Consider the following 72,089-nt stretch of genomic DNA (forward strand, 5'->3'; position numbering starts at 1 on the left):
AGTGGGAAAGGGAGTTTCAAGGTACTGTGTGCATTTACTGAACCAGAAAAAATGACTCTGACGAGCAAAGTTTTCTGAAACATGAGGAGAAAGTGCGAACGTGGGATACGCGTTCGGGGTTAGGGTCAAATTTCCGACACAGTCGAATCTACGGTTTTAACAGTTTTCTCAATTGTTGCCGTAGCTAATCAAAAGATTCTGAATGTCGCTGAGACGTATTTGCAAATTTCAACTCTAACGTGCTGAAATGAAATTCTACTATAGATCCCTACCAAAAAATCGATTGGAGGGTATTTTTTTTAAGCTGATAGCCTCCGCTAGGGGAATATTTGTGGTTAGTTGTTGGTCGCTAGAGCTGTCCATCATCGCGTCCAAGGTCATTGAAACAATTTCGGCCAATGACGTGCCCCACATTTTGCCATATTCCTATCAACTAATGACCAAACTTTCTTCATATACGGCTCTGTAACGATTCATATAAGCATCCAGGTTTAACTGTAGGCATAACCTTCGTTTAATGCCATCAAATACGATGCCATTTTTTAGAGCTATCATAGGAATTTAACAAGTTACTTCAGCCACTTTTTTTCTTTTGGCTCTACACGGTGAATGACTTTAAAGTCATTTAAACCTTTTGTACCTGTTTGGTATCATTGACATCCGTGAAGGTGCTGTAATTTTTTTCACGCGAAAAAAATGTTCTCGATATTTTCATTTGTTCAAACCAATAAAATCTCCGCTTTCTCAACTTCGTGTCTGAATTTGTTGTCAGCCACGAACACGCGCGTCAAATTATTCGCGGAGGACGTGTATAAAGCTACGACTTTGAAAACGTTAACGCTTATTACAAGGCATACAAACGAGAATGAAGGATGAAACCACAAAGTAAATTGCAAGTTGCAGCAACAGTGAGTGCAAAGCCTGTGGAAACTGCCGGCGGGGGGTTCGCTCTTTCCAAAATGTTCCGCGTAACAGCCAGTAAACGGCGTCCAATCTCGGCGGTTATTTGGGCTTATTACCCTTCTTTGTTTACCAAAATCGCTAATCTTATTTTGTACAAGATTTCCTCGGTGTCGAGTGATATTTCTGGTGGGTGGTTGCACAAGACTACGCTAGCGAAAAAAACCTGGATCTCGATTTCGCGGAGCAATTCGTTTCGTAATTTGTCCTAGTTTCGTATTAGATTGCATTCGCATCAAATATACTAAAAAATTATATCCGTGGCGAAAATGGGATATTTTACTAAAGGCCTTTTTTTTAAGTGAAACTTGAAATTATATGCTTTGAAGCGAGACGAAAGATTAGTGAAAGATGGTGAAATGGAACAACAAGCGTTACCAAACGCGTGTTTGACTATAAAATTATAATTGAATGGTAAGCATAAACAAAGCCCGAGGTTTAAATTTCGAATACTTGCGTGATTAAACTTGCGTTGAACATTTCGAAATGCGTATGATCAAAGTGAAAAAAAAAATTATGTACCACCGTTGCACGTCAACGCTAGCAATTGGAAATCAGTAGCAAGATTCCAGTTTATAAATATGAAAATGACGTTTACAAAAACAACAAGCCGGCGTGGGATTTTCGAGGCCCAGCTCACGTGTGTTCGTGGCTTTGAAAATTGATCAGGAAACGCATCAGAGGCAAGAACGCTGCAAAATGTTTCAAGTAAGCAGCCTTCTATAATTTTGCACGTGACCGCTCGAGTACCCTGTAAAGCCATATATATAATCGCGCCGTTGCACTATAAGATGTTTTTGGAAATATTTTGCAATATCAAAACATCTTTATTGAATTTAACAAGGTACTTCTAAAGGTTCTATAATTATTTAACTAATTAATAATTATCTTATTGTAACCAAGCTTCGAACTGCTGAAGTGAGATAATTAATTAATACATCAAGTGCTAAAACATTTCTTCAATAAGTCCTGTTTTGAAAATTCAAATGAGTGAAGGCCCGTTCACATACTTGCGGCATCTTAGAACCGTGTGCCTTGGAACCTTTTTAATATCTCTTACGACGAAAGGACACACTGGCGCCATTTATTGGGTAGCAGTGTAAACTTGGCGGTCCGGCATTATTTTTTATTTCTCTCGCGCACGACCCTTTCTTTCTTGGCTCGGAAAACCTTTGTCAACGTTATAAACGAGCCTTTCTCATAGATATTAAGCATATTTGACCTCGGAAATCCCGCAAAACCTTGGCTCCTGTGAAATGCAGTTCCAGGATCACCGCAGAGATGGCGCCAGGTGCCAGTGTGTTCTCCCGTCCTAAGAATTTTTAAGACGGTTCAACAGGTCTCGTCTCTCTCGGTCGAACTCGGTTGCAAGTGTGTGAACGGGCCCTAAACGTCTTAAAAACGACGATATGTGAGCCCATATCGCTGACGTCGCCTTAATATGCACAAAGAAGCAGCAAAGCATCACCTGCAAGGTCTGTACTTTGTTGTTTCCTCTCTTACTTTGCGCAAAAACACCGAAATCGCGCATTGAGAAAATAAATAAAGTTGAGAAGCGCTCGAGCTGCTGATAATAATCCCTGGAGAAGGGGGACAGAGGACAAAGACAAATCTCTAACTTGTCGCGGCTAAACGAACACGCCTAACCCTTCGTCTGATTTCTTTTTCTGCTCTTTGGCCGCTTTCTTTCTCGTTCTTTCTCTCGGTACCCGAGATGTTAGCGCCCAGGATTTGACGCGTTCTCCTCCCGTCTTTACCCGCCTGGTCGATGTTGTGCCGGCGTATCCGTCGGGGCCGTTCATAACGCCGGCGAACCAATTGCTCGAGCGTCGCCTTGTCTTGGTTCCTAACCATTTCCGGAATTCCAGAAAAAAAGAAACAAAACAATACTGCTGGCCGTATATAGCTCCATTGACGCCGACGTTTACGGTGGAAACATTTATTTACGGCGCAACTGACCCTTTTAAACCTCGAGTGAGTGGGAACTACAATGCGAACACGGCCCCAAAGCACACAAAACATAGCGTAACAGCGACGAATGCCTCCAACATGGACTCCCGCGCGCACCGGTGATATTTACGAATCGGTAGTAGCGTTGCATCACGCTCTCGTGGAACCCTATAAACTGCGGAGGTGAGTTGGACGCACTCCGCAGAACACCTTTAGGCTAAAGAGCCTAGATTTAAGGGAGGGAGCAGCTAAAATCATGTAGAGCTCCTGACGTTTAATGGGACACGACCCCTGGGCCGATTGGGTGAGTGTAGGCATGCGTGCGTTGACGCATGGCGAGAAGAATGGCGGGTAGAGATGCGGAGATTTTTTCAGACTTTTGACGCTTCAGCACTTTTCGCACCAAACGCGGCCTATAAAGGACGATTCAGTTCAAACCACAAAGCGGGTTCAAAAGCCGGAACACGCTTTTTTTAGAGCGCAGCTCTTACGCGCCCGTTTCCGGCCTGAGCGGCGTCGACGTCCGCGTCGCCGTCGGCGTAACGCTTCTTTGTGACGCGTCGGCGTTGCCGTCGGCGTAGCCGTAACGCGTCGGCATAACGCTTTTTCGTGACGCGACGGTGTCGCCGACGCCGACGTTGACGCGACGCGGACGGGGATAAGATGGAGGAGGAGGAGGACGACGAGAAAGAGAGTGGAGGAAGGAGGAAGAACAGAAGAGGTGGAGGAAGCGAGGAGCGGGGGAGAGGTAGATGAGGAAGGAGGAGGAGAGGTATACCGTCCCCTCCTCCCCCTCAAGAGATGCGCTCTAATTCGTCATTACACCCTTAAAGGCGTACCTCTATGGTTACCTATAGACGACTGAAACGTCTATTTTAGAAGTTAAAGGTGTCGTTCTTAAAGGTTTCATCATTTTCCATTGCATTAGAAGTTGAAATGGCGATTCGTTTTTTTTAGAGCGCAGCTCTTAGGCGCCCTTTTCCGGCTTGAACGGCGTCGGCGTCGCCGTCGCCGTCGGCGTAATTAAGGTCACCCCAAAGTCACGTGACCCCCCCAAGGTCACGTGACCCCTCCCAAGGTTACCTCAAGGTCACGTGACCCCCCAAGGTGACCCCCACGTGACCCCCGAAATCACATGGCCCTCCTCCCCGAGGTCACGTGAACCCCCTTCCCTCCCCGAGGTCACGTGACCCCCCTCCCTCCCCGAGGTCACGTGACCCCCTCCCCCAGAGGTCAGGTGACCCCCACGGAGCATATTAAGGAATGAGGGAGGAGAAGGAGGAGAAGGGGTCTACCCTTCCCTCCTCCTCCTCAAGAGCTGCGCTCCAACTCGGCGTTACAGGGAGTTTAAACGGCTTTCACTTTTTTGTCAAGACCATATTTAGTAGTTACGCTACGACCCTTGCGTTGTAACCTCTGAAATGTAACGTTGAACAAGTACGGGAAACCTGTACACGATTGACACCGATTGTTTATTTTTCTTTCCTCTTAAAAAGGGAACTTGGAAAGGGAGAGGGGGAGGGAGCTAGGGGACGACAAAAGCGAGAGAGGAGGCATGAGAAGAGGGAGAGTAACCCGACCTTTTTAGTTCAACGAATTCTGAAACTATGGATCTATAGAGACGTAACCTACCGTGACCTGACTCCTTGGCGTCTTCACTGCCTCCACCGCCAACGCTGCGGTTTTGAAGGGATCGTGGTTGTGACCGCGCGCGGCTTTTGCGCCTTGTTTCAGATCAAAACTCGTCGCTGCTGTTTCATCTAGATTACTCTAAGACTCAAAATCTTCACAAGGTATGCTCGATGTTTGGCTGGTGAGAAAGACGTTATACTCGACGCAGAATTGAATCTGCATCACAGCTTCAGGCTTCGGATTTATTCAGGTCACTATGGCGGCTTTGACGAACAGCGACGTATTTGGGATTATAAGAGGACGGTGCAAAGAAGAAGGCTGCGAGTGTGCTGGCTACCTTGTAGAAGCTGCCTCCCTCACTATCAGTGCCCCGCAGTTGAAATGTGGGTGTTGTCAGCACACACCTTCAGTCCATGGGCACCTGGGGAGTTTTGGTAAGTAGATGGTCTCCTTCCACATGCGATTGGCAAGGTTGTAGTTGAAGAGTGTGTCGACCGCGATTAAGCCACCGCAGGAACATAAGCGTATATGTCACGGACTTAGCCTTTTTTTAACTAGAGGGTGAAAGCTTCTGTCGGTGGTTGGTTCTGCTTGCTACTTTCCCTTCGATAGTGTAAGCTCCAATTTACCAGGGGTCCATATCATATGAGCAAATAATGTTTTAGTGAATGACGCTCTAGAGGATAGGAATAATTCGAAAGATTAGACGTTTTCGCGAATGAAGGTTTTCGAATAGGCTATTTGTAGGCGTTGGCACGCGGTAGGGAGTTTTCGTTGCGCGTGTATCATTGGGACGCACGTCAACTCATGCGAAAAACCTGTTTACGACGCTTCGCGGCAACAGACAAAACGGCTCTTCAAAAAATATTGAGTTGATGCAACTGTTTACTTTTGTTCGTAGACGGCGGCATGTTGTAGAGGCGTTTCGTCCCGCGTGTATAACTGGGCGCGTATTATCTCTTGACTGCTCGTCCACGCCGCTTCGTGCCGGCAGGCAAGGCGGTGCATAAGGTAATCCAAGCTGTCAATGTAAATAGACCCAATCGCTAATATGAACGCCATCATTCGCTAAAGGGTCATTCGATGAAGTGTTCGATCAAGTTAATGCCTCCCGGGTTTTACAAAGCTAAACTTAAGGGCTCGCTTTAGATGTTGCATCTTTAAAAGGAGTGAAGTTACGCTGTGTACTTGATGTTCACCTGTCGTAGTTCATGGGGCCTCAGTTTAATTTCTACACTTTCCAGGGAAGACGAATTAAACCAAAAATATGTTGCAAAAAGGGGCGGATACATTCAGTCGTATCTTAAACAACACTTAGACCAATGTACATAGAACACCTTAAGTTGGCAAAAAAGTGAGGTTGAAACATTTATTACATACAGTGAGACAATGCCCCCTTGTATTACTTTTAAGGAGAGACAGAATACAAATGTATTGTCAGACCAATATTGAAAAACGTTCGGCACACCAACGATATGGAAAATTCGCCAAGCTTGGTGTGTTAATTCCTTTTTTGTTTGTTCATACCACAGGAAGAGGCGCCAGACAAACCCACTTTGTCTGTCCCTCACGTATACACAACAGCTGAGCAGATTGTGATTTACGGCGGAAAACCAGAAGAACTTGTTCCACTGAGTGATCCGTGAGCACTGGAGAAAGCCCTCGTGATGTGCCTTGCCATCTATTACATTAAGAACATCCGCCGGCCCCTCGCACTTGCGCAGCCGTTGATACTGCTCCAAAAACTGCTTTTGCCCAAGGACACTGCACCCCGAGGGGTAATGAACGGAAAACTGAAATCATTGCTGGTCAAGCTGGGACAGTGAGGACCTGTGTGACCTATGTCGAACGTTACCTTGCATAAAAAAGTTAATTCATCTTGGAACATAGTCGTGGATAGGGCGTTTCATTCTTTTGTAATTACTTTAAGGCTTTGACAATAAAGAGAGTAGTTCTCAACATTTGTTGGATTATTTAAGCTGCTCAAACCCATATTTTTGTGCGGGACGGCCATATTCCCAAATCAGCGAGCCTATGTAAGCGTAAAAATGACAAGGGTCACAAATATTATTGATTATAGTCAACTTTAAATTAAGGCTGATTTTCGGGTAATGGACGTGCTTCGTGTTTAATCTTGTTGCACAAAAGTTATATTCAAAAAGGGTCTCAAATTGGCGAAGATGTCTCCCTGGAAAGTATACGTAAGTATATACTATGTACAGAGCGTTTTTTTTTTTTTTTTGTTATTTACGGTATTTTTAAGAAAAGGGGGTATTGCTACGTAGATGCAGTCTTTGACGCATTTTTGTGCGGCTCGGCGGACATTAAATGAGGGGATAAACCACATTTTGTTGACTAATTATTCAAAATATGTTGATTAACTTCTGAATTAATGGCTCACTTGTCGCAATTGCAGTCTTAACGAGACCAATTATTAAAGCCTGCCCCCAATTTAGACAGTTCGTAAAAAAGAACAACCGTTGAGATATTTCTTGCTTAAAGGTTGCCTTGCTTGCTTGATTGAAAACCGCACGCAGAGAGGCGCGCCTGATTATGGTGCATAGAAGCGTGACGCAGTTTTATCGGGCTTCCTCGTAACTATCTCGACGGCATGCCTTTCGTGGACGCGCCGGCGTCAAACTCAAAATGATAGTGACGGAGGGACAGAAGTAACTACGTCACTTTCCTACGGATAGTAATCAGCTTGTAGTCTTGAATTGAGGGAAGGCGAAATTTGAACCATGAATATCTCAAAGATAGTTGTCTTGTCACGAATGGCCTCAGTTGGGTTCAGCAGTAAACATTACTTTTGCTATGACCAAATAAGCCATTCATAAAAGGTTAACAATCAACTTTTGCTTAATTAGTGAACATATTGTGACGTTTATCCTCTCGTATAATGTGCGCCGACCACACGAAACAACGGTGAAGACGGCATCCACGTAGCTATTACCGCCTTCTCTAAAAACAACTGTAAAGAATAAAAACATATAAAAAAACAGACGCAACGGTCGCCTGCATTTTTAAACCTTAAGGAATAAAAAAAAAAGACATCTGTACGTCAGATGCTACTCTAACCTTTATGTAAGACCTTCCACGTGACCACTGCGTAGAGGGTACAGCGTTGGCGGTTACATTGTAACTCCTATAATCAAAGGTACAAATTTGCAAAAACGTACCTTGTACTAAGGGGTTTCGGCTCAGAGTGTATAGCTCTATACGCCTCGCAAGTGGGCTCATTTTGTCTTCTGCGCATGTGAAAGGAACTGGCGGTGACGTCAGAACGCCGAGCCCTGATTGGCTGATCGCGACCCCCTATCTGAGCGTCGTCTGCTCCTTTGCAACGTAGTCTGCTCGCAACGTCGTCTGCGTCTGTCTCACCTTTACTGCCACTTTCGGAAGTGCTGGTCTTTACGAGCGAGCTCGACTTCGCCTTTCAAAGAGGTCAGACGAAATAACTCGAGCGGTACGTTGTTTTTCTTTTACAACTATCAGACGCGCATCAAGGAGAGAAGTCAAAGGCCTCACTGGCGAGATGTCACGAAGCGCCGAGGTTTGTTTGCTAAGAATCGAGAGTGAGGGTGGTTAGTGACCGCAAGTTCCTTCCCAAATACTTTTTCCCTCCTTTCGTGGGCGGCGAGACTCCTCACTCTTTAACGGCGTCGGCGGGTTGGCGCAAGTAACGTCGTTTGCTTTACGTCTGCTAGACAAAGCGATGGCTGCTTTACCTTTCCTGCGTCTGTCGGAGATTCACCGCTTTTTCACCGGCGAGAGTCCCCGCTGCCTCCGAAAACAAGGAGATGACAAGAGGAAGAGATTGACCTCTTAATCTAAAATTTAGGTCAGCGATCAAAGTATAATACGGGAAGGGTTCACAAGGGTCGCGCGGGCATATTTAATTCAGCACGCCAGCCGCCTGTGGGCAGACGGTCTTGGCCAAGGACCGTCGGAGCACCGCTGCGCCGAGTCGGAGTGCCTGCTAGGCCTATCTGCCGAGCTCGCTTGGTCGGGGTCAGTGGAATCGTGGCCTTTGGAGCATTTCCCAGGTGTTTGTGGATCCAGCGTTCTTGTTCGTCGCGGTTTATTTCAAGTACTTTTTACTTTTTTTCTTGCTGCTTGTAGTCGGGACGCGTGAGAAGAGCACGTACAAAAATAAACGTCCGTTGGTCCTCGCGACCAAGTAACTGAGCGACGCTGTCGGCCATGCTGATTTGATCGTAAAAAGTGCGTAAGACAGCTTCGGAGCTGTCGTAGGATTCCGTCGTAACCTGCGCAAAAATTACGATAATTTCGTTTCGTGAATACGAATTTGTTCTTATGTTTTGTCATGCATATTTTTTACGTAAGATCGTTTTGTGAATCTGGCCTCTGCACTTTCAAAAGTCGCAGGAAATGTGAGACAGACGCAGACGACGTTGCGAGCAGACGACGTTGCAAAGGAGCAGACGACGCTCAGACAGGGGGTTGCGATCAGCCAATCAGGGCTCGGCGTTCTGACGTCACCGCTACCCCCGGCGCAAGAAGCAGACGAACTTGCCCTCCGCATAGTTTCGGAATTCGTTGAACTAAAAAGGTTGGGTTACTCTCCCTCTTATTATGCCTCCTCTCTCGCTCGTGTCGTCTCCTAGCTAACCCCCTCTTCCTTTCTAAGTTTCCTTTTTGAGAGGAAAGAAAACTAAACAATCGTGTTAGTCGTGTACAGGTTACCCGTTCTTGTCCAACGTTACATTTTAGAGGTTACAACACAAGCGTCGCAGCGTAACTGCTAAATATAGTCTAGACAAAAAAAGAATCGCAGTTTTAACCTCTAATGCAACGGAAATTGTATGACACATCTAAGAACGACGCCTCTAACTTCTAAAATAGAAGTTTCATTCGTATATAGGTGGCCATAGAGGGTACGCCGTTAACAGTACTTCGTTCATTGGTTATGTACAATGTTCTTTGCACCACCGAATAGCAGTCACGGACATCTTGTTGAGTTTTCACTGCATGGCATGAGCCTTCATGGTTTTCTCTACTTAAAATGTGCAGTATAAAAAAATCGTAAATGACTCTCTTCCAACTTGAATTCTCGAGAAAGAGGAGGGATTGTTTTACGAGCTACATGGTGTTCTTACTCACACATACTATTTGGATAAATTCAATCGTATAAAAATCCCGTAAAAAGTAAAATATCAGGCCCTAAAAAAATATTGGAACAGGCGCGTATATTCAAGGTTGATAGTTTGTTAACATGCGCTGGGTTTGAAATTTGGTTAAGACCGCTGTACCAATGACTCTGACATATTGCTCCTCGAGACCTTAAGAAGACAAGAAAACTTTCTAATTGAGTTAGTTCTTCACCTACTGTTCGACTACTGTTCTAGCTTTTTCTTTCCCAACGTTAGTGGTACAAAGGTGATTGCTCTTGTAATGTGGAGTCAGCTGATTGAGATAATTCGATAATTCTCTCTGCTGACAAGCGATTTCCCGAACAGTGCGATGGCGTGTTGGTATTTCATTAAGGTTACATTAGCTTTCTTTTGTTCCTTGAAACAAAACATAACACACAAGAAAGGCAAATAGTACGTGTTCTCGACATGAAAGGAGAACTATGGTCAGGAGATGAGTCTCTCGTAATCATTTATCGAAGGCGTTGTCTTTTCACATTGAAGATTTTTTTCTCATTTTTAACTTACCTTTTACGACACCCCGAGTATTTTTAGGGCTCTGCTTGAAAATACATTATATTTACCGTATAAATTTTGGAAGCAAAAACAAAAAGGCGTGCAACCAAATGAAACCGACATGTAAACGAGGGCAGTTTACTTAGAAAATATAAGAAGCGGTCAACTATAATGTGAGACCTCTATAAATAAGGACTGGTATGAATGGCTGGGAGAATATATTTTTCAGATATGATAACAAACCCCAATGTTTAATTAAATTCCCTAAAGAAATCACACGCCATCAACTGAGATCAGCGGGCTCATTACACTCGCTCCGGCGGACTGAGTTTTTACTTTCATATCAGTGTTTCGAGGAAAATAAAATCATTCTTTCGTCGTATCGTAATTTGAGGGGGGGGGGGGGGGGGGGGGTAAGGGTTCGGGGGGCTCAGAACCATCTACTAAAACTCTCTGTATTACCAGTCCAGTTCAGAGCGCAGCTTTTAACACGTGCGAAACCTTCAGTGGAAAATCTGACGATCGACCGTTCAGCTGAAGTTTGTAACGCCTTGTATATTCCTGCTCGTATGTATAAATGAAAATGTGCACTTTTGATGAAAACTTGATTGATGGTAATAAAAAAATTTGAGTAGTTTCCTTGTTTCCACATGTTCATTTATTTGTAATTTACCGTTATAAAGAAAACAAAAACCGTGTTCCAGCGAACCGCTTTACACTTTTTTGAAGTGCGCGTTCCGTAGGCTACGTGAACAGTAGACATTCGTTCGAGCTTCCTTTATTTTTTTTTTCTTCTTAAAAGCCGACACGCACTTCTCGCTTTCCGCTTTTCCTCACCTCTTCCTCTCCTCTATCCTTTTCACTTTCTGCTTAAGAGAAGAGGGTGCTAAAAAGGTTATCTTCCCTGCAGAAAACCGAGGTTGTTCCTCGGCCTCTGAATAGACGTAAAAAAGGGGTAAAAATCTTCCCATTTGTGATATTCATCGCCGATATGCCTGAAATTCTCCAGCCACCTGTGTTAGGCAAGCGCATCCTTCTTAGCACTTTTACCCTAAAGTCTCAATTGAATTAAAAGCGACACCTGTAATAAACATTGCACTACACCTTTTTATTTATTTATTCTACCGGTCGGACCGTTGCCGGAAGGATGCCAAAAACCCAGTACACAAATAAATATATAATATTTAAGTTGTCGAATTGTCCTCGTTTTGTTCCTGGATTACGTGAATATTGTGATTTGCACGACTACAACAACAAACTTAGCGAAAGAGAGAGCAGAAAAATTAGTTCGTGCCTGTTCACAAAATTGCGTCGCACCAAAAGAGCTTCTTGCTCATTCGCGTGGTATTTGAGTATTCGTGTGCTACACTAGTCACGAGCATGTATGCTTGTGTAAATTAATTTCGTAACATCCAAGTCTCCTATAGTTTGGTGGATAAAAAGAAACGTCATGTTTGTATCGCGCAATTGCAGATGCGTGGGGAGATGGTTTCATCACTACCATAAAAAAAAAATTAACAGAATACATCTAGCTTTTATATAGAACGCTGCAAAACTAAATCGTTTCGAAAAAGAGCGATACGGAGAGGACATTTATCGTAGAAGTGTTGGACAAGATTCGTGCCAAAAGTATTTAAGATAAGTAACCAAATATCTCCTTCATAAAGTATTTGGAGTACTACTGGATTTACTTTTTCTGGAAATATCCTTACTTAGAAGTGTAATTCAATTACTTTCGAAGACACTTCCGCATTTCGTAATTTGTGTAAACTTGTGTGTTATCAGAGTGATTTATTTACAAGCAACAGAAACAAAGATAACGAAATCGCTACGCTATTTTGTGTGGTCCCAGTACGACGAGTAACATCATTGGTGCCTCTTACAAAAATATATCTTAATGCAAATTAGCAAAAGAAAAGAAAGGCCACTTTATGTATTGTAATACTCCTGACAATCACATCTTATAGTAATTTTATAAAGAGCACATCGAACGCATTGTTTTACTATCGGTAGTCGCGATATCCGGAGTTCTGTTTAAACAAAACTGGGATACGCAAACGAATAGGCGAGCCTTTCTCAAGTAGGTTACCAAAACGCCGCATTTATAGGTGACTTAATTTCAAAAAGACGCGCACAAGAGGACACGGAGATGCACTGATATTTTTTTAGCGATTGTCGATTTGTTTATTGTTTCCCCATACAAAGTATTATTGGCGTGTTCAGAAGGGCGTACAACTTTAGGAGGGTTCCTTCTTTGCAGTTTGAGAGCATATCTCCTCCATGCACATTGCCACCCTTTGTTCTGTCCTCATAAAGGCATCGAGCTATCACCCTTCCTCTATAGACAGTGTTCCCGAAAGTGCCAGACTGGCGAACAAAATCGTCATTCATGCCGGAGCTTGGCCGAATTTGAAAACACAGAAAATAGAACGCCTTTTGTCTTCTTTTGGTGTCCTCTTTTTATTTCCATTTGGTTATTCTTTTGTCGGTATTTGGTGTGCATCTTTTGGTTCTGGCTTCTGGCCTGTTCGGTGTTCGATTGTCTCCGCTTCAAATGTGCAGTCGGTTAACTTTACTCAATGGTGTGCCAGTTCTCGTCCCGCAAAATATTCGAGAAACCTAAAAGTTTTTAAATATGAAAAACTCTACTTGAGACAATGAGTGCAAGAAGCAAAGAAACGTAATAAGATAGAGGAGAAAATACTTTCAACAAAAGGCATTTACAAGATACCAAAATAATACTAAAAGTATAGTCGCGTATTATTATCTCGGACATCTTGAGTAGAGCGTTTGTGATAGTCAAGTTTGGTAGAAGGGCTTAAAGGGGCCCTGCAAGGACGTTTTTACTGGTTTTTAATTTGCACCGAACCTGAGCGCACTGTACGTAGTAACTTAGTAAAACTTTTATTTTATCTAAATCCCTTTTATTTCAAAACTTAAAGGCAAATTAAAATTACAAAAAACAAGCAAAAAATAACCTCCCTCATGACGTCCTTGGTTGCTTGAGACTGGCCGTGAACTAGAGGAGGGGTAGTGAGCTTATCGAGCGCTCACGGCTGCAGCACTCCGTGTCGACGGCGCGAGAGGGCGCCACTAAAGCATGTTCTGTATAGGCTGTATGCAGCGGGCAGTCAAAGCGGCTTTCATTGCATTTGCTGCGCAATTAAATACTAATTCGGCATGACACTTCATTGGCCACAAACGACAGCAAACACGGGGTAAAGATCAGTTCAGAATGGGAGCCACTTTACGCTGCCATACCGCGAAACAGCCAAACCACAAGACAAAGCTTCTCGCCAAAAGCCTTCGGAACGCTAGGACCCGGTCGGATCCTCTTCTCCATATGACCGCTGCGCCGCCGCGTACATCCGGGACCTTTCCGTGTCGGCGCCTGATCCCACTATTCCTTTCTAGTATGCGCCGCCTTTTCCACCGCTTGGTGGCGGGTATGTCGACGGGTCATTTCTTTTTTCCGTACTTTATGAACTGCATTCGTATTTCTTTTCTGATCCAAAAATACTGAACAGAAACTACATTTTTAAATAATTTAAACGGTTGGCGCCACTTATATTTTGTATTTCGACTAAAAAGAAGCTTTTAACGGCTCTGACCAGTAGTAAGCCCAGGACCAAAAACGTCACATTTTGCGCGCTTTCCGTACCGCGGGTCACCCTCGTCGGTGGAGGAGGTTTCCGCGTCGTCCGGTTAAAATATGACGCACTGATATTTAGTTACTCTCTCCGTGCCCGCTGGCTTGCCCGAATCGCAAGAGACGTGGAAACCACAAAAAAGGTAGACGCTTTAATATGATTCAACGAAGAAAGGGTAAAAGCACAGGCGAGCTGGTGAAGAACTTCCATCGTAAACCGGAGACACGGAAAAATAAAAAAAACGGACAAAACAACAACAAGTCTCAATGAGACTTGTTGTTGTTTTGTCCGTTTTTTTTATTTTTCCGTGTCTCCGGTTTACGATGGAAGTTAATATGATTGCAGGGCCCCTTAAGCTGAGGACTGGAAGGAGCAACAACGATCGGGATCGCAGCGGGAAACAAGGTGTGTTTGGAGTGGAAATGATCGATGTATTTTTAGAAAGAGAAAGTCAGACGCAACCGGGGTTTCGAAATGCAACAAACAGTATCTGGTTAAAGGCATTCAAGCTCAATTTCAGTCTGAGACGTCTACCGCACGTTGCCCCCTTCTGGAACAACGCGCCTTGTTTACACATTCGGCAAAAAAACGTTCACTTTGCGGTTGGGTTTTGTTATCTGCTTTCCTCGCTGGCAATTTAAGGTATGGTCCGACAGGCTCGCAGATGTAAAACAATAGTGGCACAACCAGCCTTTTCTCGGAATTTTGAATGAGACCTCTAGTTCGGTTCCAGACACAAATACGTGTAAAGAAATGCCCTTTACAGTGATCGATAGAGGGTTTCAAATATCGGGAACAGCACACACAGAAGACGACCACGAGGGAAAGGAGTTCAGGGCAGGGCTGTGTGTGAGCGCTCCTTTCTTTCGTGGTCGTTTTTTATGTGCGATGTTCCCACTGTTTGAAAGCATGTTCCACAAGCTTGCTCCGGCTTCAGTCTTAACGACAGATTGTTTGCTGGAATTTCTTAAGGACGTGTGTGTTTGAGCGAGTGCGGGCTACATCGGGGCTTTTCTCAGGAACGGTCTTTTAGGGCGCGCTAGGAATTCCCCGCCGACATTCCCCCTAACCTCCATTCAAGGCTGCTCTCTGCATCGCGTCTCTTTGTGCCGGAGTTTCGAGATAAGGGGAGTTGCATTTTTCATAAACTTGGAGAAAGTTTCGAGGCACCGCAGCCACGCGCCAAAAGGGGCGTTACATTTAAGGTGTATTATTTATTGTTTTGTGTGTATTGCATTTGGGTCGGGCAGCGAGGAGAGGTATATATTCCCCCATGTTTCGTTCCAAATCCCATAGGAGCCACAAATAGTATCCGCCAGCTTAGATATGTTGTGTTCTTTAGAAAACCTCCTATTATTAAGGTCTTTCAGGCTGTATACTTCCCACTTTTTTGTGTGGCGTGTGAATAATGTAACATTGCGGTAGTTTAACAAAAGAGTTGATATTTATACAGACAGATGTTCCTCTAAATAAGCTGAAAGGAAACACATTTAGACTAATGAAAGGTAATGACTTTTTCACCGACATGGTGCGAACGTGCCGAAACTGCCGAGAAGAATAGATACTATATTATCAACTAATTTTAACAGTAAAACTTATCAGAAGTTCCTAATCCAGATATCAGATAAGCTGCGGGGAAAGACCGAAAGACGTAAACTCAAAGGAGCGAGGCCACTATGTACACAATTAGGTAAAGAAAATCCCGACAAGTTTGCTGACCATTGTAGCAAACACAGCGACCATCCAAAAACGGAGGGGCGTTGATGAGGAAATATATATATAAAAAACGAACGAAAGTTCACTTGTCTACCTAAACACGGTCGATAAATGACAAAGGCAACATACGTGCTGGCTACTCTTCAGGGGACAGAGGGACGCTTGATCCGATTGGTAACCTCCCTTACTTATATAGATGGTCACTGTGACCCCGTGTTTTCAGCGGAAGGGTGTTTTCTTCTTGTAGATTTTGTTGTCTGTGTGAGGGAATGGGAAATAAACATAAAAATTGCACGATGCCATTTGGTCGGGCCTTGCCCAGCTGCTAGTTGTTGGTATAAGGCAGTATGTGTATTACTAACAAATTCTCGTGTATACAGAGCGCTGCTCTATGAGCTTTATCACACAGCAACAAAATAGTCTTCATGTTTAGAACTTCAACTTAATCGTATTGGTATGTCATTTTCTTCTTTTCTTTACTGTAACTAAATTATTTCTCTCCGTCTCTTCACTTCCTCTGCCTAATCCACTGCCTCACTTTGTTTTTTCTCTGTTCGCAAGGTAGGGAATCATTACTCACGCAGGTCGACCTCCCTGTAATTCCTAAATAATAAATTTCTTATTGGCTCACTTCTGCTAGCAGTCAGCATTTGTTGGAGATCTTGGTTGCTATTCTGGATACATGCTCGTTTAGATATCTTGGTGGCTTCCTCCTATTATTTTATGGATGATGGGGGCAAAAGAAACAGAAACACGATGTCAGGAATAAGTACAGTGCAGGTTGTTGTTTCTTCGTCCTCCCTCTGTTTCTGGCGCCGTAGCATCGCGTCTAAGAGGCAGGTTTGCCGTGGATAGTCTGTCGTTTTTGCGCTCGCACATTCGGTGGTGGTTTGAATTGCTGTTCTCTGGTTCTTTCTTTCCATTTACTGAAATTGGTTTTATTTGGCGCGTCTGCGTTTGCTGGTGGCCGTGTTTTTGTGAGGGGATGCCGTACCTGCTCGTTCAGCATCAACGAGACTATCATTCATTAGACTAAGATAATTTACCTATCTTTTTGTTCGCAATGACAGTGCGAAGAGGTGGTTGATAAACACACTAATTTCAACAGTTTGCAGAAATTAACTGAGTGACAATAACAGCCAGAAAAATATTGTAAAAAGAAAAGGAAAGACAGAAACGGAGCGAAAAATGTTAGATCTATAGAAAGTACAGCTTATCCGCAGGATAAACCCAGGAACTTCTGAAAAGGGGAGTTAAAACAAAACTTACGCGGAGATGTAATGGGACCAACCAAGCAGCGTCAAACGCGCACGTCACAGTGCCTTTTCTGTTGGTAATCGGCTCAGCGATGATAGAAAACACGCAGAAACATGAGGAACAGCACGATTCTGCCCTTTGGACAATGTCTAATTTGTCCTATCAGCTCGTAGCTTCGGCTGCGTCAGGACTTAAGGCGAAACGAAGTATAAAAATCAAAAAGTCAAAGCTGCATTTTTTTTTTTGCCCGTCATCGTGCAATCCAACAATTGGTTCGGAAGGTAAACTTGCTCTTATGAACGTTTTGACGGCGCGAAGTTGGGCTACCTTGAAGTGTAGCAACTTGCTTCTCCGCTGTAAAGAATGAATCCAGCGAGCGTATACAGTATGGTCTGCCTCAAGCACTTGCGTTTAAGTGTTACGACTCGTTGCGTTCTACAACGACGTGTTGCGCACCTTCGGCTCCCACAGTAACTATATCGTGGTGAGTCAGTCGCTTGCGGTCTTAAAGAAGCCTCCCCGTTCACACACTTGCGACTGACTACGACCGGATGCGCTGCTGCGGAGCCGGTCATGAGCCGTCACAAGAGGCTCAAAAACCGGTCTTTTCTCGGTCGGTCGGGGTTAAACACAAGTATGTGAATGGCCCTGCACACTCAACCGCAAATGTCTGAACCAGCCTTTAATCTGATTACAGAGAGCGAATGGCAAATAAAATATTTCGTTCGCCGTTTTTACAACTAGGGCTGTTATTGTGCCCCTTTCTAGAAAAATCCGGCGGCATTCGAATGGAAAACAGCACGTGATCGGTAGAAGAGAGTGACTGTGTCGCCGCGCTATAAATATCTCCCCTTCGCCGTCGCCCCTCGAACAACTATGCAATTAACACGGGTTATTTCTCCCTATATTTCCCCCCCTTCCCCGCCCCCTCCCTGCAACCGCTTCTAGGTTCTGGAATATTCTCCGGTACATCTACACGGCGTTCGCTCAGCTTACCGCCTATCCATTCACCCTCTCCGACTCCCCAACATTCCTGGAAATGACCCGACCACGCAAGATCTGCTATGCCTCCGAGAAGCGGTAATGGCAAGCGCGCCGCGCTGAGCAGTGTAGACTAGAGCCGCTGTATATGGCGGCCTATAGCTGTCAGAGCAGCGACACGACGCAAAAATATCTAGATGCACTATGTGAGAAGCTCTTATAGTGATCTCCATTTTAGGCCTGGGAGGTTGCCGTGGTAGCCGTGCTGATAGCGACGTCGGGCGGTAACTTTTTTAGTCTAGTTTCTTTCATGTCACCATACGTTCATTGAAAAGCGGTAAAAGACGCTTTGTGTTTGCCCGATCTTCCAAAGGTCATCCTGGTGGTTATTTACCCCGGCCCTGTGATGTTGCAGGGGTTCTGGAAGAGCGCCAGTGTTTTTGTTTTTTTTTTAACTTTTTGACAATACAGAGATTGCCATGGAGCTGGGGCAAAAAGGCGACAATAAAGTCGCCTGACTGTAGGTGCCTATAGTACCAGGCTGCACTCACTACATTCCAATGTTGTAGGCGTTACCCCGAAAAATATAACGAAATACGGTACTCTTCACTTGCAAATAAAAGGAACACGTTAGCGACGTAGGTTACCTAAGAAAAAAAGAACGCGTTACCGTTACCGATAAAAAAGTAATGCACGTTACGTTTGCGTTACTTTTTTAATTATGAATTGACACGTTTTACAGTTTTGACGGTGCTGGTATGCATAAGCACCATATTGTCACGAATGAAGGTGACGAAAAGCCGAACAGTAAACTGAAAATAAAGATTTAATGGGCGAACTTGTGCCAACCAAAAATAAATAACGAAAGAGCGTCGAGGCAGCAGAAAAGCGGGCGGCGGTTCGGCGGCACTACAGAGCGCTAGCGAGACTGGGACTGACTCGACAAGGTCGCGGGAGCCGCTTATCTACCCTGCGTCACTATCTCGAAAGTTCGGCAAAGAAGGTTCGAGCGTCGCGCGCTCGGGGCGAGGATGAACTGGCACTTTCGAGAATAACAAGGCAGAGGGAAAGTTACGTCTGCTGCGAGAATGACCGGGAATCTTCTAGAAGACCGTGACCAAGCGTTGCCTTCTCGGCTCTGCGGGCGGCATTATCCCCCTTTTAAAAGTGCATCGCCCCGATGCAAAGCGTAAGGAAAACGCAAATGGCTAAAACAATTACGGCGAAACAAAACAAACATCTAGTGTCACAATCCTAACGCGCGTAGAACGGCTTGAGTCGAACTACGTGGACGACTTCGGGTCGAGGCAGGCGGCGTCCTGATGGTCGAGTTCCGTCGGGGAGCACCTCGTAGTTCAAGTCCCCAAGGCGGCGGATGACCTTGTAGGGTCCGAAGTAGCGCTTTAACAGTTTCTCGCTGAGGCCGCGGCGGCGAATGGGCGTCCACACCCATACCCTGTCTCCGGGCTGGAACTCCACGTCGCGGCGGCGGAGGTTGTAGCGGCCTGCGTCGACACGTTGCTGGTTCTTTATTCGAAGACGGGCTAGCTGTCGTACTTCTTCTGCTCGTTGGGTGACCAGCTGGGCGTCGTCGGTGCCGTCGTCCGTTGGATCGTGGGGCAGCATGGCGTCGAGCATCGTCGTCACCTTTCTGCCGTGCACCAGCTGAAAGGGTGTAACGCCGGTAGTTTCTTGAATCGCCGTGTTGTACGCAAACGTGACGTAGGGCAGCACTTCATCCCACGTCTTGTGTTCCACGTCCACGTACATAGAAATCATGTCGGAGATGGTCTTGTTTAGTCGCTCCGTCAGCCCGTTGGTCTGCGGGTGGTATGCCGTGGTCCGGCGGTGGTCGGTGTGGCTCAGGCGGAGTATCTCTTGTGTCAGTTGCGCCATGAACGAGGATCCTCGGTCCGTAATCAGGACTTGGGGAGCGCCGTGTCGGAGGACGATAGACTCCACGAAGAATTTGGCTACTTCCACGGCGGTCCCCGACGGGAGTGCTTTTGTCTCGGCGTACCTGGTGAGATAATCAGTTGCCACGATTATCCACCGGTTTCCCTGCGCCGACGGTGGGAAAGGTCCGAGAAGATCCATTCCAACCTGCTGGAATGGTGCAGTCGGGGGCGCGATCGGTTGCAAGAGACCTGCCGGCTTCGTCGGTGGTTTCTTGCGTCGTTGGCATTCGTGGCACGAACGGACGTAGAGGTGGACAGTCTTCGGAAGCTTGGGCCAGTAGTATTTTTCTCGGATTCGAGCAAGAGTCCTACTGTAGCCAAGGTGACCAGATGTTGGGTCGTCGTGGCAGGCTTGGAAGATCTCTTCTCGAAGACTAGCAGGAATCACTAACAACCACGTCGAGTTGTTGTCCCCGAAGTTTTCTTTATAGAGGATACCTCTCCGGACGGCGAATCTTGGCAGGTCACGTGAGAAGGCTCGGGGAATCGTACCCCCTCATCCCTCCAAGTGGTCGATCAATGCACGCAACTCAGGATCGTCCCGCTGGAGCGCTGCCATGCCGTGAATGCTCACCGCGCCAAGAAAGTGGTCGTCGTCGTCGTCGTCGTCTTTGGCACATCCGGTAGCTGACTCGACAGGGGCTCTGGACAGGGAGTCGGCGTCGCTGTGTTTTCGGCCTGACTTGTAGACCACGGTTACGTCGTACTCCTGCAGTCGTAGGCTCCATCGAGCGAGGCGTCCCGATGGGTCCTTCAGGCTCGCTAACCAACACAGCGAATGGTGGTCGGTGACCACCCGAAAAGGAGTTCCGTACAGGTATGGGCGGAATTTCGTGATGGCCCAGACGACGGCCAGACATTCCTTCTCGGTCGTTGAGTAATTGCGTTCCGCGTTCGACAGCGTCCGGCTAGCGTATGCGATCACGCGCTCCGCACCGTCTTGTCGTTGGACCAGTACCGCTCCGAGTCCTGTATTACTGGCGTCCGTGTGGACCTCCGTTTCGGCTGATTGGTCGAAGTGGCCGAGAATTGGCGGTGACTGGAGCCGTCGCTTTAGTTCGTCGAATGCCTGTTGTTGTTCTCCACCCCATTCGAAGTTCACGGCGTCTTTCGTAAGGCGCGTTAGCGGCGCAGAAAGCTTGGCGAAATCCTGAACGAATCGCCGGTAGTATGCGCAAAGTCCAAGGAATCTTCGGACGGCCTTTTTGTCGGTGGGCGGTGGAAAGGCCGCTACGGCGCGAGTTTTCTCAGGGTCAGGACTTACACCTTCGTTGCTCACAACGTGGCCCAAGAACTTCAGTTCGCCGTAGGCAAACCGGCACTTCGTCGGCTTGAGTGTGAGTCCAGCGGTCCTGATTGCCTCTAAAACGGCCCGAAGGCGTCGCAAATGCTCGTCGAAGTTGGCCGAGAATACCACGACGTCATCGAGGTAAACAAGACAGCTCTGCCACTTGAGGCCTGCCAAGACGGTGTCCATGACACGTTGGAACGTTGCCGGCGCCGTGCACAGTCCGAAGGGCATCACCTTGAACTCAAACAGTCCGTCGGGCGTGACGAAAGCAGTCTTTTCTCGGTCTCGTTCGTCGACTTCGATCTGCCAGTAGCCACTCTTAAGGTCCATCGACGAAAAGTATCGGGAGTGGCGCAGCCGGTCCAGCGTGTCGTCGATGCGGGGGAGCGGATACACGTCTTTCTTCGTGACCGCGTTGAGCCGCCGGTAGTCAACGCAGAATCGAAGCGTTCCGTCTTTCTTCTTTACCAGCACAACTGGAGAGGCCCACGGGCTGCTCGAAGGCTGAATGATGTCGTCGTTGAGCATCTCCTGTACTTGTTCATGAATGGCCTCTCGTTCCTTTGGGGAGACCCGGTACGGCGGCCGATGCACAGGGAGCGCGTCCTCGTTGGTAATGATGCGGTGTTTCGCAACTGTTGTCTGGCGCACCCTCGACGTCGTCGCAAAGCAGTCGCCGAACTCGGCGAGGAGGTCTCCGAGCTGTCGTCGTTCCGTGGCGCTGAGCTTGGGGTTAACGTCGAGCTGTGGCGGCACTGTACTGGACGGCTGACATGGCGAGGGCTCGTCGGAGATCGCGGCGATTTCGGCGTCGGCCTGGAGTTCCTCGACGTGTCCTATAGTGGCACCTTTCGTGAGATGCTGCGTCTCAGGTCGAAAGTTCGTCACGAGGACCACACAACGTCCATCCTGCAGCTCTGCTACGCCCCTTGCGACGCCTATTCCTCTTCCGAGAAGCAGTTGGACGTTGCCTTCCAGAAGGACTTTCCCGCTGGCAACTGCGTCGGTAACGACGGGCACAAGAACACTCGACCGTGGCGGCAGGTTCACGTGGTCCGCAATGACTCGGACGGCGGCTGGCGACGTTTTGGATCCCTCTGGAAGTAGCACGGGCTTTCGCAGCGTCAACCTGTTTGCTCCAAGGTCGATCACTGCACCGTACTCACAGAGGAAGTCCATGCCAAGGATGACGTCTCTCGAACAGTCTTTGAGGACGACGAACTTCACGGGGCAGGTCTCTCCGTGGATGTCCACGCGCGCAGTACACCTTCCCACTGGTGTGATGAGATGTCCACCGGCGGTTCGTATTTTCGGACCTTCCCACGGCATTATCACCTTCCGAAGGCGGCGAGAGAGCTTCCCACTTAAAACCGAATAGTCTGCTCCGGTGTCGATGAGCGCCTTCGCGTCGTGGCCGTCGATGGTAACGTCGAGGTTATTCGACACCGTCGAAGAACCGTCTTTTCTATCCGTCTCGTGGCTAGTGTGGGAGCCCTCCGACGTTTGTGGAGGATATTGGCGTCGTTCGTCATCGGCAATACCACCTCCCGGTATTGCCGCACTCAGTTTTCCCGGCGGGACACGGGAGACAGGCTCTCTCGGCGGGACCTACGATGAGGCGATGCAGGGCGTTGCGGTGATGGCGATCGGTAACCGCGGCGGGGTGACGGTCCTGGGGATGGCGAACGGCGGAGGTATTCGTCGATGTCCCTAGGTCGCTCTCCGTAACGTGGTCGCGGGTCGTCGGGGTGGAAGCCTCGTAACCCCAGCTGCCGGTACGGGCAACGGCGGTAGACATGATCGGCTTCCCCGCAATGGTAACAAAGCGGGCGTCGGTCGGCCGTTCGCCACACGTCAGTTTTCCTGGGCGCCGGTTGTTCTCGCCGGACGCACTGAGGTCGGTCGTCGAGACGTCGGAGGTACTGCGGTGCTGGTGTGTCTCGTCGTTGCGGCGCAGGAGGTTGACGGGCAGGAACTGGCGGTCGTCGAGCCATGGCGGCGTAGCTCACCGTTGGTTGTTCCGGTGGTGCCAGGTCGACGGGAGCCTCCTGCTGGAAGTCTCGCTGCACCTCCTCCCGCACTACTTCCGCCATAGAAAGCGAGGCAGGGCAATCGGCAGTGGGCAGAACCTTCCTGATTTCTTCTCGAACGACGTCGCGGATTATCTGCCGCAGGTGTTCGATGCCGATACTATTGACATCGGAGCGAGGTGGTGAGACAGCCGGAACCGTTGACACACCGGTGCGTCGTTGATAGTGCACAGCTCTGGCCAACGGCGATCGCTCGATGTTGGTTGCCTCGGCCACGAAGCCATCTACCGTCGTCGGGGGGCTGCGGACAAGGCCACCAAAATGTCACGGGTGGTGACCAAAAGAAAACAGAAAATGAACAAGAAGAAATAAAGATTTAATGGGCGAACTTGTGCCAACCAAAAATAAATAACGAAAGAGCGTCGAGGCAGCAGAAAAGCGGGCGGCGGTTCGGCGGCACTACAGAGCGCTAGCGAGACTGGGACTGACTCGACAAGGTCGCGGGAGCCGCTTATCTACCCTGCGTCACTATCTCGAAAGTTCGGCAAAGAAGGTTCGAGCGTCGCGCGCTCGGGGCGAGGATGAACTGGCACTTTCGAGAATAACAAGGCAGAGGGAAAGTTACGTCTGCTGCGAGAATGACCGGGAATCTTCTAGAAGACCGTGACCAAGCGTTGCCTTCTCGGCTCTGCGGGCGGCAATATTTCAAGAAAATTTATGTTCATGCACAAACTGAACATAATTACCTTATCTTCTTTACGGTTTCCCCTAGATACCCACGAAGAAAAACGCACAGAAAAACGCAAAAAACAAAAAGTTTACATGACTTGGTGCTAAAAAGACGAACAAAATCAGTGTCAAGATGTAACGAGTAACGTAATTGCGTTATCCGTTACATAAAATAAGTAACGTAAGTACGTTACTCGTTACTGTTTTGAAAGAGTAACGAGTGCATTACTACGTTACCGAAAAAAGTAGCGGGTTACCGGTAACGCCGTTACTTATGACGCGTTACCGCCAACACTGCTACACTCAGAACACAGACAGCAGGCAAACATACAGCAAAACAAAAACAAAAAAAGCAAAAATAGAACATTATTCATATATTACCTATGAGGTCATAAAATTACTAAGAGAAAATTATATAACACCAATGTAATTACAAACACTTCGATATGTATTAGAACAGACAAAACAACAAACAACAACGGTGTAGAGGGAAAGTAATTGGGCATTAATTGGGCACCGAACCAGCTCGACTTGTTGCTATGGTACCGTGTGTGACCAATCGCGGTGAGAGGTGGCACAAGTAAAAGCGTGGCGCTACTCTGGCAGCTACGCTGCCATATGCAGTGACTCCAGTGTAAATAGAGGGCCGCAGCGGCACAAGAACAGCAAAGGGTGCAGGATCAGTACCCCGACTATCACTGACGAGAAGCAGCGCGTAAGCGGCATTCCAGTGTTGTGCCAAATATTGAACAAATGTATATAAGATGATATACTAAATACCCATGTTAAAATGTATTTACAGTTGTATTGAAGTAACTTTTAGCATGAACTATCTTGAGTAGAGCACAAACACTTTGTTAAAGGAATTGAATCACAATCGCAGATTCTTTGCAAGTATAGTTGGAAGTTGATAAGTATAAAAAGACGGAAATTGGTGCTCTATTTGTGATGACTTCGCTAAAAGTCGCATTTTGCTGTGATATTCATGACTATCAAGAAGCGCTTCAGCTACTGAAATCGAAGTTTAATTTTGAAATATTTCGGGATATGCGACAAAATCGGTGCCGAAATATTTTAGAAATAAAGAGGACTCACGTACAGTAGACATGGTACCTGTAGTGATTTAGCTTAGAAGCAGGCACGGCTCACGACGGACTTGACATGTAGTCTGACACTGCATATCCCAGCCGAACTAGAAGTTGATTAGGCAGCCAGACTTGTTGATGAGTACGCCAGTGAACTATAAACCTGCGCGCTCTGAGGAAACATCGCCTCGAGCCGAGCAGGCTCTCTCGCTCATCAACAATCAAAAGCGAGTACTTTGTCCCCCCCCCCCCCCCCCCAAGTCAAAAGCGAGGAAAAACGCATGTACCTTAAAATTGAAAAAAAAAAAAAAAAAGTTTAGGAGGGAGACACAGGCAACACAGGAAAATGCCACTCCACCAGTTTAGAAATGCCTGGCTCCACCTGGTGGGAAATTGATTTCGAGGATTTCTGAGGATGAAAGACTACGCGCATTCGAAAGAAGATAGAAAAAAAAAAAAGCGCCTTCGAGTGAGCTTGGGAGCAAATGTTAGGCCACAATAGGCACACTATAGTCGGTTACAAGTCAAGAAGGTAGCGGCAAAAGCCCCTCAAAGGGAATCTTGTATTCCTCCGCCACCAATCGCGTCCCGTTGTTTCCGTGACGTCACGACCTGCCCGAACCAATCTTTTTCTGGCAAATGAATATTTTCAACATGGCTGCCGGGCAGATTTTCTACGACTCGAGTATCTTGCAGCAATTATTCTGTTCTTAATGCGGTTTTTCACTTACCCGAGCATACGTCGCTAAGTCGTAACCGCGTCCACTTTTATTCGCAATAGGTTCTGCGCGACAGCGTGAGAATCCAGCGATAGCATTGCCATCGAAAATTTCGATGCGGGAGTAAGGCCTAGCATCGTACATACGTCGAACGCCGTCTGCTCCTCTGCCTCGGGTTGCGCCTCAACATCGTGAAGGCATCGACTTTTCTTCGCAGTGGTTTCCGTGGAGCGATGTTTAAATGCAGCGGTCACCAAACTCTTCTTTATAAGTGTAGTGGGCTGTGCGGGAGGGGCATAAGTGAACCGCGAACACAGTAAGTGTCTTTACCCAATTTCGACCGTACCTTTGCTGGCGTTAATAAATAGTCTGTCTACTGAAATGACGCTTTCGAAGCAGTATGCATTCATCTGTGAAACGTGGCGTCCTTGTCAAGTTTCCGCGTCGCAATCGGCTGCACGGTAATCTATGAGTGCGATAGTACCCGCGGGTACACCCTCGTTCGCAATAATGAGCTGTTACATACAGGTGGCACACAAATGATAAAGCCAGTGATGCGTATGTTACAAACATTTAATTGATATTGTTTTGGACGTTAAGAGGCTGATGTCTTCTTTTGGAAGAAATACCAGAGAATTTGAGGGAAGCAGATTCGGTTCTCTCAAATGCTTCCGAACATTCTGCTTGCTCTCGAGGCGCTGTCAGTCGTATGTTTATGCTTCGAAACCCGGGTACGTGACGCCTGTACCTCCACTCGCTTTGCGTCGCGGCCTGAGGTATTACCGGTAAACACGCACCAATTTTTCCAATTGACTTAAGAGGAAAATGTGTCCACAATACTGGATCGCAGCGTTGGTTTAATAATTTGTAAAAGATGAAAAGTATGGTCAATAAAAATTGATTGTAAGGGCAGTTTCCTGCTTCGTGAATTGTGGCTTTCTTATATGCGAAATATTTGTTTAAATCAAGAATTGAAAACATACCGAATACTCTTGATCTTGGTCCGAATGCAGGTGGCAGAATGATTTGTCTTTATAACAATAAAATCAACAATGTTTGAATCAAGCAACAGCTCAAACCGCCTAATTGCATTTCTGATGTATGTTTATCTCTGGATCATACCAGGCCGTAGCCGCGAAAGAGCTCTTCAGAATCTGCCATCGTCTTTCTGGTCTACCTTGGCAAAGACAGACTCGTGTAAAAACATTGAGCTTCTTGGAGGCAACCTTGCAGTCCTCATTGTCAGAGCCTCCATGGAACCATTGGAAAGAAGGGTCCCTGTTGTTTCATCAACACATTTCATCAACTTTTTACGACTCGTTTCATTGAAACTGCCACACTGTGCTGTGAAGTTTCATCGACACAAAAATTTCACGCTGTAGGAACATTTTGTTGTGCGTTTATCACTGAAGCACATATTAAACTATCCGACCGACCCAGTTCACGACGCTTTGCGGCGACAGTCTCCAGCAGTTCATTACAAAAATGTGGACCCACCCAGCCCACCCGTACATGCCGCTTCGCAGCAGCGTGTAAGGGTGGTCCTACCCCCTGCATGTACCCGTACCCTTGCTCACCAACTAAGCAGCGCACCCCTAACCAAACCAAGATCTTGTCGACGAAACATAGCAAGATATGTCGATGAGCGAGTGTCGATGAAACAATCTGTTGATAAAGCGTCGCAGCGTTGAAACAAACTGTCGGGGAAACGTCATTTGATGAAATGAGTGGCAGTGAAAAAAAAGCCTGTTCCCGAGCCGCGTTACTTAAACACTATCGCAGGCATCATTTTTAGATACTCATTGCCAGAACAAATGCACTCTAAACAAAGAAGAAAATGAATTTCGCGCCCCTCTGCTGTTAAAGTTCACGACCCGGAATTGGATAAGGGGCCATAAGGCAAATTTGATATGGTTCTGGACTGGACAAGACCACCTTTCGGTACTTCACAACTCTGTCCTTGGCAACAAGTCTGGCTGCAATCTGTGCATTGTGGTTCTTATCAGCTTTGAAAACGTTGGATTTAATCCTGTACATTGCACTAGTCCGGGAGGCTCAAAACTGAGGTCTTTATGGAAGACCGCTTCACTTCATCACAGCGTTTCTGCAAGACGGACAATATCAAGCTTGAGCTAGGCCCAGTTACTGGCATTGGCATTCCCCAGATCTCCGTCCTCTCACCAATCCTTCATCAATGTTGTAGCCGACGTTTTCTCATGTCAAGCAATTAGTGCTGTTTTTACGATATATTTCAAGCGAGTACAATGGCGCCTCTTAAATTCAGGAAATCTATGCCGCACTACTTCAGACCGCACTTCGGCGCACAGGGCAGCCTGCTCCTCATCCACCACGAGGTGTTGGCCAACTCGCCAAAGTGCGACCCAAGAGTCATAATGGCCGTCGACTTCAAGGGAACTTTCGACGCGTCTACTCAGCTTCGAATCGAAGCACTAGCACTCGCATTTTACTCTCCACTGTGCTAACACAAGGTATTGTTATTCCCAGGGTGGCCTCAGTCGTGTGAATGGCCACAGACGTCCTGTTTATGTTTTGAAACGAGATCATTAGCAGTTAGAGTTAGCTGCACACAGTGCTGACAGACGTTATTGTTATTCTCAGAGTGGCCTCGGTCGTATGGATGGCCACCAACGTCCAGTTTATGCTTCGAAACAGGTCATTGGCAGTTAGAGTTAGCTGCCAGCAGCGCTGATGCACGTTATTGTTATTCTCAGAGTGGCCTCGGTCGTGTGGATGGCCACTAACGTCCAGTTTATGCTTCGAAACAGGTCACTGGCAGTTAGAGTTAGCTGCCCGCAGCGCTGATGCTCGTTATTGTTATTCTCAGAGTGGCCTCAGACGTGTGGATGGCCACTAACGTCCAGTTTATGCTTCGAAACAGGTCACTGGCACTTAGAGTCAGCTGCCCGGAGCGCTGATGCACGTTATTGTTATTCTCAGAGTGGCCTCGGACGTGTGGATGGCCACTGGCGTCCAGTTTATGCTTCGAAACAGGTCACTGGCAGTTAGAGTTAGCTGCCCGCAGCGCTGATGCTCGTTATTGTTATTCTCAGAGTGGCCTCGGACGTGTGGATGGCCACTGGCGTCCAGTTTATGCTTCGAAACAGGTCACTGGCAGTTAGAGTTAGCTGCCCGCAGCGCTGATGCTCGTTATTGTTATTCTCAAAGTGGCCTCGGACGTGTGGATGGCCACTGGCGTCCAGTTTATGCTTCGAAACAGGTCACTGGCAGTTAGAGTTAGCTGCCCGCAGCGCTGATGCATGTTATTGTTATTCTCAGAGTGGCCTCGGACGTGTGGATGGCCACTAACGTCCAGCTTATGCTTCGAAACAGGTCACTGGCAGTTATAGTTAGCTGCCCGCAGCGCTGATGCACGTTATTGTTATTCTCAGAGTGGCCTCAGTCGTGTGGATGGCCACTGACGTCCAGTTTATGCTTCGAAACAGGTCACTGGCAGTTAGAGTTGGGTGCCCGCAGCGCTGATGCACGTTATTGTTATTCTCGGAGTGGCCTCAGTCGTGTGGATGGCCACCGACGTCCAGTTTATGCTTCGAAACAGGTCATTAGCAGTTAGAGTTAGCTGCCCGCCGCGCTTATGCACGTTATTGTTATTCTCAGAGTGGCCTCGGTCATGTGAATGGCCACTGACGTCCAGTTTATGCTTCGAAACAGGTCATTGGCATTAAGAGTTAGCTTCCCACTGTGCTGACTCACATTATTGTTGTTTTCAGAGGGGCCTCGGTCATGTGAATGACCATAGGCGTTCCCTTTAGACTTAGAAACAGAGTACTGGTACTGCGATTTCGCTCTCCACTGTGCTAACACACGGCTTTGTTATTCCCAGAAGCCTCAGTCATGTAAATGGCCACAGACGTCCCATTTATGCTTTAAAGCAGAGCACTGGCAGTGATATGTTGTGTCGTTTTTCTTAGACAAAAAAGAGCTTATTTGCAATCAAAATTCCATTTGCTGCGTAGCAAAGATCTTTAGACAGCGGGAAGGGTCAATATGGCATCTGATGTCTTTGCCGTAGATGGGCTGCAAACTTTTGTTTTCGTGAAGTTGAAATCTATACTGGTGATTTATGGCACAGTGCAATGTATAGACCAGCTGAGACATTATCGCAACAAAAATAAAAAGTTTGTCTGGTGGCTGCATATCGAAATGCTATTCGGCAACGAGCAGAGAAGTATGACAACATGAGACACGGGAGGTTTAGTGGTTGTCAAGAACAACAATCCGATCTTAAAGCAAATAAGTGGTCCTTAAAAGGACCGTTTTGTGTTCCGAGATGTCCCACGCTTTCTCCATAATGGTGGCCTTAAGCTTCGTCAAGGGGCTCGACACCAGACAGGTCACTCTCGGATGGGGTGTCCTCTCCATCCAGCTGGATGACGATGGGCTGGATGTGGGCACTTGTGGCACCGCCTCGTCGGAACGTTGCTTCAATGTCAATAACGTGCCTGACAGCATTAATCCAGTTGTCAGTGGTGACCTTGTCAACTTCTTCGTTGAGGAGTCTCCCCACGTCGACAATCTTGAACGTCGTGTTTCGGGCAGCAACGCCGTTCTTGATCTGCGCCCATATCAGTTCGATGGGGTTGAACTCGCAGTGATACGGTGGGAGCCTGACCACAGTGCAGCCAGCTGTCTCGGCAGCAGTGTCCACACGATACTTTAGGTGCTGTGGCTTCACCAAGGCCACAATGTCGAGCAGCTGCTTCTTCACCATCTTGGGGTCCCATGAAATTTTCTTAGACGTCAGCCACTGTCGGATGTCGTCCTTCCGGGAACTCGTCGTCGGCACTGCTTCCAACCGCCGTGAATGGTAAGAAGCGTTGTCCATGACGATAACGCTTCCTGTCGGCAGTTTGTCGAGGACACCATCGAACCACTTCTCGAAGCGGGCGCCATCCATCTCCTCGTGGTAATCACCGGTTTTTTGTCCACGGAACACGTCCAGGCAGCCGTCGACGAAGCCTTCATCGCTGCCGATGTGGGTGACAATAAGACGCTGGCCCTTCCCCGATGGCTGCTTGAGGCCAGTCGAGAGACCACGCATGAAGGCGTCGTGAGACGAGGCCACTGTCCTGTCTACCCACACCTTTGAGACAGTGTGCCCTGCCGTCACCCACGTCTCGTCCAAGTAGAAGATATTCCGACCATCTTGTCGGTGACGTGCGATCTCATGCAGGTACTTCTGCTGCCAGGCGACTATGTCCTCTCGTTCAATCAACCGGGAGTTTCGTTCCCTCTTGTCATGCTCGAATCCGATGTCGTGGAGAAGGCGACGCACAGTCCAAGCCTTCAACGAGGGAAGTTCAGTGCTCGCGCAGAATTCGGCCGTTATCTTCTTGACCGTGGGGACCTCGTTCCGTCGAAAGAAACGGTGGACGCACGATCTTAGCGCGCACAACGTGAACTCGCCGTACCTGACTTTGCGCCGCCTCTTGCCTTCACTTGCTGGGCGCTTCCGAGAAGGTGTCACAACTTGTCCCTCGGTTTCTTTCGCCTGCTTCCTAATCTCGAGGACCAACGCCAAGCAGCTTGCTGACTTTGATGCAGGACTCCTCCACAGTGAGGCCGGGCTGGCCGGGCTTGGCGGGCGGTTCGTGTCGCACCTGAACGTACGCGTTCATTATCAGCTGCCGTGCAGCTCGGTTGAGGACATCGCCGCTCTTATGCTTCTTGTAGAGGCGCCTTGGCGTAGGCGGCGAGTCTGCACCAGACTCTCTTGACGAAGAAGAATCGGAGGAATCGCATTCCGCTGTCTCCACGTTGGGATTCATAACGGAAAACGGCGACTTCGGCATTGTTAAAACGCGAATCGCAGGAACTTTCAAAACCCGAAACGCAGGTTTTTTTTAACAAACGCAGAAAATACACGGAATGTACCTAATTCGAGTAGGAAGGTTATCAAGCTAAAACCAACAACCATATATGCATTACTTATAAAAGTTACAATTTTCGTTGCACTGAAGCCTTCTTTTTACGTCAACCTTCCGGAGCGAGTAATTTGCCTCGGCTAGGTGGCGCAAGCTGCCGCCCGCTACAAGGTCTGTCTGTAGTCAATATCCATCCATTGAAGTAGAAGGGGCGTTTTCAGCGAACTATCTTCTCGACTGCGGAGGCGTCTGAAGCGGGCGCATCACGCTTATGGGGAGGGGCTTCTACTACCTTCTTAACTTGTAACCGACTATAGGAGCTTTGGGGGAGCCCAACCTAGATCGCTGCAGCTCAAAAAAACCAGCAGGATGCACCTTTCTTGGCCGAAATGGTGCCTCTGCTCGCAAAAAAAACGTGTTCGCGCATTTTCATACCAGAACCTCTTGCACCGGCGATTTTTGAAAATGGTCCACTGTGATCGTACCGAGGATTGGCGTCAAAATCCTTTGCCTATGGAACCACTCTAGCTTCAGACAAAATGTGGGGCCTGAGTGTAAAATCCGGATAAAGTCACCAGAACTTCTCTAGCTCAAAGCGTAACAGATTAAAAAAAAAAAAGAGAAGGAAAAGAAAAGCGGACAAGATGACACATATAGAGGCGGGTGTTTTGGGGGAAATCTATTTGGTCTTTTGTTGCCATTTGGACACTGCCTTTCGCTCGTACCTCGTTTCTTCTTTTTTTTTTCTTTTTTTCTTTGTTCAGATGGTTTTTTGATTGCAATCGATCCAGGTTTGCCCTGGAGTCTGACGATCTCTAATTTCGTAGATTGTTTCGGCAATACCTTTTTTTCCAAGGCTGAAGAAAGTATTGCAGGTACTGAGTACAAGATAATGGGAAAATTAGTTAAGGTAGAGTAACAAATACCCCGGAAGAAATGTGTTGCAAAGCTACCGAAAATTTTCCAAATATTTGAAATACAGATCTTGAGTAGAGTAATGAATTAAGAGGCAGGAACACGTCTGCCCGGCATTCACAAAATCTTATGGAGCACATCCGATAGAGCTATCCTCCTAAAATCAAAGCTTCTACAGCAAAAGTATACTATAAAGCGCATGGACTTAAAGCAAAGCTTTCAAAGCACATTTTTCAACAACGCAACAGCTGCCGCTGTCGATCACATCACACTTAGCGTGCTCGTTCGCAATTTTTTTCCCTCAACTTTACACTACGCGCATAAAAGGCGCTGCAATGCTTATGCGCGCTGCTTGCCGTCTGCGAAGGTTCCGATCTCGTAGCGGGTTCCGGAGACCGTTGTGCGGCGGCGGAAACGACCCACGAAAACTCCCTAGTAAGAGTTAGTCTGACGTAGCACCGACTAGAGTTCCTGTATAGGCTCACTATACTTCTAAAATATTTAATCCCAATATATAGATACGTAATTAACGAGCGTTAAAAAGTCAGCTGAAATTGTCAGGCCCAAGTATTTTGTTAGCAATGGCACAAAATTGGTTCGTGGACCATCAGAGCGAAAGCAATCCGAAATCACGGAATATATGCAATTATAAGGTTTCGAAAGCGGATAAGCTGGAACTTTTTTTTTTTATGTGCGCTTCAGTGAGTGTCAAGCGCAGACTACACAAAACACAACAACATACCATTAAATACTACTTAAAGATTCATTCTTTTTTTTTTATGAGCAGATTATGACCGCGCAAAGCCCTCGTTAATTTTTTCTCGCCAAAGGACCGCTCGCCTTTGTCTAAGTGCTCGGAAGAAAAACCACCGTGCGTGAGGATTAGAGACTTAGCAGTTCGAAGAATTAGGTTTTCCCGGTCGCAGCAGCCAATTTAAAATCACGCCACAGGACAAAAAAAAAAAAAAAAAATAGTGTTTAGTAGAACCCAGCCATTGGGAAAAAAAAGTAATGAAATAATCGTTGAAACAGAAAAGAGGGAAGTTTCGGTAGGCGGTAATGAGACCAGATACTTCTTTTTAAAACCATCTGCCAACCCATTACGCATTAATCGTCCTCTGCACAGGTGAGTTCGCCGTTGCTCAAGTGAAATTTTTAGAATAAAGACGCTTCTTGAATGATTAAAGGTAGGATTATAGTTAGGTGTTTTTTTTGTTTTTTTTTTGTTATCAATACTGCGGAAAGTTTTATTTCACAATTCTAAGATAGACTTACTCCAGGCTAAAATAACAGCAACAATAACGAGGCTGTGTTTCCAAGGTGTTTGACTGAAGGTTAAATCGAAAGACGAGTGCATGGTTTTTCTTCCACTAAGCAAATTGAGACGACACTATAGTGGGGAACTATAGTCCTGGTGCTTTCGGGCACGGGGCGCGAGCACGAAGACGCGACCATGCGTCGCTTGAATTGAGTATAAAGTGCTTGTTAATGCTCAAGTCAGCGTCATTTACCAGCCTCTGTGAGCATCTGCTTACCCGCGGTAAAAGAGCGCATGAAAAAACTAAACACTCTAAAAAAAAAAGAAAAACAAGTGCAGCTCGCGCTTTTAGTGTCTTAGTAGAACGACAAGAATGCTTTTCTTGCTGTTAATTTGTTTGTCTCTTTTTTCGAAAAATTTATATCAACCAATAAAATTCTGCCACCCTGGCGACCTGTAGCAATGTGAGAGAGCGAAATGACGCACAACGGAAACAGAACCAAAAAAAAAAAAAAATATCAGATTTTGCTTGCCGTAGGCGTCGCTCAAACTTGAGAGTTGCGGGCCTTTAGGCAACTGCTAGGTGCGCACTTTTCACTCTTGAATTGGGCTTTGCTTCTTTACTTCTTTCGCTTTTTATTCGCTCATCTGACATTATTGTCGCGTACACTACAAGAAATGCCTGCGCGTCTACTTACTCGCTAAACACTCAAAGAGCCTATCTCTGCGATATAGGAAATGAGCTCAGCGAATGACGAGGCGGAACATCTGTTTAGACCCCAAAATTAAGTCTGCGCTGCGGCATTCCGCAATGCAAGCATGACGCTTTGCATTGCGTAATGCCACAGCGCAGACTTCATTTTTAGGTCTAAACGGATGTTCCGCCTCATCATTCGCTGAGCTGATTTCGTAGATCGCAGAGATTGGCTCTTCGAGTGTTTTGCGGGTAAGTAGACGCGCAGGCATTTCTTAGAGTGTATTCACGGCGACGACGTACAGCGTGCCTCGTTCCAAAGCTAAACATTGTCCTCTTTTGTTTCCGGCGTCTCATTGTCCCAACGAACCCGGGGAAGCTTCAGTGTGCTGCCGCTTCTGTTCAGCGAGGCCACCTTCAGTCGGTTGCTTTCTCTCGCGGGGGATTCGGAAGAAGACCAGAGTAACTAACAGCAAGAGTCTCACATTTGCCAACCACAACGCGTTGCCAACTGCCACGCGCGCTTAATCACCTGGACCATTGAGTGTCAACGTCACGCCACGCCTGCTCCGATGACACACAGGCAGAGCGACCCGCGGCTCGCGCATTCGCGTGATAAACAGAAATGAAAATGTAGGCTCAAAAACGGGGATGGTAATAGGGAATTTCGGAAAATCATTTTCGCCGTCACGCCACGCTCTCTGCAACCCGTTACTATACCCGGAAGTCTACAGTCAAGGCCATCAGCGCGCAGGTGCAGTAGCGGCTTTTTTGTTGCGAATGGCCTAGCGGAGGGAAAACGCAGTGTACGAAAACTCCATAATTTTATCATCCACTTTTTCGCACCGTTATCCTTGTGCCTGTTGCACGAGACTTTAGTGCACCCCCACGCTTCTCACGTGCTTCGAGTCGTTCTAAAATTAACTTGAATGATGAATTTAGGCTAAGCTCAGCGAGGTTCGAATTGAAATCATATGCTCATTTTCAGCAACTAAAACGTTGAGTAACATATTTTAGTTATTTAGATTTATCCGGAGAATCATCTTCCTAAAATACTTCCCCTTAGCCGTATTACTCGCCTTTTTACACCGGATAAGTATAGCTTTGGCGGCTTTTTTAAAGATCTGCTCCAATAGATCGAATACTATGTTAAAGGCAAATGAGGAAGCAGGCACGACAATCACAGTAACAGTACATTTATACTACGGTTCTTTCCCAACAACACCAGCTTTTGCAGGAAAGGACCTTGAACACCTAGTCTGTGTTTGGAATAATAAATGGTGGCAGAAATGTAACATGCCATTTGTGATAGGATGACTGAATGTGACGACTGCAAGCGTGAGAAAACAAAGTTTAAACATACACTTGACGCCTAACATGCATCCAGCTACGTGAATGGTTCAACCCCGCGTCGCCAAGGCAAGGCAATTACACGCAAATAAAAAAGATTAGGAACTCGGTGCGCCGCAACGTGCGCAATATAAAAAAAAAAGTCATCTTAGCGACTAATTGCCTGCAGTGCCGACACGTCTAGGCAATACGACCCAGGACTCCTTCTGCCCCCGGCAGTAATCAGACGACCCAGTCATGCAGCACCGCATGGGGCCCGGCACACGCCCAAAGTCATCGGAGCAAAAAAGGTTTCCGGCAGAGGCTACTGGAAGAGGGATGTCAGACTTGGAAGTCCGGGAGAGGCCGATCCCGTGGCCCCAGTATCCCTTGATGCTTAACGAGAACCGACAATTTAAAGTTAGAGGAGCTTCAAACTGCAGCTAAGAACCGCGTTACAGCAGACATTTCACAACATTGTCAAACAGCATTACTTGAACACAAACACGTAAGGGGACATGGTATTAAGTATTACATGCATGGTATTTACCGTTGTATCCAGCTGCCATGAAGATGCCGAATTATACGACGGCTGATTTTTCGGGTTAAAACGAATATGTAAATTTATTTAACTTGGTTACAAGGTATTAAGCTGGACTAAATCTACATTTCGTAGGGGAGAACGGGCGTTTCCCGTCCGCATCGTGCGCTGTCTCGGGGTCGTCTCTACTGCGAAGGGGTTTCCTATCGGCTAGCTGCAACCCGACGCCTTGCTCCTCTTACATTGGAATTCGCTTGGGTAACGTAAACCGAAGAGAGGGGGGAGGGGGGGGGGGGCGAGTTTGGTAGCCCCACGGAGGTGCAATGAGAAAGACGTGTCTGAACGAAAAATTAGGCGGTCTGTCTGGGCCCGATCGGCGGTCCACGCAGCGGAGACGTCGCGCTGCTCACACAGCCATCTAAAGAAAAAAAAAAAAAATTGTTCTCCAGTTTGTTTGGTGTTGGTTTCGCATCCGTTTCGGACAGCTCCGTAGGATTAAGCTCCTGTGTGTTGTAATGCCTGATCTGTTCAACCTTCACCACCTTCGTGTTCTGTTTCCCTTTTGCTGGTGGTGGTGTTGTCGGGAACGCGACAGACTACAGCACACGACAAAACAGCACGCGACAAAATAGCACGGTCAAAACAGCACGCGTCAAAACAGCAGAGCGTCAAAACAGCACGGCGACAAAACAGCACTCGTCAAAATAGCACGCGACAAAACAGCACGGCTTCAAAACAGCATAGCGACAAAACAGCACGCATGTAGCAACTTCGAGCGATCTTGTTGTACGCCGAATTAATTTTTCGAAATTCCGAATTAATTGAAAAAGGTCAGTCACTTCGAGGGCGTTTGTTGGGGTAAAGGGGGGAGGGGGGCGGATTTGATTCATTACTGAGCTTATGACTGCTTCCTTTCGCAGTTTTCAGCCTTTTTCCGAAATCGGTTCAACTTTCAACAAAAGCTCCGGCGCAGGGGTCTTCAATATCTGGGGTTTTCACCTGATAGGGGTTTCTGTGCCGAACTCTTTGCTCAGGGAAGAGAGTTTAATCGTGAACTGAACAATGAAAATGAGGGGCGTCCGTAAATGCCGCACATTCTTTTTTTTACCACTCCTAGCTTCCGTCTGCTAGAGGAGGGCATAAATACGATTGTTTTATCGTCGTTCTTATGGTAGGAGCGAATTTACCACCTCTCGCAGTCGTGAAAATTGGCGGAAAAAACGCACTGACTACCATGTTTGCAAATTTCTGTAGTTTGATATTTGCCTGTCCGACCGAAGTAGTAGGGAAGCTCATGCTCGTCCTGTGTACAAATACGAGCACAGGACGATAATATCAGGTCACGATAGGGCGAAAGTGCGTCTCGCAGAACCGGTCGCGTCGGCTGCCACAGAGAGCAACTCATAAGAAAACCAGTACCTGATGTACTCACTATACCTTTTAACAAACACTTTTAAATATTGCATTATCGTCAGTATACGGGTTTTCGTCAATAAACCTAAAAGAACCCAGAAGTTTTTGAGTCTGCAATTATTCACCACAGTAAACCGTAAAATTTTGTTTTGGAATAAAAACCGAAAAAAGTACGCCGAATTTGAAAATAATAAATATCGAAAACGCCACACCCTAGCTATATTGTCAATGTCCCGATATGACGCTCTGGTGTTTTGTCGCGGTTCTGTCTTGACGCCATTCTCTTTTGTCACTGTGCACTTTTGACGCTGTGCTGCTTTGTCACTGTGCTTTTTTGACGCTGCGCTGTTTTGGCAGGTGCTCTTCTGTCGCTGTGCCGCTTTGACGCTGTGCTGTTTTGTCGAGTGCTATATTGACTCGTGCTATTTTGTCGCCGTGCTGTTTTGACGCTGTGCTGTTTTGACACGTGCTGTTTTGTCGCGTGCTGTTTTGTCGTGTGCTGTTCTGTCATGGTGCCGGTGTTGTCTCCCAGGAAAGCCGTTATTTTGAAGGGACCGTCTTATCGAGCGCCCAGCGTGCTGCCTCTAGTGTCAATCTAGAGAAGAACGCTGTCGCCAACGCTGAATCAAGAAGTTCGTTTCCCTCTCTTGTATTGAAGTTGCGAGCACTCTTGGCTGTCTTCCAGGCTAGGTCTGGTCCTCTCTCGAGCGCTTGCGAGCTCGTGAAGCCTTTCACTCTCGTGATCTCCGCGTCTACTGAGCCGATGTTGATCTCCACTGGGAGTTTCGGGTTGTAGCCGTTCATAAACCAAAAAGAACTCTGATCGTTACGAAAATTAAAAAAGCGCAAAAGACAAGGACAAGAGGGAGGCAACACAGGACAAGCGCTTGTCCTGTGTTGTCTCCCTTTTGTCCTTGTCTTTTGCGCTTTTTTAATTTTCGTAATGTTTAGCCAACTACACTCTAAAAAAAAAAGGGTGTAGTACTTACACCCAGTGGGGTGTATGTGACTTGTCCCATATACGACACCCCCATGGGTATATATGCGACACCCCAAAAAGGGGTGCATACATGCACCTCATGTGGAGGTGCACATGTGCACCTCAGCGGGTGCATAAGACACCCCACCCCGGGGTGTACATATATTCCGTTTCTCACTTACTCGGAATACTGAGGCACCCCATTTTTAGGTGTACATATATTCCGTTTCTCACTTGCTGGGAATACTGATACACCCCAATCTTAGGTGTACGTGTATTCCGTTTCTCACTCACTGGGAATACCGATACACCCCATTCTTAGGTGTACGTATATTCCGTTTCTCATTTACTGGGAATACTGATACACCCCTCTTTTAAGTGCACATATATTCCGTTTATCACTTACTGGGAATACTCATACACCCCATTCTTAGGTGTACATATATTCCATTTCTCACTTACTGGGAATACTGATACACCCCATTCTTAGGTGCACAGATATTCCGTTTCTCACTTACTGGGAATGCAGTTACACCCCATTCTTAGGTGTACTTATATACCGTTTTTCACACCGTTCTCACTTACTGGGAACCGATAAACCCCACTCTTAGGTGTACACGTGCGAAGTTAACAAAACTAACACTAGAACATTTTCCATCAAATTGACAGGAAATGTCTTTGCAGCTCTTTTCCAAGCTTTTAACCGTCAAACGACGGTGTTTTGTGTCATTTTCATGTCCCATTTGTCAACCCGAAAACAATTAAGCTGGCAATCCCACATTCTATCGTCATTTCATTATGTGGCCTGGCATCATTTTGACGTCCTAACTGTCAACCTCAAATACAATTGAGAGCTTTTGTGTCACTCCTGCGAATATAATATTGTTAGGATCATGCAATATTTTATAAAATAAGCTACGAAAATTGGTATCTGTTCCAACATATTTATTGCTCATAAACACTGGGTGAACATATACTACAAAAATACACATTGAATGCATGCACCAGAAACGTCGCTTGTTTCCTTTCTTCTTCTTTTTGCATGTCTTATCTTTTAGTCTTGTGCCTTGGGTGTTGACCACCAAAAAGAGCCAGGGAGCATTCCTGAAAAGCAAAACCCAGTTGTATACCATGAATAGATACATATAGGACACTGTCAAGGCCCCACACCTTACTTAATGAGCATTACCAAAAACCAGGAACTCAGCCAACTTCATAAATATTTTGCACACCATTGAAGAATAGTGGGGTGGAAAGTTTACCAGTTTAGATACAGGCGCAAGGCTGGCAAACCGAAAACACAGATAAAAAGCACGTGTTTTCAATATACTTAAACAACTGATTTTGGCGGTTTTCAACAATGCCAGCCTGTTTCTTATCGCAACTGTGTATATTTTTTACCAATAAAATGCACAATTAGCCGAAAAATGCCATAAGCAACCTTGTACTGTGGCGCCTAACCAGATAAACGAATGTCAACATCAGAGGTGTCCTAATGCAAGCTTCCTTTAACAAAATTTTGGACCATCTAAAACTGTGCTCTCAAACACATTTGAGTGTAGAGGCGAGATAGCCCACCCCCAAAAGATCGAGGGCTTCTGTAAGGCATGGGGGTCAAGAAATTTGTTAAAGGGACCTTGCGCTCTCCACATTTTGTAACTTGCAATCTTGACAGTGACATTTTTAGCCGTGATTCATTTGTAGTGCTCCCCTTATCCCTTTCCTGATGCAATCACAAGAATTAAAGTGGTACTGCCGCCAACATACTGGCATTTTGTAAGAGGACAAGAGAATAAGTACAGTGTTGTTGCCGTTGCTTATTTCACTCAGGATATATTCAAGCTCAACATGTCTCGAAAAAATGCCTTTTGCTTTTCTGAGAATTTCTGATAGCACCAGTCTGAGCGAATACTTGTATTTTACTGGAGATATTTTCTGAGGGCGAGAATCCAGAGCTCATGAATTTATCTTTGGTGGTTGCTTCGGACAAGCGATAGTTCATGCAGTTGAAGTGCATCCTTGGGCAAAGAGCTCGTGGTTGCAGCCTACCAGCGGAATTGTCGTGCATGTGCTAAATACTAAAAAAAAGACGGGAAGGAAAAATAGAGACTAAACACCTGAAAAATAAAAACGAAACTACATTAACTATGTGGATATGTTATAAGAGCATAGCTACGTTTTCAGCGTAAATGAATAGACCGATCCCACCAAGTTTTCCACGTATGCGTGACGCCGCCATAACTGCAGTTCGTAAGAGGCAGACTCCAGTTCACGCGACAGGTCATGCTGCCTCGTGGTCTGCTCGCGCAAACCTCCAGCATGGTTGTCGCGCGTGTAGAAAGACTACAGCTCCCACGATGCATATCGGCAGCGGTGGCGTACTCAAACTAGCTGGTGAGATCGGTCTATTAGCGACATATTATAATGCATGCGATTTGTAATGCTCGTTATGAGAACGGGAGGTTGCAGCTGGTTTCCTGTGGGCCGTGTTCAAGCAAGTCGCGAGCTGCGCCTTCAAGCACTGAGCAGATTAATTTTACCCAGTTATCTATTACCTGCCAGTGCATCATGATCTGTACAATGGTGAATTTATTCCGAGTCACTACTTGCGCGCCGCACAGGCTAAGGCAATGCCCGAAGAGGAGAAAGGGCAAGCGCTAGAAAGGCGGGTGAGGAGAGTAACCTCCTCTCCTATCTAACATTCGTAGTGCTTTCCCCCTGCCCTCCCCTCCCATATGCCTTCCTAGTGCTCGCCTTTTCTCTCTTCGCATGGCCGTTGCATTCACCTGGACTACACACAACTAGTGACACGGAGTATAATTGAAGGACGGTACACTCACAGATGTCAAAGCACTTGAAGAGTTCGCAACTTCGGTGCAATGCCACTGGTTGCACTTTTGTATCGCACTTCAGATAGGTTGATTTGCCCGAAGTACCTGGAAAATAATAAGAATGATAGAATAAATTAATGTGCCATAAACCAGGGCTGGGCAGACACACTCCAAAAAGTATTCGGGAATACTGAGATACATCTGCTTTAAGGCCAAAAATACAGATACTGAGATACATTGTCTTTTATGCAATGCTATATCCCCGAGACACTTCCGCGAAACTGGTGAAAAAGTATTCAGGAATACAGATACAATGTGTAGTTGTATCTGTATTGTGGAGGGTGTAGTTCGTGGGGAATATGTACGGTCAGTGGCGTTCCAACTTGTTTTCCAGTCAGGAAAGGGGGGGGGGGGGGGGGGGGGTGTGCTCTTAGTATCCCTTGGGCGCCGCCGGCCAGTCTTTAACCTGCCCTGTGGCGGCTGTTTTAGGGGGGTGGCAGGGGGGGGGGGGGGGGGGACAACACAGGACAGGAGGAGGCGAAAGCGGGGGTATGCACACCGAGGCGCTTGCACCGTCGGCGAAGCCGCCGTACCGGTGGCTTTTTTGCACGGCATTTGGAGTCTGCTCCTCACGTGATCGGATATCGGCAAATAGCGGCGCGGCGGCACGTGGAAACCAGACGCGCAACTCTCGCTGGAGCCTATAATCTCAATGCTGCACTAGAGTACCAGTTCCTGTATAGGCTCCCTGCGGGAGCCAGAGTTGCGCGTCTATTTTCTACGTGCCGCCGCGCCGCTATTTGACGAGATCCGACCACGTACCGTGCAAGAAAGTAACGTTGCACGCGCCCCGCCGTACGCACCCCTGCTTTTGAGCGCGCCGCGCGCCTCGTCGGTTCGAGAGTCAATGGTTCCAGTACCCTCTCCCTCTTCGAAGTGGCCGAGCAGGGAGGGAATATGGTTTTGTTGTGTTGACCTCGGGGGCGGAAGATTACGCACGATGGGGACAAAGGCGAGTTTGGGGAAGCAGTATCTAGGTCACAGCGCCTCAATGGTTGAACAGGATGTAGCTGACGTTTTGGGTGTAGAACGGGTGGGAGAGGCCTTGCGCGCGCGTTGTTTTCTCGACACTTAGCCTCGTGTCGAGGTGGCAGCACATATTCGCCAAGAGGTCCAAAAGTCGCGTGAGGAGCTGGATCAACATGCCGTGCAGGAAAGACGGCGCTAAGAAGATGAACGCGCAACTCTGACTCCCGTAGGGAACCTATAAAAGAACTCTAACTGCCTTGTCTTGAAGCGCCACCTTAGTTCCATCATCCCCACTGAAAATCGCATTGCATAACCACACGTGCGAGCGAAGCCGGTAACAAGCGCGAGCATGTTGCTCTGCAATCGAACGTTTCACCGACAGATCGTTTTATAGATACGCGTTGATTCATCGCCAGAATGCTTCATCGACAACACAAACTACCTTTTTTCTGTAAGGAGCTGCCTCACACTTTTGCCACGAAGCGGATAGTACGTGTAGGATACACCCGCGACGAAATGTCCCTACAACGCTAAATCCGCGTAACGACTGTCGATGGAACGGTAGTGTCGACGAACGAGAGTCCATGAAACATCTGTCCACAAAAAGTGTTTTTTGGCGAAACGATAGAGACCCGTTGCTCTGAATGACGCCAGCTCTACACGCAAGAATAATGTCTCGAAGCTGCGATGTCGTGCTCGTTTGTACACTCAGAGAACCGGGCACCGCCACCGCGCACACATGCCACAAATACAAAAGTGAAGAAACTCTGACATAAACAGGAGAAAAAGGAAAGCACGTCCCCAACTAGCAGGCCCCATGCCTCGCAAAACGCAGCATCCAACGAGTGCATGTAAACGGCAGACTTACCTTTATCGGGCGGACACATCTTGGTTTGTGACTGCAGTGCAGCTACGTGCCAAGCATCGCTTCGTGAACACGATCCGCTTTGTCCAACCACCTTCTAAAAAAACACGCAATTCAAAATAGCGCGAATGAACAAAGGCGATGTCACCCGCCAGCCGAAACAAAAGTATGGCCGCCGAAGCACGCCGAGATGGAATGCAGGAGGTGAGGAGGTCAAGTCTCCTAGCAACACGAAGGCCAGATAACGCGCGAAACGCGATCGCTATCGTGATAGGTTGTCAGTCGGATGACGTGTAACCAGTGACTGCTAATCAGGACGCGCGCTCTACTCTATTACCGCGCGCATTTTGTTTGTTTTCTTGCGCTCTCCTGATAGCACTCCCTCTCCCCTTTTTGAAAAAGGAAAGGAGAGGGGAGGGGTGTAATGGTGCACCTGGCAACACCCTCGCCTCGCTCGCCGATTCCTTTGGGAGAGGAGGATTCGTGTGACGGGAGTGCGATTACGCTCGCCGGGTGTCTCCTGTCGAAGGGGGGTGTAAGGGTGCGCGATACACCCACATACACCCTTTTTTTCTGAGAGTGTAGGCCAACAAATCATTTTGCTACAGTGACTCTGATCGCTTTGCTTGTGCTTACTGACCTTTATCGCGTGTGTTGTGTCGTTCAGCGCCTTGCTCCATGTCACGACCGTGTCGGACGACCTGGCGTAACAGTCGCTTTAGTGTTCGAAGCATTCGTTCCACTAGACCGTTAGATTGTGGTTACTATTCACGGGCTTGATCTGTGATTATAACTTCCGGAACTCCAAAGCGTAGGATCACCGGTTCATGAGGAAGTTGAAGTAGTGCGTTCATGCAGTGCTGGGAACTGCAATGGCATACACATTCCCTGCCGCGTGGTTTATACACACGAGAATGTAGTCATTGTCTTCGCTCGTGCCGAGTGGTCCAAGGTGACCGAGCCAAATCACCACCTTGGGCTCATTAGGAACAGGGCGAGGTTTGAAGCAGCCTTCGCTTCGTGTTGTGCCTGTGTTGATGATGTGACACTTACGACAAGACCCTACGTAACGGCGGAAATCGGTTGACACAGTTCGCCAGCAGTATTTCCTAGTGGATGGCGAACTGTAGAAACATGTACAGCTTCCTGATGCTGACGTACGGTTCAAACTTGTCGACTGCAGCGACTCGTGCTTGATCAAGCGTGCGTCCGTGCGATGATATTGCCGAGTGCACAGCTAGCCAAGTCGGCAGCGCGCTTGGCTCCCACGCAAACGGGCCGAGGGTCGATGCCTGTTAATGGACGCGCCTCTTTGTTATTTTCGTAAACGTGGCGCTCTGGTAAATTCGAGAACCCTATATATTGCTCGTTCGAAGTACGGTTGTTTCTACGTGCCGAACCTTCTATGGGCCGGTTCTTCTGGAAGCCCACGCGTGTACAAAAAAGGCTCCGCTTGACGAGTCGGAGTCAGTCTCCAACGCTTGATCTTGCTGTTTAACCGAAATCGACGCCTGCGACGCAAGCCTTCTTCTATTTTGTTTTGGGCACAAGTTCGCCCGATTAAACGTGTAGCTTGGTTCGGTTTTCGTCGCATCATCAATTGTCATTCGTGGCCGTATTTCAGATCCGAAAAAAGTGACATTGTCACTCACGATCTGACATTTCTTCATGTCCATTTTAAGCATGTTGGTGATGATCCTATAGAAAGCGGAATCGAGAAGCTCTAGTGCCTCTTTCACTGTAGTTGCTCCTTGCCCAAGGTCATTCATGTAAGTGGAAGTTCGTGGGAGTCCGTTGAAATGTGCGTCGCGTCACTTTCTGCGCAGTCTCCGGAGCTTTGCAAAACCCGAATGCCATTCGAAGATTTTTGCATTTTCCGTCAGGTGTTACGAATGCCATTTTGTGAATATCCTCCGGCTTCACGCAGACGGCGAGGAAAGCGGTCTTCACATTCATGATGTGGAAGTACATCCACTGGTCACGCATGATATTGTCGATCACATCTTCAATGACGGACATGGGATACGATGGATTGTCAGTCTTCGCGTTGAGTTCTTTGTAGTCGTAAACCATTCCCTGCGAAGTCCTTGTGTGGTATGGTTGATCCACGAGAATCGTTGTCGCAGCATATACTTGCTCTCACTCGCCTGTATGATGCCCTTCTGCATGTGATCGTTGACAAGGTTGCGAATGAGTTTCCTGTCCACTGGGAGCACCTGTATGCTCAAAAGACGACTGGAATGTTGTCCCGCAAGTCAGAGTGTTCAGCGTGTGGACAGAGTCCAAGTGAATCAGTTTCACTCACGAAGGCGGCGCTGTCTCGTTTGACAATACACCTGAGCGTGTTTGCGCCGTTGGAAGTTGCGTCTTTCGTCATCCGCGAGACCGCTTGTTCGATGTTGCGAGGTAACTCATTGTTGGGAGCCTCTCGCTTGGTGTTGTCTTAGGTATTCTCTCTTTTGGAAGCCGGTCGTTGTAGCTTGTCGATCTACGGAACGGAGCGATTAATGTCTACGCCGTTCTGCCTTTCGGCAGTGGAAGCGGTTAAACCAGTCATTTCGTGTACAGATCGTCCGTTGTCGTCTTCCCGTAGTTGAACGATCGTGATATAATTCGAAGTGTGGAACGTGGTATCAACGTTGGCTTTTCGGCGCCAGTCAAATCTCAAAATAACATTCAAGGACTCCGGCAGTGCAACGATTAGAACGATTGGAAGCCGCGTTCGTGTGGCACCAACGGTAATATCTAGCGTTCCCTTAGCGAAAACTAATACGTTTGAAATATACCACATTCTAATTTGAGTGTATTTGAAATACAATTCATAATTGTAAGTACACGAAAAATATACCGAAAATATAAACTTCTTTTTTTGTTACTTAGTACTAAAATATACTTCTAAAAATCATTTTAAAATACCTTTACTTAAACTACATTTGAAGTTCCCTGCATGCGTTTTGAAATATGTAAATACTAAATTAATAGGCACAAAATACCTTTCACATATATTTCTTGAAATATTTATTTAATTCATGCAAAATATACTCCAACCCTAAAAAAATGGAGCAATCAAGAATACGTGCAGAATACTCTTAAAATACCTGAAAATCGTAAATACTGTTGTGTTATACTCTAAGTACCTTTTGACTGCAATACTTTGGTAGTTTGACTTAAACAACCAAACTATTTAAAAGCGCCCCTTCTGAAGTTCACTTCAAGCAGATATGGAGTACACTGAAGCGCCTAAATACATTTGATTAGTTTGGCAATTGAATTGCGCAGCATCGCACTGATAAATCAGCCCAGTTTATGTTATTGTTTCCTTTTTTCTATCAAGAACACACCTGATCAGTTCCTTGCACACCAATCACAAACGGGGTTCGGGAACTACAACCACAACATTTGCTGATGCTGGAAAGCTTCAGCAGGTGCTGTGAACACATACGTTTGGCGTGGTTTTGTTAGCACAATGTTAGTTCACTGAACGTGTATACTCACCATTGTACGTGATGTGAATAGTGACTTTAATACAGTGACATTAACTACCATATTAAATAGTCAACTACTAAAAAGAAAAGGCAAAACAACTACTGTAAAATATTTATTTTTCGCGGGCTCAATATTTCGCGATTTAGGTCAAAGTTGGAGTTTTAGAATAATTCGCAAATTCTAATTTTCGCGACGCGCTGGGATCGTAATATAGATCTTAATGTTTTTACATTTTGCCGGAATTGTTGAAGGGACCTATTTTTCGGAATTGTAGGCGATTCGCCAACTTTGCGAGAATTAGGTCCTCACGAAAATGAAGTCGTTTACAGTATTTTAAAGTGAAGAAACTGCCTTGATTCGCTTCGCCCTGAGTGGTGCTACGCAGAGAAGCAATAACATGTATTTTATGAGCCGTTTGTGTAGATATTGTTTTAGGGACTGTGCCGAATTGTTATTAGTTGTACCGATGCCTTTGAGTAAGAGATATCGTCCACGAACTTCAAAACGCTGTTTCCCCTTTGACAGACTCCCGAGGAGAAGATCGAATACTTGTAACCTTAATAAGCGCAGAGGTGGTCACCGAAAAAATTATTACCTTCAATATGTAGGCTATATAAGGCTCTAGAGCAGTCAACGGGACTGTGAATGAGCTGTTCAGTGCGTCGTGGTGTTTGTGCTTGTGTTCGTTTCTAATGTAGCTTTGTGAGATGTATTTAGTAGTGCCTTCAAATACCACAGGGACACCATTTGCTGACAAAATCGAAAATAAAGAAACAAATTGTGTAACCGGTTTTTAATGCACAAATGGCATTTTAAGTGTGAAGGAATAATATTTTTGGTATATCTAAAATATTTTTTGATTCATACTTATAATGTATTTTGAATACATTACGCGCGTATTTCGAATGCGGCCAAAATAATACAGAATAAATACAAAATGAATATTCGTACTAAATATATTTCAATTTCGTTTGAAGTACGGCCTCTTTTTGCTAAGGGTTGTCGCGTTTTTTGATACAAGCTTGCGATTGAGAAGTTGAATGTGCTATTGTCCGTTACAAGCTAGGGCGCTCATGTCGGGGTGCCCCACGGATGTTGCGATGAGGGACGTTGTCACTGCTATCAATGCGAACTTTAACGGGCGTCTTGTTGTCTACAAATCCGTTAACGACGCGAAGGCATGCCGGCCCTCGATCTTAGAAAACAGTGCACTTGTCGATTCGCGACTGGTTTTTAGTAGAATGGCGTTGAGCCAGTGCTGTGAGAAGGTTCTTCTGAAAGGGCTTGAAGATATTGGTTCTTACGATTGACGTTGCTTTCTGGGATTTCCCGATCGAGTTTGGTTGCTCCGCTGCGTGTGCGTAGCTGAACTTTCGATTCGTCTTTGAAGTCAAGCATGACGGCGAAGTCGATTAGTTCGATGACAAGTTTGCAGCATTGAGCCGCCAGCGGATTGGCCCATTTATCGTCTTTGATGCCGGTGAAAATAACCGAGATTTGTTCCTCCACGGTTAAGGTGGTTAGAGCCATATCAAGCTCGGCTTTTTTTTTTTTTGCGTAAAGATACTAGACTATTGACTCACATTCCGACAGGTGTCGCTTGTCCTGGAAGTCTAGAAATTATTGAATTGTCAATTTTCGTTTGAATCATTCCATATACCGTATTTTCCGGGCTATAGTCCGCGGACTATACATGTTTAAAAGTTGAAATTTCTGGCTGTGCGGACTATCTACGCGTGCGGACTATACAGGAATCATGTTTTTCAATATCGTTGATTATGACGAGACGGATTTTGTGAATAAAAGAGTATGTTATTGATAATTTATGTATATTATAGTCTTTTTTGTGAGCTAAGAAAACATACATATGTCAAGGTGTGCCGCGTATGAGAAGAATTTCGTGTTGACTAAGCACCAGGTGTGGACTATGCAGCGGTGCGGACTATCTAAGCAAAAGCTTTCATTTTTGACCCCAAATTAGCCTCTGCGGACTATACACCGGGTGCGGACTATAGTCCAAAAAATACGGTAGTCGGCCGCCCAAGATTCACACTTGTTGACGTTTTATTTGTACAAGGTGTGCCAATGCATGGCCGACCTTCGGAGTGGGGAGAGGGCGTTGACCAAGGTAAGATCAGGCGTCCAATGCGCAAGGTCGGAGGTGCGTTCCACCTAAATAATCCAGTGTTTGACCTTCATTTCGATGCTGCCGTTGTAAAAGGGAATCGCTGTCGATGTCTGGCCCGTTGAATGGATCTAAAGCGGTTGGTTCTGGCGTGAAGTGGATTCAGCGATTCGTCGTTGTGTCTGTGCGATCATGCCAAGAATATCGGTAATCTCGCAGGTTTCGTGGGGCGTTGACGTTGGTGGGGGGCTTCGGGAGCGATGAAGTTGTTCAGGGTCTCACTCGTATGCGTGGGAGCGATGTTTGCCTCCGGCGGTTGCTCTGTCTGGCCGCTGCCAGAAGCCGCTACTCCGTCTGCGTCGGAAACGTGTGACGTCGTCGTCGAAAAAACAGTTTGGACGAGGTGCTGCATTTCGGCTCGTGGGCGTTTGATATCGGCCTGAAGCTTGTCGTTGGCCGCGGAGATGTCCTCGATACGGGACTGCTGTGCGTTGTGCGTCTCGCAGACGGGTGCGAGAGTCTCAGCAGAGTTGGGCTTCTCGCCTTGCATTGTCATCCAAGAGCTTCCAAATTGGCTCTCTCTTCTGACCAGAGCATGGTAATTGGCGGAACTTGAGTTCTTCTACTAGCTGTCGTTTCAGGAAGCGCTGAAGATAACCGGTGTTTTCTGCGTTGAGCACTTCTTAGATCGCAAAGCGTCATCTACTAGTTTCGATTTCGTGAACGCTCGTTGACAACAGGGTGCGGCAGCTCGTTCCCTCCGGTCCTTTCGGCTGGACCATGTCAGGTTCTTTTAGCGCGGTATCCAAGTGTCGTGAATATACAAAATTGTACAAAGACCAATTGTTGGTGTTCAAATGAACACGTAGGTTTATTTAACTTGGTGACAAAGCATTAAGCTGGATTAGGTACGCATTTGGAAGGGGAGAACGGGCGCCTCCCGTCCGTATCGCGCGCTGTCTCTTCTCTCCTGCGGAGGGTCTTCTCCTTGGTGAGCAGCAACCTGACGCCTTGTTCTTCACGCTTTGGAATTCACCTGGGTCTCGTAAACCGGGGTGCCCTCTTTCGGAGATTTCACGAAGGCGTAATGGGAAAGACGTGTCTGGACGGAAAATTCGGCGGTCTGCCTGGGCCCGATCGGTGTTTTTTTGCGGCGGAGACGTCGCGCCGCTGAGAAGTACATAAATAAAGACATGCGTAAATAATAAACGCTGCTCCCAAAGCTCGCATTTATCGCGGTATCGGAAAGCGTACTATGGGGGACCGGTGGCCGTGTGGGCTAGCGCACGTCAGCTCTGAGCACGTTGGTCGAAAGCTCGCGCTGCAAAACCGAGGGATCCGGACTTCAATCCCCACCACTGAACATTTCGATCCGGATGAGCATCGTACTGGAGTACGGTCGTGTATCACTTCAGCGTGGTGCACGTTAAAGACCCCAGGCTAGCGGTTGTATAATGCACTGGCTAAATTTCGCATCTACATCTGCACATCTGAGAAAAAATAGAGGAAAAAGGTAGCAACGGCTCGTCTTCCTCCCTTCTACTGACGTGCCCCCAAGCGGACACGAGAAGAAGGAAAAAACGAGACGTTTTTTTCCTTCTTTGGGCAGGTGGAGAAAGCTTTCGCCCTCCCGACTCATGTTCTTTCGGTTTCGTTTTTCGAGCACGTCGCGCACGTTGTGTAATAAATGTTGTTGAGTTGATTGAGCTTCAACGGCAGCGAAGGCCGCCTGTAATTCCGTCCTCTAGTCCAAACGTGCAAAACATTTCGGTTGTATTGACGTTTTTACCACTAATGTTTTCAAACGAGCAAACAAGGCCGCTAGAAACAGCGAAGTTCCGGAGCAGTGCCAGCAGCGTTACGTGCACTGGGTAAGATGACTGTCTCCGGATTGCGCGACCCACGCGCAAGGAGGTTGCCCACTCGGAACTGCACTGCAGTAGCGGAACCACGCGGAAATGTGTCGACGTTTTCGAGGTTATGGAAATCGCAGGAACTGCGTCCAAGACAGGCAGGTTTTGCTGCCGGCTGCCTGGGTGCCTTCCGTGCTGAGTTCGGTTCTGTTTTCCGATGCCTAGTGCCAACCGGCACTCAACGTGGCTCTGTATTTCTGCGTGTCAGCAACATACCAGCAACATCGTGAAAGCAGTGTTGTGCGCTGTAACAGAGGACTGGAATTATCGCCGATATGACCGTGTGTTCGCGTATTAGTGGTGTAACAACAAGATGAAATGACGTAAACTGTCGGGCATTGATGCCGCTGGTCGGGACGTGATCGGAGGGAGGGGGGGGGGGGGGGGGGGGGGTCGCAGGTTGACATTCCGCTTTACATTAAAGAGTTTAAGTCCACTTGACGGATTAGGTGCAATCGATCGAAGTGCGGATAGCCATGTTGGAACGCTGGTCTGAAGTGTAAGCTCCTATCGTACAGTGGCCAATGTGATTGTCGGTTGTCTCCTCTCCGAGAGCGATTGCACTTTGGCGAAAGGACTCAAATGTACGAAATTATGACGGAAAGTACGTGTATTTACAGTGTGGAATTTTAGCATTAAAAAAGAGTGGTATGCAAAATCGAAAAAAAAGCGCTATCCTTTATTTCGCTGTTTAAATACACTACTTTTCCCGGAGAAACTGCCGTCCAAGTGGCGCGCTGGGATGAGCGCTAGAAGTTTTCGAGCTCGCCACGGCGTACACTCTTAGAAAAAAGGGTCAGTATAGTCCTCCCTAAAGGGAGGAACGCTCTTGACACATATGTTCCTTCAGAAAGGGAGAAACTTTCGTCCATTAAGCAGGGGAGGAAAAGTTCCTCCGTCGACTGCATCTCATTATGGCGGCCACGAATCGAGCAAATCGAGCTCGGTAAGGCTTAACGAGAACACTAAGTCTATTGCACGAAGCGAGAGGAGCAGGAAATAAAAACGTAACACGAGCTTTCCGCGAACTGTATTCATTTCCGAAGTTTCTTTACCCCTGCAGGTAAAGAAACTTACGTTTCGAAAGCATGCAGTCACTCAGTCTTCTCATCGTCAGCACTGCGATGTTCAACGGAGACAACCGGCACTCAGTTCGCGCACTTTATGTCCTACCTTTGCTATTCCTCGAGCCACAATTCCTTCGTCAACCGTTGCGTAAACCGCACATCACGGAGGAGTGAAAATCATTCGCCCGCAAAACCAAAAGCCGCTCTCAAAAAAAAAGCAAATCCGAAGCAACCTCTTGGCTTATCTCAGCACGGTAACACGAAATTATGGCGTAGCCGCGTAGCGTAAAAGGATGTTAAATCGCTTGCCACCAGATGGCAGGGTTAAGCAGAGTAATCGCACGTAGCTAGGCTAGGTGGCGCTAGGTACCGCCCAATTCATGTTTTACAAAAAAATATTGTTATTTTCTTACGCCACAATTGTGTTTCATTTTCTTCGGAATCTCTAACACATGTAGACACGTTGCGCACACTACAAACATCAGGTCAACATATATTGAACGCATACACAGGCATCGCACACACAAACATCAATACAACAGCACACTACCCCGATCACTACTACTACCGAGCCCTGCGTTTCCGTCTTTTATAGTGGTCGTTTTGAACGTACGGAATTGTTCGGTGACTCCCTAAGCAAAAAAAAATATTCCGAACATGTTCATTTTTTTCCAGCAATGTCATACATCTGAGGCTATTTTTAATGGCTCAGGGGATGAATCTCTTATTAAAAAGAAGACGCTCGATCATGCCATAATTATTTGAAAGCCCATAAATCGAGCCGCTCCAATGTGGTTCCAAGCCATGAGTTTGTTTTCCCGCACGGCCCTTCGTAGCCAGTATTTATACTGTAGTGTTCGTTTTTTCTATTTGTGCTGTTCGCGCAAAGCTGCAATTGCCGTCTTGAATTAATCTCTGTAGAGCGGACATCCACTCAGCTGGAAGTGATGCTTCACGGGCACAGAAATCGCTTTTCGATCAACTTGAATGCAGTCAAAGCCGCGACTTGCGACAACTGTTAAGTGTACAGAGCTGCGCCGTTGCGAGCTCGAAAACTTCTAGCGCTCATCCCAGCGCGCCACTTAGAGGGCAGTTTCTACAGGAACCGTAATATATTTAAACAGTAAAATAAAGGATAGCGTTTTTTTTTTTTTTTTTTCCATTTTGCCTGTCTTTTTTTTTATGCTAAACTTCCATTATAAATATACGTACTTTCCGTCATACTTTCGTAGTGTTGTCTTTTCCCCAGAGCGCAATCGCTCTCGGGGACCAACAGTCACATTGGCCACTGTACGATAGGAGCTTACCGTTCAGACCAGCGTTCCAACATGACTATCCACACGTCGATCGACTGCACCTAATCCCTCAAGTGGTTTTAAACTCTTTAATGTAAAGCGGAATGTCATCCTGCGACACCCCGGCCCCTCCGATAACGGCCCGACCAGCGGCATCAATGCCCGACAGTTTACGTCATCTCATCTCGTTTTTACACCACTGATACGCGAACACACGGTCACATCGGCGATAATTCCAGTCTTCTGTTCACAAGCCACAACACTGCCATCACGATGTCGCTGACACGCAGAAATACAGAACCACGTTGACGATGTTGCTGACACGCAGAAATACAGAATCACGTTGAACGCCGGTTGGCACTCGGCACGGGGCAACGGAACTGAACTCAGCACGGAAGGCACCCAGGCAGCCGGCAGGAAAACCTGCCTTCCTTGGACGCAGTTCTCGCGATTTCCATAACGTCGAAAACGTCGACACAGTTCCTCGTGGTTTCGCTGCTGTAGTTCCGCGTGTGTCCCGCAAATTGGAGACGGCCGTCTTACCCAGTGTATGTAGCGCTGCTGGCACTGCTCCGGAACTTCGCTGTTTCTAGCGGCTTCGTTAGCTCGTTTGATAAAATTAGTGGTAAAAACGTCAATGCAACCGAAATGTTCTGCACGTTTGGACTAGAAGACGGAATTACAGGTGGCCTTCGCTGCCGCTGAAGCTCAATCAACTCAACATTAATTTATTAAACAACGTGCGCCATGTGCTCGAAAAACGAAACCGAAAGAAGATGGGTCGGGAGGGCGAAAGCTTTCTCCGGTCTGCCTGGAGGAGGAAAACGTCTCGGAGAATAATAAGGACTTTAATTTTCCTTTCATCGGTCTGGGTTTGTTTATGTGTGTTTTGGTAAACAGAAAAAAAAAAAAAACTTTACAAAAAAAAAAAAACTAAAAAAACACTTTTCTGGGGATCGAACCGTCGACCACTTGGTCAGTAGCGCGATGTTCTACCCCTGCGCCAACTGAACAAGGAGGAACTCGTCCTCCTCCTTTCATCTGAACTGCCGTTTCTCCCTTCTCTGGGCAACTTGTCCGCAACAAGGAGGAACAGTCGCTTTTGCTACCTTTCTCCTCCCTTTTTTCTTAGAGTGTAGCTCCGTACACTTAACACCTGCTGCAAGTCGCGGCTTTGACTGCATTCAAGTTGATCCAAAAGCGATTTCTCTGCCCGTGAAGCATCACTTCCAGCCGAGTAAATATCCGCTCTACAGAGATTAATTCAAGACGGCAACTGCAGCCGTGCGCGAACAGCACAAATAGAAAAAAACAAACACTACTATAGAAATACAGGCTACGGCGTGCCGTGCGGGGAAACAAACTCATGGTTTCGAACTGCATTGGAGCGGCTTGATATATTGGTGTTCAAATAATTACGGCATGATCGAGAGTTTACTTTTTAATGAGATTCATCCCCTGAGCCATTCCAAATACTCTCAGAGGTATGACATTGCTGGAAAAATATAAACATGCTGGGAATATTTTTTATTGTTTACGCAGTCACCGAGAAATTTCGTACGTTCAAAACGACCAGTATAAAAGACGGAAAGGCAGCGCTCGGTGGTCGGTTTAGTGTGCCGTTGTATTGATATTTGTATGTACCATGCATGTGTATGCGCTCATATGTTCACCTGATGCTTGTAGTATGTGTGCAGTGGCATAAAGGGGGTAGTGTAACGAACGAAACCGGAGGAGCGGCACAGCGTTGGAAGACAGCCGCGGGTGGCGCTGGCGCTTTCGTAGCTCCGTCATTTAGTATATGAACTTGAATAATTTTTCATCCTCAGCCAAAAAGTTCATGTTTTGCAAAAGAGAGAGAGCACACAACCTGTACTTCTCATTATTTTGTTTGTGTGAGCTCAGCTGTTCCTATAGATGACAGCTCAACAAACGAACCAATTAAGAAGTTCCGACACAATACCTTATTTATTGGAAGAAGGCATGCCTTGCTTTAACTTTGGAGAAAATTTACATTATAGTTGTCCTTGTGCTGGCCATTTAGATGCCCTTCCATGCTTGTGCTTGTAGTTGTCATTCAATTGAAGACCTCCTCGGTATCTTCATGGTGCATGTAAGGGTAGCTTGAAATAAAGAGCAGAAGAGGATTCGAAATCAATACACAATCGAAACAAATTGTATATGACATGCATGGTTAAAGTAAGTGAGCAACGTGCTTACCAACTAGCCTAGCTCCTACTGTACATGACATATAAAATAAATCCCCATAAATTGAACCAAAGTAAAAATTTGCATTGATTTGAATACCGAACACAACAAGTGCTTGAGAAATAAAACTATCCAATTAAAATTGCACAACTATTCAGTGATATTAAGCACATTGGATTGAGCCAGATCTCCCTTAGTGTGTACAGTAGGCTCGCGTTGATTCAAAATCGGATATTTAATACTTCTGGTTAAGTCAAACAAATTTCAAAACTTTGGTTGACCCGCTACGTTTTCAAGGTATTCATAAGCCGCTTAACTCGAACAATGTTTTCGTGTAATTCATACTTTTTGTTTTCGCAGCACCGTTGAGCGCACTTCTTTCGGAGCACCGGTGCACAGCGGAGAAGCAACACCCGTGAAGCTTGCTTCCGCTGGTGTTGCTTTTCCGCAGTGCACCGGTGCTTGGTAAGAAGTTTGTTTAACGGGGTTAAAGCAGAGCAGAACCGTGTATAAACTGTTTTACTAAAAGAGTGCGAGATAAAAAGGGAAAGGGCTACCGGCGCTTTCCCCCTTGCTGAAGCATTAAAGACAGTGAAAGCCCCAGATGAGAAACTTTGCCGGTGTTCGGTGTAGGCGTTGCCCGAACTTCGTTCGTGCTTTGTTCTCTGTTTTAAACACCCAAACTTAGAGCCACGGGCTTGGATGGCAACAGTCCCCCGGTCATCAAGACACCATTGCTCAGTTATATGGTGCACGAATAACGACAGAAAGCGCCGAATACTGTCCGAGAGCCTGTGTAGCTTGCACGAAATCCGGCAAGGCGAGTGCGACTGCTGTGTCTTTAAGCTCCATCGCTTTCCACATGACCCCGATTTCCGGCAGTTGTGGCTTGCGTCCCTGAATCTAATAGACTTTTCCCCAACGACATCCTCTCGACTGTGCTCGCAACATTTTGTGAATGGAGTGGGCACAACATTTAACGCTGTACCGACGATGAACACGGGGTGCGCTTGCAAGGTGCGTGCAAGTCTTCTCCTGATATTTGCTTTCAGCTTGTAACATTTTGCAACTGAATTTACTTTAATATAGATATTTCGAAGTGGTGACATTGACTTGATTTTATTATCTACAGCACTTAGTTGAAGGCTGATTTTCGCCGCCAGGTGTGGCTGGCAATTGTCAAAAAGTTAGTTCTATCGCTTTGCCTGAATAGCAATCTCCTGTGGAATAATACCAGAGAGCCATGAGCCCATGCTGACCGTCACAATGCGACTAGATTCTTCTTATTTTCAAAATTAGTACATAATGTAGCTGGAAAGAAACCTTCAATTTCTGTTGCTTAAAGTTGAAACATGCTCATGCATCAATGTTTATAAGCATAGAAACATGCTCATGCATCGGTGTTTGTAAACGTTTTATTTGAGAATTCCGTGCCAACGAGTGTGTCTTTTGTCGAGAACTAAAAACAGCAAAGTCGAGATGTGCCTTTTGCCGGAGTGAGTCGGTCAATGATTCAACGATTCGAAATTGATGCATGAGCATATTTCAAATTTCAGCAACAGAAATTGAAGGTTTCTTTCCGGCTACATTATGTACTAATTTTGAAATAAGAAGAATCTAGTCGCATTGTGACGCTCAGCATAGGTTCATGGCTTTCTGGTATTGCTCAGGAGATCGTGATTCAGGAAGACCGATAGAACAAGCTTTTCGAGAATTTCCAGCCACACCCGGCGGCGGAAATGAGCCTTCAACTCAGCGTTGTAGTTGATAAAATTGAGTCATAGTCAACACTTTGAAATATCAATATTAAGATAAATTCAGTTAGAAAATGTTACAACCTGAAACAGCCATTATCTCGAGAAAACTTGCACGCACCTTGCGAGCGTACCCCATGTTCATCGACGGTACAGCGTTAAGTGCGCTGTGCGCTTCATTCACAAAATATTCCGAGCATGGTCGAGAGGATGGCGTTGGGGAAAAGTCTTTTTAGTTTACGGAAGCAAACCACTGCCACCGGAGACTGGGGTCATGTAGAAACAGCCGCACTCGCCTTACCGGATTCCATGCAAGATACATAGGTCCTCAGACAGTATTCAACGCTTTCTGTAATTATTCGTGTACCTATAAAACCGAGGAATGGTGTCCCGATGACCGAGGGACTGTAGCCATCGATGCCCGTGGCTTGAGTTAAGTTTGGGGGTTTAGAACAGAGAAGAAAGCGCAAACGAAGTTAGGGCAATGCAGATGCCTAACACCGGGACGCAGATAGAGGGCTTGACAAGATCTCTTGGTCAATTAGAAGTCGAAAAGAACCTCCTAGCCGTGGTAGCGAGAAACAGTTTTAATACGTGCGTAAGGGTTAAATGCAGTACCTTTTCGTGGCTATGGTGCACACAATGTTTCGATTATGGTTATGCAAGAAGATGTAAGAAATGATTGTGCCACTTGATTTCTGTTTTGCTCAAACAAAGTCTCATCGTTTCCACGGCAGATTCCCGGCGCTTGGATTATGTGAATCGTTCTGTTGGTCGTGCATGCTTTTTATTTCTTCTATATCTTTATGTATCTTTCACCATGATGTTGCACGACCGTGATCAAAACATCAAGTGCACCATATTTCCAGTCACCGAGAGTTACCACGACGATCTTATTAATTTTGCTTTTCGCAACCACCGCTAGGGTATTATGTGCAGCTTCTGGTTGACCATATTTGCATTTCTGAAAATGCCCTAGAACATGCCCAGCCCACCTTCGGCCAATGGTGCTTCCTCATTTGCCTCGTATACATTCCAATGAATGGTTAGACTCTCCCTATATACGTCTCTGAAGCAGAGAACACATGAGCGACGAAAAGGGGTGCTGCACGGCAGTTTCAACAGCAACTTGCGTGGATGCTGTGATGTGAAGGCGTGGCTTTACGTCACAGCGTTCACACAACTACAGGGTGATTCAAGGAGAGGCCAGGCTCTTTGAATCGACCGCAAAATTCGGTTTCCTAACCTGTCGCGCTACGACTTTGTGCAGCGTTGCCCACAGATGGTGCATTTCTTTTGTAAAATTTGCAAAGAGCGAACTTACCTGAGCAAAAAGTAAAGAAAGAAAAAGACTTAGCTCCTATGGAAACGCAGCGAAGCCACCGGTCTTCAAACAACACGGTGTCGTTTTGCACGGGAGACAAGAGATGGCGCAAGCTGTCGCGACGCCAACTGCCGCCAACGAACCAGCACACGATGCCGAGAGCTGGCGTCTTTAGCAGACAAGAAACTGCAGTTCCTTGTTGTTACAGCGCCTGTTTCTGTTTCTGCGGCTGTCGCCGCCTGCGGAACGCGCGCCGCTTTTGAGTCTAAAGGCTCTGTTATACTCCGACGTAACGCGCGCGCAAGCGAACGCTGGCCGAAGTCGGCTACGTCACGTCAGTCATGCCGCGCGCGTCAAAAATTCGCCCTCTCTATACTCCGGCGGCATGCCGGCGGCCCTGGCGACACCCGCGGCGCGCGTCGGTGGGCCGCCGGCGCGGCGCATGCGCAGAATCTGACTACGAGGACACGTTTCCTGCGAGAGTGCGCCACTTCCGGTTCCTTTTTGTTTCAAATAGCAGACAAAAATTTTCGCGCTTCTTGAGGGCCACGTTCGAGCGATGGCGGGGACGTACCTTGCACGACGAAAACTGGAGCTTGCACTGTCGGTGCACCGCCTGCGTCGTAAGCGTAGGCGGTCAATGTACACACGGTACATCTTTGACAAGCGCACGGTCTACGGTACTCAAGCTTCCTCGTGTCGTAGACACACGGGTGAGGACGAATTCCCACAATCAGCTTCTCGACGACCGAGTCCGATTCTTCAAACATGACGCCACACGGAGTGGTGCTCCCGTCGTCTACTATTGAGGAGTTTCAGCGAATATAGGGGGCGCTCCGATCAATCCAACATGGCAGACAAGAGGGGGATAGATTTGCGACGCCCGTAGACCGGTAGCGTATAAATAAAACAAAGCGTGTAGTTCTCTGTTTGTTGCCGTGTGCGAGACGATCATCGTTTCAACCAAGACCTACCGTGATGCTACAGATGAAGTCTTCAAACCAGTTGAAGGCAAGAAATCTGGCCAGAGTCAAGATATGTGTGCAAGTGTTCGACGTGAGCTCTCACTTCTGGTGCAGCTGTCATCAAGTTGAACCGAATGTACGCGGGTCCAAAGAAAGGTGCATATCAACAATGTTCGCGCGTTGAAACTATGACGCGTACTTTATCTAAGACTAAACTTATCGGTCTGCGGCTACTAACATTTTCGTTGACGTTGCTTAGATGATGTAATCATTCAGGCCTCGCATTAAAAGGAGGTGTCGCGAACTCTTCGGTTGTTTTAGTTAATTGTGCTAAAAAGCGGTTGGATAGAAAGTATGACAACTACAGCATACAAGGGACGATTTAGGTCTTTATCCTGCGTATCGAAACATCGGTATCCTTGGTGTTATCTTGCGATCAGCTGGTCGCCGATCGTCCTGTTTTTACGCGTAATGTAAACAATCCCCGGAAGCGCCAATCTTATTTCTATGTGCTTGTGCACCCCTACAAGCCTCGTTTTGGCTCTTGTGGAAAGCTTTATTGTAATAGCAATAGTCTCACCGGTCATTCGAGTTGTATGTGCCACGGTGATATCTGCTGACAAACAAGTCTGTATTAAATGCGAGAAGGAGAACGAAGGTAAAGCTTTAACTGTTTTTATTTTTACAGAACAGGGCAAAGCTTCTAGAACAAGACCAAACTAAGCTGATATTTGAGTGTGCTCAAGAATGAATGCCAAAGGTGCTTATGCTAAGTGGTAGATGTATGCAGTTGATTTTCTGTTTGCCTCTGCATTGTAAATTGGAAGATATGTATCAGCAGAAGACACATGTCCTTTTGAAAATGTCTTTCATTAGGGCAAAAATAGGTTTTCATACACAACCGAAGAGTCGCAACACCATTTAATGCGAGGCCTGAATGGTTACATCATCTAAGCAACGTCAACAAAAATGTTTGTAGCCGCAGACCGATTAATTTAGGTTGAGATAAGTATGCGTCATAGTTTCAGCCTCAAAAACGCAACATTGTTGATATGCACCTTTCTTGATGACAACCGCACCAACGTGAGAGAGCCCACGTCGTCGAACACTTGCACACATATCTTGACTATGGTATAACAAGATTTCTTGCTTGAAGTGAAGATCATCTCGCTACGACTAGCTACGACCACCCACCGCAGCGATGCAGGCGTTGAAGGGGCGCAACGCAGTCAGTCGCTGTCACCCGACGCTGCTCGTTTGGCATTCACAGCTTTCCGCCCAGGTGCTTCGTTTGTACTTGGCACCGAGAGTTAGTTTCTGTGCTTGTGTGTGCTCCGTGGCTAGATATGGGCCTCAAAAGCAGTTCTTCAGGCTCAATAGTGTTCACCGAAGAACTTCTGAAGAAAATGCCACCCAGGAAAAAAAGCACGAAGACACAACGCACCAGCTTGGCGGACTATGCACTGGGCGCGGAAATCGGGCCCTGCGGATTCACCAAATGCAAACTATCTAAACAAAACAGAAACATTTTTAGGCTCAAACTGATTACTGCGGACTATACGCCTGGACACTGGTGCCTGTTATTATGCATTGTATATTCACTGCTGTTTGTTGTGGCTTGAGACTGCCTTCCTGTAATGATGCAAGGGGTCCACTGAACCTTGAAATAAAGATATTTGAGCACATCTAGATGCAAGGCCCCTTGAAGGCAGATGGTCAGGGAAAAGGTGTGCCATTATCTAATTTGCCAACAGCACACCAATGGTCACAATCAAAACTCACCGAGTCAATGGGCAGTTTTTCATCACAATATTTATTGCCGTGTAATCACCAATTTGGTCCATTAAAAATCTTGAGGCTGTAGCCTATAGCACATCTATTCTGGATTTGCAAAGCTTATGCTGTAGACATGCATCATCACATAAGCATGTTTCTTATCAATCTTAAACGTAAAACGCTAGTTATGCGACGAAATTCCCATATCACATTTTTAGCAAATTGAATGGTCCCACCTGTCACACTGTTAGCTTTGGAAGTAACCCAATTCACAATACCACCAGTGGCAAACATCGTGCCAAGCACTAGTGCCGCATGTAGCACAAAAATGTCCTAACTAGGGAAGCAAACTTAACCGATCGTGTTGATTAAAGCACTTAAGTACGGGAGAAATTATCAATCAGAAGGTCACTCGAAAGGGAAGTTTTCTCGCTGAACGAATATGACTTTTTATTGGGCGTTCCGCAATGTAAGGCCGAAGACATTCACTCCGTGATCGGTACAGAAGCATTTGCTTAGCAGTCGGTCGTGCGTGCTAAAAACAACAAAAACAAAGGTGGATTAGAAACGCGACAGATTCGCCTTTGCACTGAGTACTTACACTCAAAATCGTGTCAACATAAAGCGACTATGGCCCACCTTGCTAGCAGCAATCTTAAAATTTATCCGTGTAGTCGTCGCAGCCGTGCACCAACCGAAAGCGTTGCCGCAAGCCCTTCCGCCGTCAACTTTGAATCGCTGTTGAGTCTGAAGAACTGCTCTATGAGGTCCATATCCAGCCACTGAGCACATACACAAGCACAGGAAATAATACTCGGTTCCAAGTACAAGCGAAGAACCCGGGGCGGAAAGCCCTGAATCGCCTGAATGCCGAACGATCTGCGTCGGGCGACGGCGGCTGACTGCGTAGTACACAGGTTGCGCTCCTTCGACGCCTGCATCGCTGCGGCGGGTGGTCGTAACTGGTCGTAGCAGATCGTGTCACCTCTGTTGCTCGTACCGAAACGCTAGAGCCGCGTAATATTCTTGCTGCCGAAGTTTATAAGCCTACGTTCGCGGCCAACGCATATACACAAAGCCACCGCCCAGCGAACCTATCCCCCTCGTTCTCTTTCGGCGACCGGCCGCCAGGGCGGTGACACCGTCGCTGAAACTCCTCAATTGCTCGTATTCGCCGCGAGGGCTACTGGGAGCCAGCGCGTGATGCATCCTGGTCCGGCGTCGCTGGCGCGGCCGGCGCGGAATACGGCATGGTCCATTTTGGCGCCGAGGTGGTTAGGCTGCGTCGAACGCCGCCGGTCGCGTCGGTTGCGCCAAGACGCCGGAGTATAGAGCGTCGGGTTTTCGCCGACGTGGCGTCGCTGTGACGCGCTCGCACGCGCGCACGCGCGCACGCGTTACGTCGGAGTATAACAGAGCCTTAAAAGATTGTCTGCAAAAGACGCCCGCTCTCGGCGCCGTATGCTCGTTCGTTGGCGGCGTTCGTTGCGCCATCTTTATCTCTTGTGCGAAACGGCGCCGTGTTGGTTGAAGACCGGTGGCTTCGCTGCGTTTTCATAGGAGCTAAGCCTTTTCTTTTCTTTACTTTTTCCTCAGGTAAGTTCTCTGTTAACAAATTGTACAAAAAAATGCACCATCTGTGGGCAACGCTGCACAAAGTCGTAGCGCGATAGGTTAAGAAACCGAATTTTGCGGTCGATTTAAAGAGCCAGGCCTCTCCTTGAGTCACCCTGTATAAGAGACAACATTTTTGCTGGTTGAACAAAATTTTGTTTTGAGGTGTCATGCGCTGTCTCAACAGTCCTTGATAAACAACATTTTTGAGGGTTGAATAAACTTGTGTCATAAATTTCACCAATGTTTCATGAGTGGCATACCTGCTTATTATTAGTAGGCCTATGTAGAGGAAATCATCAGATATCTGTTTTGTGTGTGCAGCCATCCATATAGCAAATCATAATTTATCTTCCAACATATTTGATGAACTGATAACTCGAGCTTTGGACAATTCATGCGAAATTCGTGGCTTCCTGGAATTTGAATTAATGAGAGTTTACTGTATGTCACATTCAAATTAATAGCTTAGCTTCTTGGGCTTAATGTAAACTGGAATCGGCTAGTGCAACTAAGTCAAAGTAGCATTAAAAAGAAGCTGAAGCACTTTTTAAGAAGTCTGAGTTAAGAGTGGACTTCCATAGCATTTTGTCCCATGAATTCAGTGATCGCACTAAACTTGGGCGGAAGTCAACGTAAACTGCATTTCTTTTTCAAAAATATGTGCAGTGATTGCAGCAGGGCATGCAGTGAGTCTCTCTTTTACCTGTAATCTATCCAAAGCGTCGTGACGCCATTTTTGGCGCCCCCAAGTCAGCCTATTGGTGAACAAGGGTTATCGGACCCTGCCAATGACGTCACTTTTGCTAGTTTTTTTTTTTTTTTTCACCGTTTTTGCGCTTTGCTTTGTTCGGTGTGCCGCAACATGCAGGGCTACGCAGAAATTTTAATGAATGATTATGACGCTCCTACTAACAAGATCAAAAGAAAACTTAAGACACCATTTTTAAGATGTCCACATTCTAACTTTTTTTTTTTTGTAATTCAAGGACTTTTTTAGTTTTTCTTTAAACATAGTGCCTATAAGGTACTTCATTAACCTGAAATACTATACCTGTTTTCACCTCAAGAACCGTAGTAAAACAAGATTTTCCGCACTAGTGTTAAATTAGAACAATGAGAGCAAAGTTGTTTCATTAAGAGTTCTCACCTGATATGCATATGTGGAATCAGGCATTGACTAGCAATGACTTATTCCCCTCAGAACTGAAGAGTTGGAAGAGACAAAAGATACTGTTAAAAATTAGCAGCCCTTCTGATGTGCGAACTTTACTGTTCAAGGCTGCTATTAGCAGTTTACGGCACTGGTGCTCAATCAAAACAATTAGAGAAAAGTTGTTTCTTTAAAGTAAAAACATAATTTAAAATTGGAAGTGACTTTTACCTTCAAAGTGCTATAACGCATGAAATGAAGTATTTAAAAGGTAGTTGTTTTACTTTTTTTCATTTTATTTTAAACTGAATGTGTGTATAGACCCCATGACGTCAGATCACGCGACATCAATTTTTCTGCCAAATTTAGTGGGGAAGCTGAATTGGTGCATAGGTCACGTTACATAAATCGCTCTGCTAAATTTAGAGGGGAACCTTACTTTGTCTCTAGGTCACATGACGTCAGATCACGCGATATAAATTTTTCTGACAAATTTGGTGGGGAAACTGAACTGGTGTATAGGTTCCGTGATATCAATTTTTCCGCTAAATCTAGCAGGTAACCTGGATTTGTCTGTAGGTCACATGACGTCAGATCATGTGAAATCAATTTTCCCGCCAAATTTAGCAGGGGAACTGAATTGGTGCATAGGTCAGATGACATAAATTTTTCTGCTAAATTTAGAGATGAAACTGAATTGCTGCATAGGTCACGTGACATCCATTTTTCCGCTAAATTTATCAGAGAGCTTGAAATTGTCTGTAGGTCCCGTGACATCAATTTTCTGCTAAATTTAGAGAGGAAACTGAGCTTGTGTAGAGGTCACGCAACAACAATGTCCCCACTAAATTTAGCGGCAAAGCGCACGAACGGATGGGCAACATTTTGGGATTGGAAGGCAATGTTAAAAAGCACCTCATGTTTAAGAGAAAGAAAAAAAAAACAAAGCCGCTCACCTGATGTGCATCTCTGGAAACAGACTTTGACTAGCACTGAATTATTGCCTCGGGACTCAAGTCCTGCTTCAGTAATGCTTCCTGCACAAACAATTCAAGTGTAAGAACACAAGCCCCAAAATTTTCTTGCCATCCTCCTCCCCCTACTTTTTTGTGCATTTAATTAATTTCATCCCTTGGCGAATCCTAAAGATTTGGAAGTGCTTATCCTACGTCTTTCTCTTAGAGCCTAGTTCATGTCGCAGAAACTTGGCTGAGTGGAAAAGCTGGAGCATTCATTGTTCATCGAGACACTTTTTCTTTCACCCGATCCTGTTCTTGAAAGCAGAAACTCCTCTCCCTTGACCACGGTCATTAAGGACTTTTTACAGATCATACACAGGAGGTTGGCATTGCCAAGACAAACTCATATCTTTACTTTGAGCATGGAATAAACGTATGTCTGATCTAAGGAAAGTTCCTGTTATACCAAGGCTCGTACTATTCCGTTGTTAAAAAAGCAGGCACTGTTTATAAAAACTTCCTTTCATTACATTGTTTCAGAGAACAATTGTTCTTTTTAATAGGGATCAATTAATCATATTAGGGCAATTCTCAAATAATGACAGATTCACGCGATGGATTGAATCGCAATTTTCCTCCGTGGACTGTTTGTCACATTACCATCATGTCGGTTATTCCTCCGATTTGCACCTCGTCAGCGGACGCTTAGACTTAAGGGCAAAGTGCCCTTCCATGCCCAGATTTTTAGCGGGTGAGTAACAGTAAAAGCGTTTACGGTAGAGCACCAACAGCACAGCAATATTTTTGGTCTTCGAATGAGGCAAACAAAGATAGTGCTCTGTATTTTCTCCATTCACTGTTTCATTTTGTCGAACCATTCTTATTTTCCACTCGTGAAAGAAGCTGCAAGAACTTTGCCCAGCCGACAAGCCGCAGGTTCTGGTACTCCTCCGGGTTGGTGTCAAGAAGCTTCAGTCAAAACTTGCCTAGCAAGCTGGAAGCTTCCCTGCATGTCCACCCAGTTTTCAACCCTGCCAAGACCTTTCTTACGGCTGTAGTGTGCTGAAGAGTGGTGCACAAGCAAGCAGCGCGTGAAGGCATTTCCAAATGTCCCTCCGCAAAACCAGTACTTCATCACTTAGACGCTGAAGCCTCCTGGAGCAGGACAATACTTGTGTCATGTGGTTAGTAACGCTAGTAGCGCTTCACGCTAAGCCTGCCCTACCAAAAAAAACGGTTTAAAAATAAACCGGAATGAATCCGGAATTTTAATCCGTCATATGGGCCCCTAAGCAAACCGGATTTCTAGAAACCGGAAATGAACCGGAAATGCCCAGTCCGGAAACCCAACCGTAATTGGTCGAAGCGGAAGCTGAACCGTATCTGGCCAATCCGTAGAGCTTCACCGGAGTGGGTCTAACCGTATATTAAACCGTATCAGGCAACACCTGAATATAATAGAAGTAGTTTAATAGAGTGACACACCTACTGTTTCACTTTCCGATGTACAGCAGCTGATGCTACAAGCCATCCCTTACAAAAATGTCATATCTAGACTTATAATGAAGATACAGATATGGATATATAAGGAATTGGGCAGATATGACCATATATGCATAATCAGGCCGTATATGGATAGATATAGCCATATCTGCCCAGTTCCTTATATACCAAATATAGACTGCTTTATATTATCCCCTGTTTCAGCCTGGCAAATAGGGTACCCACCTCATATAAAGCAATTTTCATGTGATGCTCCTTCTAGCATCACATTAAAATTATTGCCATGGGGCAGGTACCATACTTTCAGGTCCAGACATGGGATCATATAATGCATTTCTATGAATATCCACAAAATATACATTTTACTGCTATCCCACACTGCCAAACGTGTGTTTACGTAAATACATCGGCAGAATAGGCCACTGACCAATCTTTAGTGGCCTGGCTCGAAATTTGTAATTCCGACAAATATGTATGCTACAAAAATCAAATGCAGGCGATCGCTAGTTAGCAAACATTGTAACATATCATTCGACGTCTGAAAGTCACAGCCCTTTGGCGGGATTGGTTGTCGAGGTAGCAGACAGATATGGTTTGCAAAAAAGGTTTTATACATAAAAGCGCCAAAATTCCAAACAAACACTTCCGCCGTTCAAGAAAAAATAATAGTAATATCACACGAACAACCATTAAAATAAACTAAAAATGTAATAGCACACAGACTCCTATTAAAATAAAACAAAAGGAAGGCGACAATTAAGCTGTAAACTATACGAAAGTTCCAAAGTCGTTGATCCTTACTCACAGGGTAAAGTTCTGATTCAACTCTCCGGTCGAGCACAGCAGTTTTGACATGGGCTTGCTTGCTAGCCTCGTCGTTGAAGTCCTTCCTTGCACCGTGCAATGTTCAAAGTTCCCCAGTCGCTCCTCGCTGGCCTTGTTTTTTCCGTTCAGTCCCGAAATCATCCCTTGTGACCAACACGTCGCACACACACGCACAGACACCATTGTTCGCCAGAAGCAATACAAGATGAAAAGTTCATTACTGCTCCTTGAACACGACGAGGTCACCACCGTTTCCCGGACTGGAAAATGACGAGGGCATCATATTTTTAACTAAAACTTAATAAAAGAAAAAAATAAATAAATAATGAACATATAAGTAACAGAAACCCGGACTTAATCATAAGAAAAAGTGAAATAACGAACACACAAATAAAAAAGAGTAAAAACACAAAGGACTTACACAGAAAGCCACATTTGTTCAATTAAAAATGACGTTTAAGCCTGATAAAAAAATATTCCTGCTGCGCTAACCATAACCAATATGGTGTGTAAACTATGCGACTTTGAGCAATGCAGGGATATTTGTGATCATAATCAAATGTCATTACGAACTCAAAACGTGTGGCTGCCTGGCTAGGTCCTTCATATTACTATTTTTCTGAATTCTGTGTTCATTATTGTGGCTGCTCGGGACCAGGCGGAACTTGGACAGCTTTGTACCCATAGAGAGAAGCACTAGCTTCTCTACATAATCCCACCCCTTCTCCTTGGAGATACCCTCCGTGTATGCTGTAATTGGAAGAAAAAAAAAACAATAATCAGCAGATATACACATTATTAGCTACATTGTTTTGTGATAATTTTTCTTAATAGGCCCCTGGCCTAGGAAAACACAAGACCTTTTTTTGGGCGATGTAAAGTTTTGACACAAACAATTTGGCCCGCATTTTGCAGAACATACCCTGTAAAAGCTTAAAGTGCACCATTACGATTTCGGCATACTTTACATCACCATTGTGCTTCCTATGTGCATGACATTTAAAAGCCAAATCCGCAAACACTTCACAATAATTGATGCGTATTAAGGAGTGTGCTTTATGTGGGGCCTTTAAGTGCAAAGCATCCAAAGTGCGCGTCCGAATGCATTTGCACAGTATACAGAAGAGGGGAGAATGCGGGCGGACTGCTGTTTTCACTCCTTGCAGCATATAGCTCAAGGATTCTCTAATTTTGCTTATACAGGGCATTTCACCGCACAGAACGTACAAACACAAGCTTGGAGATCGCACACGCAGTCTCAAAAAACGATTACATCGCGTTTTTTTTTTGCACCATAAAACGTTGTGTAATTATAATTATAACATCAATGGGAGTACAAAAGATTGCATTAAAGTTCCCAATCGGGTCTGTTTTATACCGCACAGCCACTGTCTATACACAAGTCAACTAGCTCTACACATACCGCTCAGCACACCACTGCTAGGCTGAATCAGATAAGTGCCACACTTGCCGAGCTTGAAGTACAGTCGTGATCTATACAAAGGTGAACAAGCAATCGTCGACTGCTCAGTACTGGCAGCATCATCCAGCAGCTGACTTGCTTTCCTTTTCAAATGCCTTGCGAACCCAGTGTGGTAAGTCGTCGGATAAGGAGAAAACGTCACCACACACGGAACTGAGTTGTTGATACTCGCCTGTTTACCTTCATATGGATCAAGTCTCTGTCTGGCCGAAGTAGCCAGTGTGTGTGCAGCACAAGCGGCTGTATTGAAATCTCAAAAGGATGAAAGTTCAGAACAGGCTTGCTAAGGTTTCACATTGCAAATATGCCCATGCAAATTTCACTTTCTAGAACATAAAAATGCATTTCAAATTGTCACCCAAGACAAGCTGCTCTTACACAGCTGTATATATAAGGCAGCTTACCCATCAACAACTTTTGCACACTGCCATGGACTGAGCCTCGGCCTGGTCGATGCTAGCTTCTGTTCGGCGAGGGCTGCACTGAGTAGAAAGGTGAAAAATGTGCCGTAGATTATGTGAAACAAACAAAGAAAAGCAATCCTAGCATGCACAATTCACTAGAGGCACTAACAAATAAAAATCAGACGTTGGGTCAATTATTTTAACGCAATATACTTCAAACGCGTGCCATGAGCGCTGGCAAAATATTTGCCGCCTTCAATCTAGATAAGCTTGTAAATGTACATGCCAAATAACAAATAACTCAAAGGCTGAAATATATTTCGATGGAACTACAAAAACCGAAGACTAGCTCTGCAAATATGGTGCTGTCTAGTACACCATAGATGTGTAGAATCGGACTACAGCGTCCCCCTTACAAAGACTGAAGCAAAACAAGTATAGAGTCTGCAGTGTCACTACAACAGAAACGATGGTATTATGATCTCGTGGAGATAAAAGTTTGGAACAAGTGTGACAGGCTTTGGCATGACAAATATGCCAATGGCATTATTCATTTTTGTATATTCTACGGTGACAGTGCAGGGAAACAATCACACAACAGATACTCAGAAAGACAAGCACATGCGCTAAACTTATAGCTCTTGTGTATTCGACTACTTCATTCTTCTCTTCAACGTCTGGATAGACTTTCCAGAACGTGATAAGCAGAAGAAATAGCACAAAATACAAGGAAAAAAGCGAAAGACAAGACAAAAGAAGAAAGAAAACCTTTACACATCATCATTCTCTCTACCGCTATTGTTTAGATAGAAATTGAAGCTCTTTGGTCGACAACGCTATAGGAGGAATACTTACACACTTGTCCTTCAGATGCTCTATTCTTTGCGCTTTCATTATTTCTCTTGTCAATTGGTCTCAAATCATATCTATTATGGAACAATTTTCAAAATGTGCTATGCAACCACAATCTTGACAGCAGACTCCCAAATGCTCAGCGATGACTCGGTGGTTATTATAAAAATGTTCCCTTAAACGATCATTCAAACACCCGCCAGTCTGGCCTACATGCTCCTTACCACACTACTTATGTAGACCAGACTGGCAGGTGTTTAAATAATTTAAAGGAGCATTTTTATAACACCCACCGAGTCGCCGCTGGACATTTAGGAACCCACTGTCCGGAGTGTGGTTGTGTAGCACATTTTGAAAATTGTTCCGTAATAGTTAAGAGTCGAGACCCATTGCCAAGAGAAATAATGGAAGCGCAAAGAATAGAGCATCTGAAGAACAAGTGTGTAAGTAGTCCTCCTATTGTGTTGTCGACCAAAAAGCTCCAATTTCTATCTTAAGGATCGTAGTGAGGGAGAGGGACTTGTAAGAGCTTCCTATTTTTGTTTTTCCTCCGTTTCTTTTTTTTCTGTTCTTTGCTTCTTTCCTTGTATTTTGTGCTATTCTCCTTATCACACTCTGAAAAGTCAATCTAGACGTTGACGAGAAGAACGAAGTAGTCGAATACACGAGAGTTTTAAGTTCAGCGCGTGTGCTTGTCTTCCTGAGTATCTAGTGTGCGAATGTTTTTCTGCACTGTCACCATAGAATATGGTTCATCCACTCGCCCAAGCATCCATTCTATCATTTCTGCAACATTAAAATGACTCTGAAAGTGCGAGCACCTACAGGGTGTATTCACGCAAGTCTTGAGTTGCAGGTACAGTGCCCTGGTTGTGTCCATGTGCGATATATGGTCCATGTGCGATATATGACCAAATACCACAAGGACTAACACTGCAAACTTCTCCGAAAACCATTGGGCGCGGCGGCGAGCGGTAAAAGTGGTGGTGTTCACCACTCTCGCCGTTTGTTTGTGTTTGTGTGTTGTTACTAACAAGCGCACCAATGGGAAGGCTTCAGCCATTATTGGGAACACTAAATAAACAAATACAAAATACAGATACAACACAGCAATACTGGATGCAATTAGTGACGCACTTCTGTTGGGGTTCTGTGGATATTTTTACAGCGTGTAGTTGGTGAGCTATTTCAAAGTTGCGATGAGTTGCTCGCTGTAGGTGAGCAATTTAGCCAGTGCAGTATGGCTGCTAGCCTGGAATCTACAACCTGCACCACGCAGTAGTGATACGCATGCCAGTACGATGCTTTCTAGATCGAAATGGGCAGGGGTTCGGACTCAACCCAGGATCCCAGGGTTCTGCAGCGCAAGCTTTCGTTCCACGTGCTCCAAATGGTGTGCGCTTGCCCAGTCGGCCACCGACCCCCCACGCAAGGCAACGCAATGCACTTCTGTTGTAAATTCAGCATTCCGCTTACGAATGAAATGCGCAGTTTCCCTAAAGACTTTCATTCCACGTGAGTGGCAACAGAATTGCAAAAGGCCAGCCCATAAATGCAGTCTGCGTCAAAAACAATCCTAGCAGCAATAAGTTGCTATTATATTGCTAACCTTGCCATGAACAGCCTTGGCAGTCTTTCATGACACCAGGACTTCAGCAGGGGAGACTGTCATTTTGTGTCGTCTCAGGTCACTCACATCAGGATGACGAAAGTGAATGCCAGCATCTAATTGGGGAAGGCTGCAGTAAGTACAAAGATGAAAACACAGATTAGAATATACGATAAAAAATATCATGGACCAACTTGAAAAAGTGCACAAAAAGACAAGGACAAAAATATAGAAACACGTAGGACGCAGACTGGTGTACATTCGCAACTCGATTGATTGTACACGAAAGAAAATAAGAGGATGAGAGAAATCAGAAAGGCTTTACTCGGAGAATGTGAGCTTCAGGAACCGGGATGTGAGGCAAAGATGTCAGGTATATTGTTTTACAGA

Source organism: Ixodes scapularis, unplaced genomic scaffold, assembly GCF_016920785.2.
Source record: "Ixodes scapularis isolate PalLabHiFi unplaced genomic scaffold, ASM1692078v2 PGA_scaffold3__209_contigs__length_174095766, whole genome shotgun sequence".
NCBI lineage: Eukaryota > Metazoa > Arthropoda > Arachnida > Ixodida > Ixodidae > Ixodes > Ixodes scapularis.